The following is a 72,089-nucleotide window of genomic DNA, read 5'->3' as shown; positions in this document are numbered from 1 at the left end:
GCCACATTCCCAAATGTCCATATAGTGATCATACCACTGACAGACCTGGAGAAGAAAGCAAAGGTAGATGAATGAGAAATACCAAACTTCTTTTGGAAAGCTGAAGGCTATTTTAACAAGCAAGCCTGTGCTTCAGCTCAAAACCTGAAACAAGCACTTAAAGTAGCCATTGATGCCAGTAACATTGGTTATGGGGCTGTTCTCTTATCAGAGAGACAAATGCATATCGATCAATCAGGTAATTCTTCAAAAATTTCAAAACAAACATCAGATTCTGTATTCCAGGGTACAGAATGAAACTTCAGTTATCACTAGCTCTCAAACACTTTAAAATATATGTTCAACACAGGTACACAGATTTCATTCTATGCTGACCGCAACAGTAAGACATAGGAGCAGAGTTATACCAATTGGCCCATCAAATGTGCTCCACCATCTGATCATGGCTGACATGTTTTTCTATCAGATTCCCCTGCCTTCTCCACGTATTCCTTAATCTCCTTACTAATTAAGCACTTATCTAAGTATTTCTTAAATACACTCAATGACCTGGCTTCAACAATCATTTGCAGCAAAGAGTTCCACAGATTGACCAGCCTTTCACTGAAGAAATCCCTCCCCTCAGTTCAAAAGGATCATTGCTTCACTCTGAAGCTGTGTGCTCAGGTCCTAGTCTCTCCTATTAGTGGAGGCATCTTCTCCATGTCCATGCAGGCCTCTCAGTATTCTGCAGGTTTCAATGAAATCTCCCTCATCCTTCTAAACTCCGTTGAATATCAACCCAGGGTCCTCAAACGCTGAGGGATTATGTCATGTCATGATTTCATATATGTTGCAAACATCCTTAGTGGCTGAAACCGATTAGAAACCCCATGTTTCTGAAAGACACAATTGCAAAGTCATCAAAACTAATTGTAGTGGCTACACCAGTGTAAAATAAAGCAAGAAAGAAACAAAAGGCAGCAAAATAAAAGGGCAGCACTGAAAAATAAGGATAGGAGCAAATGAACCCAGGTACTCTACTTAAAAAGACTTTCAAGAATAAACAATTAATTATGGATTGGGCAGCAAATGATGTCTTCACTGAATTACAGCTATTTGAGCAACACATGCAGCTTTTATCGACTTAATGGGTGAAGCAATGCATGATCCTGAGTGGAGATCTTCCTTGCTATTGGCATGGAGGGGATTTGCAGAATTAACACATCTGGTCTTTCTGAGGGCAATAAACAAACCCAAAGATGATCGGCAAAGCCCTTGGAAACCAGCTCAAATGTGTTAGTTCAGGATTAAAGGACTCCAATTCATGTCTTCAAAACAAAAAGCCTGAGTCTATTGGTCAGTTTGTTACAAGATCTTGAAACAAAGGGAATGATGTGATTTCTGTCAAGGAGAACTGACAGACAGGCTAATCACTGCATCATTAATGTCTTTCTTGAAGATGTATGTTAATATATATTTTAAGGTGCAAACAACACCAATGCAATGATCAGAAAGGTGCAAGATCTGTCAAAGATGTGAGGGTTTGTCACACCAATCCAAAATAGTCCACTCTTTCTTCATAACTGCAAAGCGTTTGGCACCAATGAACATTGGGCCTACATATACGAAAATCTCATTTCAAAAGCTAAGCCCTATCCTCCAACAAGACACAGGAGACCATTAAGATGTAAGATACCACTAGTAGCAAGGTCAGTCTTAACATGCACATAGACAAACATGAGCACAGTCAACAAAGTAAAAGCATCATTCTGAAAGATGACCAAGATTTTCATATTGACAACTTCACACCCAATGTCAATGGTATGACCATTAGTGTCATTGCCCTCTAAAAGGCAAACCTTAAAAGTCAAAATCAACACAGGAGCTAGTGCCAACTTACTACAACAAGTGGCATTTCATGGTACAGCTCACAGGAAATGATTTTAAAATATATAATCACCACAGTTCCGTGCAGTTGCAGTACCAGCCAAAACTCAGCTTGGCTTCATGGAAGCTTCTACCTGGTAGATACCAACAATTGAACAGTGGTAGGATTACCAATATGCACAGATTTCAAAGCAATCACAATTCTTAAGATCCAACCAGTGTCTACTATTTTGGAACAGATCAGATATAGCACAATCAAGTCATTCAATGATTTCAAGCACATTTATCTGATTTAACATGATCAGCAATACTATGTATCATGCAGCAGCACATCTCAAAGATAATGCTCTTTCTTTTATTGATCTCTTAACAAAGTGCAGTTTGGGCATTCAGGAGAAGTTTTGAGTGGAGATGAACAAAATTAAGGGACTATCTTCCGCAACACAATTTATACCTGGAAGACAATGCAAATTATCTTGCCTAGCAACCAATTGTTTATACATTCTGATTCTCCACATGATACTTCAATTTAGAGGAAACTGAAAGGAGCACAATCAGCAAGTGAGTTGAGCGATATGTACTCCATACAACTACATATTGGGCATAGAGTCAAAAATCCAATTATAGATCCCTGGATACAAATAAAGATTTCTAAAATATGCAACCAGGCCAGTTTGTACAAAGTAATTACTGATCATGGTGCTACATTGCAAAGGAACAGAAGTCACCCCAGACAAATACATGACATAATACGTGCAATAAGTGAGGAAGAAAGCCCATAACAATGATTATCAGATAATGCTGACTGATAGCAATGAGCTCGTCAACTAACAATAACTGATACTAGAGCACAAAACTCTCTAGATCAGGTCAAGTTGTCAATTCTCTGAACATTTTTATTAAAATTTAAAATGCTAATCTTGTCAACTTTGTACTACTTGTTTGCATAATTATTGAATTGAGAAAAAGTGCTTATATGCAATTATGTAACTGTGGGTCTTTTTTTGTAAAAAGAGTGATGTTGGAAAGAGGCCTTTCAGTCCATAGTGTTACAATATGGCAGTGAACTCCTCTGTTAATTAAAACCAAACACCCAGAAGAGCTCACCTTGCCTCAATCTGTTAAAATATGAGTGACAGTGAATTCACAAATTATACTATTTAAAGAAAATAACATCAATTTCTTTTTAACTCTAAAAGTGAATATTAAACAACTACTATTCTCATCCCTAAGCCCCCCCCCCCCCTTTCTCTTAACTGCTTAACTCCAATCAATGACAATGTGGTGTTCCATTAAGACACATTAAAATTATATCAACTCAATTTCAAAACCACACAGCCGCTGTGATCTTCTGTGACTTCACTCTTCAAGCTGCTGAATTCGCTGGGCCATCTTTCCTTTTACTGCAAGTATGTTTCATATGAAAAAGGTACCTTTGATAGAAAGTGTTTCCAAATTCCTTGGATCTATCTCAGTGGCAGTTGTTCTCTCTCTCTAATTTTCAAAATAGCCACATTTTTATATCCCCAAAATTGGATCATCTCATTGATTCAATGTTGGCAAAATAATAAATTCAAGCTTGATTGGGTTTTAGTATCCTGGGCAATAATTTAAACTGATTGGTTAAATTCAAATTGTTGTCAAAACAGCAACCAAAACTCAGGTATCCATTTCACAGCCAAATGTTATATATTTTCAATTTTCCAGTACACTTTGAGACTGCCAACTAGTCGTATACACAGGTGCTTGTAATCTCTCAGTTAAGAACAGCATTCACTCTGAGCAAGTTTTGAGATGATTTTTAGCTGAGGTTGAAGTTCTGGATGTAAATTTGCTCACTGAGCTGGAAGGTTTGTTTCCAGACATTTTGACTCCATACGAGGTAACATCATCAAAGAGTGTGTTGCTAGAAAAGCACAGCAGGTCAAGCAGCATCTGAGAAGTGGGAGAATCGATGTTTTGGGCAAGAGCCCTTCATCAGGAATGAGGCTTGTGAGCCGAGGGGTTAGAGAGATAAATGGGAGCACAGTGGGGCTGGGGAGAAGGTAGCTGAGAGTGCAATAGGTGGATGGAGGTGAGGGTAATGGTGATAGGTCACAGGAAAGGGTGGAGCGGATAGGTGGGAAGGATGATGGACAGGTAGGACAGGTCATGAAGGCAGTGCTGAGTTGGAAGGATGGAACTGGGATAAGGTGGGGAAAGGGGAAGTGAGGAAACCAGTGAAGTCCACATTGATGCCATGTGATTGGAAGGTCTCGAGGTGGAAGATGAGGCGTTCTTCCTTCTGGCGTTGGGTGGTTAGGGTGTGGTGATGGAGGGGACCCAGGACCTGCATGTCCTTGATGGAGTGGGAGGGGGCGTTGAAGTGTTCGGCCATGGGGCGGTGGGGTTGGTTGTTGCAGGTGTCCTGGAGATGTTCTCTGAAGCCCTCTACAAATAGGCATCCTGTCTCTCTAATGTAGAAGAGACCGCATCGGGAGCAATGGATACACTAGATGATGTGTGCTGAAGTGCAGGTAAAACTCTGATGGATATGGAGGGCTCCTTTGGGGCTTTGAACGGAGGTGTGGGCACAGGTTTTGCAATTCCTGCGGCAGCAGGGGAAGGTTCCGGGAGGGCTTGGTGGGGGCGTGGACCTGATGAGGGATTCACAGAGGGGATGGTCTTTACAGAAACCGTTTAGGGGTGGGGAGGGAAATATATCTCTGATGGTGGTGTCCATTTGTAGGTGGCAGAAATGGCAGATGTATACAGAGATATGTATGCGATGTATACAGAGATTGGTGGGGTGAAAGGTGAAGACCGGGGGTTCTGTCCTTTTTGTGATTCGAGGGATGGGGTTCGAAGGCGGAGGTGCGGGAAGTGGATGAGATGCATTGGAGGGCATCATCAACCACCTGAGAGGGGAAATTGCAGTCTTTGAAGAAGGAGGCCATCTTGTGTGTTCTGTGGTGGAAATGGCCCTCATGGGAGCAGATGTGACAGAGGCAGAGGAATTGGGAATAAGGGATAGCGTTTTTACAGAAGGCAGGGTGGCAGGAGGTGTAATCCAGGTATTTGTGGGAGTCAGTGGGTTTGTAGAAGATGTCAGTGTTGAGTCGGTCACCATTGATGGAGATCAAGGGGTCCAGGAAGGGGAGGGAGGTGTCAGAAGTAGTCCAGGTGAACTAGGTACTTTCATGTACCTACCTCAATAGTCCGGATTCCTCAACCATTCCAATAGCTTCTCCCGGTTTCCAGAACTACTTGACTGCCATCAGCCATGCGGCCGGTCCAGCCACCATCACTAGTTTCCTCATTTCCCCTCCTCCCACCTTATCCAGTTTCAACCTTCCAACTCAGCACCACCCTCATGACCTGTCCTATCTGTCCATCTTCCTTCCCACCTATCCACTCCACCCTCCTCTCCATTACTCCCACCTCCGTCTCCCTAACGCACTTTCAGCTATCTTCCCCCCAAGCCCCCCCCCCCTCTCCTATTTATCTCTCTAACCTCTCAGCTCACAAGCCTCATTCCCGATGAAGGGCTCTTAACTGAAACATCAATTCTCCTGTTCCTCGGATGCTGCCTGACCTGCTATGCTTTTCCAGCAACACACTCTTTACTCCAATCTCTAGCACCTGCAGTCCTCACTTTCTCATAACATCATCATTGAACCTCTGGTGAAGCACTGGTGTTGTGACCCGCTTTCTATTTATGTGTTTAGGTTTCCTTGGGTTGGTGATGTCATTGCCCGTGGTAATGTCATTTCCTGTTCTTTTTCTCAGAGGGTTATTTAGTGTGAGTTTGTCTAGTTTTTCTGTAGGTCTAGTTTATTTTTTCATTTGCTGTGTTTTTTTTGCTGTCTAATGTTTATGGCTTGTTGTACTGTGTCTGTCCATTTATGGATTAGTGGTGCTGGAAGAGCACAGCAATTCAGGCAGCATCCTGTCCTCGGATGCTGCCTGAATTGCTGTGCTCTTCCAGCACCACTAATCCAGAATCTGGTTTCCAGCATCTGCAGTCATTGTTTTTACCTCTGTCCATTTATGGTCTGTTGCATTAGTGAATAAAATTTTTGGTGCAAAATTTCCCGGTTGTATTTACAGAGACTGTCATGGGTACCGTTACTCATTTCTCTAAGCATTCTTCAGCTGTTTGCTCTTCTATTCTTTTCCCTAGTAGGGTGTTAAGGGGAGGTTTGTACTTAAGGCATTTAGGTAGTATCTGTTTCCTTAGGCATTCATGCAGGAGGTACAGCTGTTCATGGGTGGCGTTCTATAAGGTGTGAGAAAAAGAACAGGAAATGACATCATTAACCCAAAGAAACCTAAACACATAATTTGAAAGTGGGTTACAATACCAGTGCTTCACTAGAGGCTCACTGATGATGCTACCTAGTATGGTGACAAAACATCTGAAAACGAACCTTCCAGTTCCGCAAGAAAGCTTACATTCAGAGCATTCACACTCTCTTAAAGGTATAGCACATGCCTTTAACTTCATAACAATAGTGTGTCTGTTTCAGTCATCAAGCACCTATCTACAATTTAGGCAAATATAGGATATTACAGCATTGACATCAGATGACTATCAGGAAATCTAATTAAGAAATGGAAATAGTCGTTGTCACAATCAATAACTCCAGGCAACGTCCATTCAGCCCTATCATAGAAGGAGTTAATTGATCTTTTCACATAAAGATCAATTTGTGGGTTAGGGATACCTCACCTTTATGAAATATGTTGTTTCTAGCCATGGAAATAATGTCATTACTGATGATTTGTCCAGAGCAGAACAGAATGATAGGATCAAAGCCGGTGATGACCCTTTAACAGGATGTCCTGAGGGGACATTTCTGTGATATTCTCATTGGAACCAATCACATGTCTGCAAATTGTTTTTTGTTGTTTTGCACTTTGTAAGCTTTGCACCTGAGAATGATTTCCCTCGCGCTCCTCCCTGTGATTGATATTTGGTTGAAAACTCACCTCTGAGTAAAGTTTTGAAAATTAACATCAGAGCCCCTACAATTCCTTCCCTTGCCTTCCCCGCAGTAACCTCAGATACAATTTATTTGGGCATGTGATTTATCCACTTTTCAGCCAACTAGAACCATTACTGATTTGTTCATGGAAATCACAGTCCGTCTCCCTGATTTCTATTCCCATACCTACCTTCTCCATAATGAATACAGATGCAAAATATTCATTTAAACCCTCTCCTTCATCTTCCAGCTCCACGTAGATGTTGCTGCTTTGGACCCTAAGGGGCCCTACTGTTTCCCTAGTTATCCTCATGTCCCTAAACTTTTGTATTTATAAAATGAATTTGGTATTTTCTTTGTTTTACTCACCAATGTTTTATTATGCATCCTTTTCACTCTGCTAATTTGAAGTAGCGAACAGCACTTTAAAGCCTTCTGTTTTGCACCTTGATATCAGCCATAAACTTCCATTTTTCCCTTATTCAATCCTGCACGTTCCTTGCCATACAGTCCTCCCTAGACTTGATGATTTCACCCTTCACTTTTACAGAAATGTGTTGGCTCTGCACTCTCACTATTTAATTTTTGGATGACTTCCGCTGCTCAATACTAGCCCAGACATGGAAGTACCTATGATTGTGGTACTGTATATGTAGTTTGCGAATAGCCATTACAGGACCTGTAATAAATACCTAATAAATCTTCCGGTATCACAATTCTCAGTTTTAGTTCTTATCTCCAGAAACTAACTGGAGTATCACCTTATCAAATATCTGCTGAAAGCAAAAGCACATCACTGCAATTCTAACATAATGTGGGACAGATCAGATCACAGTTCTTGCCCTGTTGTCTGACGTAATCAGATATCCTTAAGGCTTGAATCCGTCACTTTCTGATTGATGAATAAGAATGTCGACTTTTCATTGCGACATTTGCTGTGTGAAATCATTCTTATAAAAGGTCAGAAAGCCGCAATGTTACCTCTATTTCTCTCTTTACAGATACTGCCTGACTTGCCATGTATTTCCAATATTTTCTGTTTTTATTTCAGATTGTAAGTATTTGCAGAATTATGCCTATTCTCCTCATTTTGGTCTCCAAGGAAGCAAGGGAACATAACTTCCCTTCACTTGTGAAATTTTAACAATTTTCTGAAGAGCAACTCAAGAAAGCCTCACTTATCCCATAAAGAGAAAGACTAGGAGAAAGTGAGGACTGCAGATGCTGGAGATCAGAGTCGAAGAGTGTGATGTCGGAAAAGCACTGATGGTCAGGCAGCATTTGAGGAGCAGGAGAATCAACATTTCAGGCATAAGCCCTTCCTGATGAAGGACTTATGAACCGTCGACTCTCCTGCTGCTCGGATGCTGCCTGACCGGCTGTGCTTTTCCAGCACCACATTCTTCGACAAAGGAGAAAGACTGTACATTGTGCCTGCAGGAAAATCCAAACCACTAACATTGGATCATTGATCATTTCAGCTGTTATCCCCATTGACTTTATACCTCACTTTGAGGAAGGAAAGCGGATCTAGTATTCTGTAAAAGGAAAAGAAAACCTATGTTTTATTGCCCTTTGTTGCTGATAACACAGTAACTATGTTCATCTTACAATTTCATTTACAAACAGGTGGGTAAGTACTATCAATATTGGTGCTAATACAGTGCTGGTGAAACTAGTGTTTAATGGCTATTCATAAACTGCATTGATACTCTGTTTAAATTACTGTGCACACAGCACTGAAGTGATGTGAGTAACAGACCAGCTCACCAGTGAACCGATGAATGGACTGTAGGTAAATCTCAAAATTATGTGGGTTTTTTTCTAAAAATGTGCTTAAGGTTTATCTTAATTTCAAATTCGCTTTCTGTAAAAATTCCACCTCGCCACAGATTAGTTGGCTCTCGCCAGTTCAGATTCTTCTTCGTTGCTGTGAACTTTCGCATGCAGAATCTTGTAGTATGTTACTCAGTCACCAGGTGGCACTAAAATTCCATCATTATCAAACAATAAAAGCAAAATACAACAGATGCTGGAAATCCAAAATAAGGAAAATGGAAACTGCTGGGAGTACTCAGTAGATTTAATAGCATCTGTGGACAAAGAAACAGAGTTAAGTATTCTGATGGCCAGATAGTCATTGGAACAGTGTAGACTAGAGATGTGCATCATAATCATATGGAATTCCTAATGCAGCTGATTTTCAGGAAATTGAAAACTCCAGTCAACACTTCCCCTGTGTCTGGAACCTTCATGAAAAGCCCTTAAGATCAGAGACTTCAAAATGTGCCATTGTACTTAAAATAATAGTTACTCAGGAAATGTTAGAGGTTTAAAAAGATTTCTATAATTCCGGGGCAAGTATTAAATTGAACCCTCAATTAAACGCTAAACCCCAGCCCTCAACTCCACCCCCCCAAGACTCCTGACATACCACCAACATGACATCAACCACATCCACCGAGGCCTGAAAATATTCCCACCACCAATGGGACTCCACCAGAACAGACAACCCCTCTCCAACCCAACCCAACAATTACCCCATCATGCACCACCCAATACCCAAATCTGCAATTTATTCTAAGCCTTCAGCCATTTATCTGGTCCCTTTTGTAACTGGCAGCCAACTTACTTCACCTGGCTGGCACCCTATCCTCTTGTCTACATGGCACCCTACCCACCTGTACTGTAACCTTCTTAACTATCTTCCCCCACCCCAGCCACTTTAAACCAACCCTTTCAATTGCCTTATTGATCCTGTCATTGTAGCTTTTAAAGGATCTGTTGGACATTTAAACTTTGCAATTGGTGCTGTTAAAGGGAGTGTGGCTTTGATAATCTTCTATGCTGTTGGATTTTTGGAAAGACTTGCAATGGAAGGCCCCTATCTAGGAATCTCTGGCACAGAATTCATCTGACGGTGAGTGGGTGTTGTTTAATCCATCCAGCATCGGAAATGGGTTCCTAGCCCTGATTGGGATATCTTGACCAAAGAAGAGTCATATTTGACTCAAAATGTTAACTTTGTTTCTCTATCCATAGATATGGCCAGACTTGCTTGGTATTTTCAGCACTGCTTTTACTGACAAGGTAGCACTTGTTTGTGAACAAGCCACAGATATGTGTAAATGTAAACTGATGGAAGGGTTCATTGACATTGCTATCAAGCTGCACTTGCAAAGGAATGAACCGCTCGGTGAAGTGGGTTTGGTTTTGGTTTTTAGTTGGGAACCTTGGTTCCTGGCCTCATTATAATCTTGGTGCAAACATCAACAAAAGAGCTGAATTCCGGAAGTGAATGAGAGTGACTGCTGTTAACACCAAGAATGCATTTGACCAAGTGTGTCATCAGATATCCCTGACAAAACTGAAGTATGTGTGAGTTGAGGAAAAACCAGTTGGAAGCACACCTAGCGCAAAAGAATGTGATTGTGGTTATTGGACATCAATCATCTCATTCACAGATCTCACAGCAGAGTTTATTGGAGTAGTGTCCTAGGCCCAACCACCTTCAACGGCTTCATCAAGACCTTCACCATAAGATTAGAAGTGGGGATGTTGCTGATAACTGCACAATGTTCAGCACCATTTACAACTCCTCAGATACTGAAGTGGCCTGTGTTTATATACATCAAGACCTATTCAGGATTCAGGCTTGGGCTGATAACTAGTAAGTAATAGGAAAGGACCAGGCTATGACCTTCTCCAACAAGAGAGAATTTAGCCATCTCCCCTGACATTAAATGGCATATGGTCCCTGAATAATCCACTATCAGCATCCTGTTCGGAAACTCAACTGGACCGGCCAAAGAAATATGGCGGTTACAAAAGCATGTCAAAGGCTAGAAATTCTGGAGCAAGCATCTGAGATCCTATCCCACCAGAGTCTATCCATCAGCTACAAGACACAAGTCAGGAGTGCGCTTGGAAAATTTCCACTCACTTAGATGAATACAATTCCAATAGATCTCAAGAAGATTGATAAAATCCAGGACAAGTGTGCCAATTCGTTATTCACTTCCTTCACCACTGACACACAGCAGCAGCAGGATGTACCATCTCCAAGTTATACTACAATAACTCACCAAGGTTTCTCCAATAGCACCTTCCAAACCCACGACTTTTACCACAAGGGCAGCAAATACATGGGAACACCACCAACCTACAAATTCCACTGCAATCCACGTACTAGCCTGACTTGAAATTAACTGCTGCTTCTTTATTTTTGCTGGGTCAAAATCCTAGAACTTCTTTCTAAAAAACTATATGGTATCCCCAAAACCCCAGGGACTACAGCAGTTGAAGAAGGAAGCTTACCACCATCTTTTCCAGGGTTATTAAGAATGGGCATCAAAATCTGACTGGGCCAGTGATGCCCATATCCCATGAATGAATAAAATAAATATTAGGGAATTATTGTCAATAACTAACTATCCCTGATGCATGATGGAATTCAAAGAATGAAGGTAGAAAAGATAGTTATAAAATATAGATTGATTGATACATCAAGTGAAGATCAAATGCAAGGTACACATCATGTACTTAATTTACCATGACCTTTCAATTACATGCACTGATGAAATCATATGCTTTGACTGATTTTTACAAGTAATCCAAATTCAAAATTGCATGATTGTAAAGCAATCAAATGGAGCCCCATACCTATGATATTAATTCTTTGTAAGTTTGTCATTTTATATGATTTTTATGATCCTCAAATTATCTGTGGTAATAGCACAGCAGTACTAACAAAATCTAATATTGATTAATGCTAAATATGTAAAACTAGTCAACTCAAATAGAGAAAATTAAATGAGGTTGCTATTCCAGGTAGTCTCCTGCTCATTAATTATAACTTTGATGTAAGAGTCATGAAAATCCCTCAGAAATATATAAAGATCATGGGTTGGAAGTTCAATCCAGGGTCAGATCATTTTTAGGTCCTAACCTAGCATCACGTCGGTGTTTTAATTTGTAAAAGGCAAGCCCCTAATTGGCAAGTTCAATGTCTAACTGAGCAAACACCAGGAGGAGGTAGAAACTAGTCCTTGATGGTGATTTTACAAAAGCAATTGGCAGCCATTACTAGGCAAAGTTAAAAATCACACAACACCAGGTTATAGTCCAACAGGTTTATTTGGAAGTACTAGCTTTCAGAGCACTGCTCCTTCATCAGGCAGCTAATGGGGCAGGATTATAAAACACAGAATTTATAGCACAAGATCATAGTGTCATGCAACTGATACGATGTATTGAACAAACCTAGATTGCTGTTAAGTCTTTCATCTTTTAAAATGGGGATGCAGGTTTCGATTCGTTAATATGTAAATCCCAGAACTTCTTTCAAGTCACATTTCTGAGATAACTTAATATTTTATAGAAAAAGGTGACATCTCAGCTCAGACAATGCATTATGTTTGTAAGGTTAGAGTCTGTATGTATTCCAACCTTGAGTCAGACTGTTTCTATTTCCAAAGTAGGAATTTATAAAATGTCACATGGATTGACTGCCTGCATTGACTGTCTGCAAATTGTGTGCTTTTTGAGAAAAATACAATGTTCCTGCAAATGCAAATTCACCCCATAGGCTTATAAGTGTGTGTGCGTGCATGTGAGGGAGAGGAAGTGTGTATGTGTGTGTGTGTGTGTGAGAGAGAGAGAAAGTGCGAGTGTGTGCATGCATGCATGTGTGCGCACGTACATGTATGCTTGATAGGCATGTAAATGCTTTGAGGAGTGGAGCAGACATGAGAGCAGAACACCAGTAGAATCTCAATTGACACAACTGGCTGAATGCTCATATCCCAAAAACTCAAGCTGCTGTTTTTAAGAGATGGTTACTTTGTGCCATGCATGGGCATGTTAGTTTGAATATTGCTCTTCTAACTAAGATTTTTCATCAGCAACCTCAATCAAGAATGATTTTCCTCTTTGCTCCCAGTTATTGTCACCAACCTGTTGCAGAGAGTTTACCCTTACCGTTGCTAACATTGAAAATTTGGTTGTGTCCCTGATCATTCTGTTCGCAAGCCCATCAATGCATTGCATGGCATAATAATTGGAGGCGTGCAGGTTTGCAGTTCACCATTTAACCCACACCTTCCCTTTAAACATTCCAATGTGTCACTGAGGCATCAGAACACCGGCAAGAAGCCTAAGTGTCATACTTTCAGAGCACACGCGCACACACACACACAATCTCAGTCCCATAAGTGATTGAAAATCCAGATCCATCATTTTGGAATTTCTACATATTTTCCAATGAGGTTACACCAGAAAAACAGGACATATCCTGTGAACATACATAAATGGAGCAAGTACACGAAAAAGATGTGTGGATGAAAATGGAGATAGGAACAAAAAAATAAAATATGATTCAGATTGTGAGAGAAATGAGACAGAAGGAATGTCAGATGGAGATCAAAACAGTTAGGATGGGAGACAAACAAAGAGACAGGGAGAGAAGCACCACATTAAAAATTGTTTAGTCTGTGAGCAACAACATGGCAGATCAACATTTTTTGTTGAAAAGAACTAAATAACATACTAAAATAATTTTCAGGGTGTGGAAAGACCATTGCATCAGTATGCCAAAATTGAAAAACATAACAAAATATTTAAATTTGGATCAAAATATTATCTCAAAAATTGACTTAGAAGTGTCTTTGAATTTTTATTGAATTTTTTGTTGGAAATATCATAAAAATTAATAACACTTTTAGATTTCCCCACTTTCTGTGAGTGAGCAATACAGTCCAAGCTGTTAGCTTTCAGAGTGAACTGATACAAGGCTCTCAGCAGTCACTTACCATCTCACTTCCCTATCTCACTGAGGACAAGGGGCTGAATCTTCATGAACCCCCAAATTCCCTAAACCATCACGTCCCAGACCTTCACCCACCAGTCCAGATCATGATTGTGATCGAGTATTGAGTGAAATAAAGTGGCAGGACGATTGCAGGCATTACTGAATTCCATGGCAGCTAAACATGTCTGTGTAAACCTGGACATTGCAAAACCTAAAGTATTTTAACATTGAAGATTGCTTTTCATTTCAATTATATAGTTTTGTATTTTCTTTGTCATTTATTGATTTTCACTCATATTGCAGCTTCAGTATTTGAGTTTTATTTCTCAAGTCATGTGGTATGGGTTATCTATCATACCCTCTTCCCTGTCACAAAAAACTTTTTTTCCATATAAATTCAGCATCCTCCATCACACATTCAAATTTTAGTAAAATTGGAAAGTTAGTTTTGTTTTGAATTATTGCTGATATTATGCTTTTGACCCAGACTGTCTCATAACCAAACTGCATTGGCAAGAGAAATGGAACTTCTTTAAAAATAAAATATCTATTGAACAGTGCTGTCAAGGCCAGCTTTTATCACCCCTTCCTAATTGCGACCACTGCAGTCCAAACGATAGAGGTTAAACCAACAGTGTTATTAGAAAGAGAGTTCCAAAATTTTGATCTGATGATTGAAGGAATTGTAACATAGTTCTAGGTCAGGATGGTGTGTGGCTTGGAGGGCACATTTCAGGTCTACAGTGCTCCCATCCATTTAGTCTCCTTGTCCTTCTGGGTAGTTTGAAGGTTTTTGGCAAAGTCACCTTGGTGAGTTGCTGCATTACATCTTGTAGGTGGTAGCATTTGTAGCTATGGTGTGCCAGTGGTTGAGGGAGTGAATGTTCAAGGTGGTGGGTGTATCCAAAACAGGTTAATTTGAAGAATTAATCAGGACTTTTAATGCTGCTATATCAAATAATCTTGCAGTGCTGGAGTTAGAAGCACATGTCAGGAACATTAAATGACAGAAACAGTCCATTTACATAAGGCCCTGCACTTCTTGCAAGATCCATTCTTATTTTTGATCATCCAAGCTTTTCATTTGGCCTATACACAATTTGTACAGCACAATGTAGTGCTAACTGGCTGGAAGGCTCTTGTACTACCATGAACGCACTGTCAGAAGGATTTCAAGTGTTTCTCCTGGCCTTCGTTAAAGGCCTCCCATCAGATCCAATCTCACTTCATTCTAGTGACGTTCTTGGCCTGAGGTCCAAAAACTCTGTCCTCTCCCCATTATTTCTCCTCCCAATCCAAATTCCAATATCCTGATTGACTGATCCCTCCATCAAAGCCTCCATTTTACCCATAAAACCCTTCCCCAGATGTTAACTACCCGCAACAATTATTCGTCCTACTGCAACAAACAAATCTCCAGCCTTTCCTCATGTGCTTGGTGACCATTTCTATTGTTACAACAACCCTAATTTTCCAAACTCTTTTTCGAGGTGAGCTGCCATCACTGTCTACAACTCACTTATTTCAAGAAAGAAGGCCTAAAGCCTAAAACCATTCAGATGCAGAATCTACACCCTGCAAATATTAAAAATTGTATGCATCCAAATTTTGATATCAGTCTTTGCTAGATATTATGGAACATTTGAGGCTGCCTCTGTGAAAAAGGTCTGTGTCTTGCAGTGAGACTGATGTCAATTAATATTTTCTGATGCGATTCAGAGTTGATGTCTGAGCAAGTGCTTTCTTTGTGGTACCATGGATAAGCTTGAAATCCAGTATCAGCTATGTAACCAGTTGGGAGTGCAATCATTTTTTGATGTGCAATATGCTTCTAATTGTAGTAAGCATAATTTGGTGATATTTTGGCATCATATGAAGCTGATTATTTATGTTATTAAATCTAATCCTCATGTGACTGATTTATGCAATGAAAGAGCTTGGCAGAAATCCATGGTTCACTTGACTTCTGCATTGAAAAGGAATTTAGCAAATTTGGGTTCAATTTAGCAATCATCAGTTTGACTTTTTGAACTTACAAAAAATGCACCTACAGCTAAAGTTTGTTCCATCATTTAAGCTTCCCACCTACGTTGAAGTCTGCTTTGTTGTCTGGAAGAAATTGTACTGTGGGAAACAACTATTATGGTTTATGGGCCGATCAACATTAATATTAATGTGCCTGAATAATCACAACTACTCATTATAGAATTAAGGTGAGTTCAGATAAATGTATACTGAACTTGCAATGGTGTTGGTGCTCTAAGATTACCCTGGAAACCATAAAAATAAAGCCTGTGTCAGGTTTCAGCTCTTGTCCATGACAATTGCTGGCACTGAGCACATATCAAGTATCACAGCTGCGGGTACTCCGAACAATTAATGATTTACATCTCCTGCTGCAGACAGGTCCCAATACATATATTATGGTGGAAGTTGAAGTTCAGACAGGGGTCATCTGTTATTTTCAATTGCTATATCTCTTACATTTCCCGTGCTTACTTGAATAAAAAAAATTATCTATCAACACACTTCAGAATCTTGCATATTTCGTATTTATGGACTTCAAACTCAGTCAATAGGAGTGAAGATAATTGAATAATGTAAACTATACCCTCGTTCTGTAGAGTTCATGTTCTCCTAATTAAACACCAACCATGCAGGAATTTTATTGTTAATTTCTCCATTCCCCAATGAACTAATGCAGTGCTCTATTTTGAAAATTTTTTTCAGCTTCCACTAAGCATTCTATGATGCTATGGCAATATTATTTTTAGATGTAGTATCTTATTTTAGTTGCCTAACTACTACTTTGTTGACAATTTCTTTTTCTCTACTTGGAAGCCATGCTTACAAAGAAACATTATAGATAACATTTAGGTTTATAACACAATAATTCCGAGTCTCAGGCTTATTCTGTACATATATTCAGCCTATAAATCGTTATCTCAAAGGCATTCAGTGGAAGGGAATAAAAATCTAGAGCTTTGTCAGGTCCTCTGCATAACCCAATGCATTTTTTATAGCTAATCAACTACTATTGAAGGGTAATAGGTGTTATGTCAACAAAGCAGCAGTAAAGATCTCAAGGACATGAAATAAATCAAGAATAGATAATTTGCTTTTGGTGTTATAGGTTGAAACAGGAACGTTGGTGTGGAAGTTAGGAGACAACATTGTCCTTATTTGCATAGTGTCAAGATATAATTTATGTCCACATTAAAATTCAGAACAAAGCTTCAGTTTAATAGAGACATGGAATATCATAGCATGGAAAGAGGCCCTTCAGCTCATCATGTCTCATTTGAAAGACCACATCTCCAACATTGCAACACTCCGTTAATCCTCAATTCTCTAGATATGCGATCATATCTGAGGAAATGACAGAAATCCAAATATAGCATTCATGTTATCTGAGATTTCAAACTAGTTTACAAAGGTTCAAAAGGTACAAAGAAAACCAAAAATGAACCAATATCAGCCATTGACTTCTGTTGGTAAATAGGACTTTGGCATGATTGACTGACAAGTGACCTACTCTTCATCAGTTCCAGCAGTTGAGTTTGAGGTTCTGAAGAAGAGTTAGAGCAGACTTGAAATGTTAACTCTGTTTTTCTCTCCACAGATGTTGCCTGACCTGGTCACTGCCTTCTCGTTACCTCCAACACCATCCCGATAAAACAGTAAGCAGATACACAACAAATTTGAAAGCCAGTCTGTCATTGAGAGAAAAAAAAACTGGCAATTGATATTATTCTACCCATTGTCTGTATTTGTTTCAGATTGGTGGGGCGGGGTGTCTTCTCCTCACTGAAAAGGTTATAAGTGAAATAATTCAGATAAACTCAGAATCGTTATGTACAGCCATCTTGAGTTAATGTACCCATGGGGCGAATTTTATTCACCCTCCCCACCAGCATGTTATCAGCTGCTGGCTCACTGCCTTCTTGTTACCTCCAACACCATCTGTGTAAAACAGTAACAAATACACAACAAATTTGATGTCTGGTCAGTCATTGAAAAAAAAAATAACTGACAATTGATATTATTCTACCCACACTCTAAAACAGTTGGTGTTGGCAAATGGGCAGGAATTTGAGGGCATTTAAGGTAGGGGAGCAGGATGCCCATTGTCCTTTGAAGGCACTGGTCCCCGCAAGATGTTACCTCCTCTTTCTCACTTGCCACCTGCCCACCAAAACCAAATTCCCAACCTCATTACTACTTCCTCATTAGACTTTATAAAAACTCTCTCCCACAGAGCCTGGAATTTACCTTGGTTTGGGATCCATCATTGAATTTAATGAGTTGCCTTGCAATTACGCCTCCCTTCTGAATTCTGGCGCAACTACAAGTGCTATTGCTACCTGGTAATCAGATTAGATTAGTCTGTCTGAGACTGAGTTTCCTTTTGGCAGAATGTTTGTGAGCAACACTTTCCGCTGTAACACTTGTCCATAGGTTCAAATTCCCACAAGTATCCAGTATCTCTAGTGGATTGGCTTATATATGCACTCAGGCACTTTACAATTTTCTGGATTTAACATTGATTTCAACAACTGTGGTCAAATCATGTTAAGCAGATTAATACAACTTCAGTCCTTTGGTTTCTTTATCAATTCTTTTAAGATTTAAAACTTGTGCATCTGTTATTAACCATTTTTCAACATTATCTTGAATAGTACATTCATTTTCTTCATGTCTCACAAAGATTTCTCTTTACTATCATATTGACAAAATGGAGAGTACATCCAATAATCAGAAAAGATAAATCATGATAATAGATTTATATATTACTAATTTCTTAGACAGATTTGTTCTCATGGCCTTTTCTGCAAACCACTTAACAAAGCAGTGTGACAGAGAGCTGTGAGGAAGGGTCACTGGACCCAAAACATTAACTCTGATTTCTCTCCACAAATGCTGCCAGACCTGCTGAGCTTTTCCCGCAATTTCTGTTTTACTTTCTGATTTCCAGAATCTGCAGTTCTTTTGTTTTTTTTATGAGAGAATGTTAATTGGTTACTTTGTGGTTAAAATTTTCTTCACTTGTTTTGTGAGTGAATAATATCTATATAATTTTGATTGTAAACAAGAGACTCAAGTTAATAAAGCAAAGAATACTGGATGTTGGAGATCTGAAATAAAAAAAACTACCAGAGAATCTCATCAGATCTGGCAGCATTTATGGAGAGAGAAATAAACTTAATGTTTCAAATTCAACATGACTCTTCTTTGGAAATCATGCTTTTGAAAAAGTGGGAGAGACAAGAGGAACAAGTGGTGCTGGTGCCCAGAGCAAAAGACAAGGAGAGTGCAAAGACAGTTCACTAATGTCCTTTAAGGAAGGAAACTGCTGTCCTTACCATATCCGTCCTATACGTGACTCCAAACCCACAGCAATATGCCTAACTCTTAACAACCCTCTGACTAATTAGGGATGGGCAATAAATGTCAGTGAAGTCCACATCTCGTGAATGAATAAAAAAGAAGTAGCGGAGTAATTTAGATGCAGAATAAATGTTAATGGTGGATGAAGTAGGTCAGCTGTGCTGAAATCAAGCCCATGCAGCAGACCGAGGAAAGAAATGTTAGCACAGGAGGAATGTCTTTTCATTTCTGTCTAAGGCCTGATGTAGTGCTCGAGCTGAAGGACCAGCATTTCACTTCTGCACTTTACAGCTTTCTGGATAACACTGAGTTCAATAACTTCAGACCATGAACACTATGCTCCACTTTGATAATACCCCTTTCCCACATTGTTTCATTTGCATGGGTTTGCTATCAGCAGAGCTCACCTATTTTCTACTATTAATGCCTACCTTTAAAACTTATTCTGAATTTCTCTGCTACCATTAGCACCCTCTTTGTCTTTTGGTCTGGGCACCATCGCCATCTGTTCTTTGTCAAGAACATGGACGGCATCATTTTTCATCCCCCTTCAGTTCGATGAAGAGTCAGCTTGGATTTGAAACATTAACTCTGTTTCTCTCTTCACAAAAACAATAAGACCTACAGAGTTTCTCCAGCACTTGGTTATTACAAGTGATCTAAGCTACCTTTTCTACAAATGCATTTCAGTTGCAGTTTTAAATATTTAAATATCAATATCTCAAAAGATATTCAAATGGATCTTCAATCAGAATGCCATCAGGGATTATACAGATCTCACTACCTGGTCTGCAATGTGCAATTTGGAAAAATATGTTGCCAACCATTGTAGCACTTGTCAATGTTGTGTTCCATTGATTTCAACAGTGGGCTCTGGAATGAAGAGACAAATCAATCTGCTAAATTATGGTTCAAAGTGACAATGATGTGAATTAGACTCAATGTCATCCAGTATTTTGCACTGTAATACTATAAATAGGATCACGACACATGAGATGTTATGGTGCTTCTTATCAGGTGAGCATAACAGAATTTTCTGCTGATTTAGCAAGTTCTGGAAAATCTGATGATTTGCTCAACAACTAAGTCATCCATGAAAATTGAATCTAGATTTAAATATTGCATATTTACCTAAATGACAGCCAAATCAGAATCTATTACTTAGCTATTCCTTCATAGATATTTGTTCATCATTGTGGACTGTCTAGCTCCTGCATTTTGGGAGCCTCTACACAGAAATGAAAATAAAATGTAAAAACCGTCATTTGACTTGGGAACTTTCGTTCCTGTATGCTTTTCACACAAACATGACATATCCAACATCATCAGCTTTGCTTCAGTTAATACCTTGTTATTTAGCTCAGCAGTTCTTAGCGTTGACAACGCCCTCATGAGTGATGCATTACAAGCAAGACGTCTATTCACAGGTGAGCATAAGCATTGTTTGTGTGAAAGGAGCAAAGAAACAGCTGTTATGAAATGTCTATGGATGGAGACCTTTTTTACAGTGTGAGACTAAATTGAGTAAAATAGGTAATAAACATTTTTGGTAATGATCCCAGTGTTTTTTTTCTACTCACTGAAAGACAAACAACTAAGTTCTTTCTCAGATACCTTATCCCTTTCAGATTTTCTTTTCACATTCAATCAACATGAGCTACATCCATCCCTTAGCTGAAAGCATTGTGGCTTACGACAGCCCAACTTTGCACATGCTGAAACCAGTAAGATAACCAAAGTGTGCATTGAGAGTAGTATTAGGTCCCCACTATCAGTTAAATGACATCACCTTTCTGTTACTAAGCTTGAAAGTCTACAAGTAAGAAGAGTTAATATTTATACTAAATTTGGAAAATTTCACATGCAGTCTACTCAATTACAGAACTGGTTTTCACCACCATGCCCCATAGTAATAAAGGCAACTCAGAAGTACAACAAAATTCAATCCTGTACGATATAGGGTAGAAGTTATTGATGTAACCCTATTTCTTATAGGGTTCACCTCCTCAATGAAATTCACAAATGGTGAAATCTTTATGTACTCAGTACCTGTAATGTCAGAATCATATATTAGTTTATAATTTTGATATCATTTTAAGACAATGGTCCTTCTTTTAATATCCTGTCCACCATGTCTGTGGTCTGCTGAATGTGCTAAATTATGTTACTGCCACATATTTTTATATTTTTAAATTGATTGTATTGCCTTTTTTGATGTAAATCAGGCATTGGGTTGAAAATATGTGCCTTGAATAAATCTCAATACAATTATGACAATTGTTGACCAGAAAAGCGTCAATTGCAATTTACATGGAAAATGAACAGAATCATAGCGTATGATCATCGAAGCAACAGTAAAATTCAGATGACTGATGTTATCCTAAGAAATGAAAGTTCACCTTAATCTGTTTGCAAATATTAGTGGCCCTAACTTGAAAAGGAAAAGAAAGAAATCAGTGATTGCAGTAGTCAAAGCACTGTGAGGTCTTTGAGCCCCATGTAATGAAAGATGCAATTTGCTTATTTAGTTACTGCAAATTATTTAGTTACTTGGTGATGAATCATGCTGGAATACAACTTCAACAGTGCCAGCACCCTGCAGTATCTTGGCACATTGATCATTCTTCAAAACATAGATTTGATATCAAGATAAACCACCTGAGCTGAGTCCAGTTCTTTCTTCACATACAGCAAAATGAATATTGAATATTGGTTAAAAATAAAACTTTGCTGGCCGTCTCTTCTTTGTCATATGTTCTCGGGATAATCATACAACATTTAGTACTCACCCAGTAGCTACCTCATCAGGGATGATAAATGAGATCAGGTCTGTAACATTCAGTACTGTAATAGGTGCTGCATTTGAAGAATCTTTGGTCTATATTTACTGCTTAAGTTTTTATTGAATATATGATATATGATAGACAATGCAGACAACACCCAACATAAATCAAATACATTGGTTTACTAATTGTAACAAACAGTAAAATAAAACTCAGTCTTCTTTTAGCTCATAAAATCAAGTTTATCACATCTTTTTCATTAAAATGTTGGGTTAGCTTGTTCATTGTTGCCAGCAGCAAGAGCTTTCCTTTAATGGTTTTGTGACCTTGGAAGTTACAGGAAATGTTTCATTGTTGCTCAAGAAGGATATTATTATCCATTGCAACCTATGCAAATATAACCCTTAGGTGAGACAATGTAAATGAAGCTACAAGTAAACCAGAGATGAGGATGCTGCAGAGTGGCTGAGAACTTCTTAAAACTTAATTTTTCTCTAGAAAATCTAACGATACAGCCCCGCAGCCGTCTAATCCCAATAAAATAGAAACACCTTCCCAGCTGTTTCCTGAAAATGAAACAACATTTAAAGCATTTGCTCTTTTGTTGTTCTACTTAACAGTTAACCCTCCCCATTACACCTCTCATTTTAAACTTAGTTTTATTAAATTCATGTTGTATCTATAAAAAAAGGTTTCCCTTGGGGCATAACTCAAGTTAATATGTTTGTCATAAAATGCAAAATTAATGTACAATGCAGACACTATTGAAGTAATTTTTTGATTATATTCAAAGTGTATGTTGACCAGGTTAGGGTGCATCTAATGAAACACATTACAAATATAAACACATACATTTCTGACTATTTTCCATTATAAAAATGTGTTCAAATTGCAATATACTGCACTAATAAACCTAAAACAACAATGAAAATTGCTGCCAAAACTCAACATGTCTGGCAGCATCTGTGGGAAGAAAGCAGAGTTAACATTTCAAATCCAGTCACTCTTCATCAGAACTGATAGCAGCTGTGAAAAAGTGGCATTTATACTAAAGGAGAGGCTGGAGAGTGGGGTAGGGAAGGGAGAGGTGAGCTGAGTACAGAGAGAGAGAGATGGGAAAGTGTAGATAAATGAGGAAATTATGGATCACAGGCCAGAACAGAAGACAAGCTGAATAAGTGATAATGAAAGCTGAGAGTAGCAGTGGATAGGCTATGCTGAAAGCAAGGTTGAAACTTTATTGCTGGAACAGCACAGCAGGTCAGGCAGCATCCAGGGAACAGGAGATTCGACGTTTCGGGCACAGGCCCTTCTTTCCTGAAGAAGGGCCTGTGCCCGAAACGTCGAATCTCCTGTTCCCTGGATGCTGCCTGACCTGCTGTGCTGTTCCAGCAATAAAGTTTCAACTTTGATCTCCAGCATCTGCAGACCTCACTTTCTCCTATGCTGAAAGCAAAGCATGTCATGTGGGAATAGGCCTGAGTGAGTGAAAAATGGATTGACTGTGCTAAGAACAACCCATGTCATAACAGGACTGTGCGTGGGTATGGGTACAAAACATGGAAGGATAGAATCAGACTCTAAAGCTATTGAACTTGATACTGAGTCCAAGAGGTTGCAGGGTCCGCAAGTGGAAAATAAGGTGATGTTCTTTCAGTTTGTGCTGAGGCTCACTGAAGCTCTGCAGCAGGCCTCCTGTTGGCGTGGGGACACGGTGATGCATTGAAGTGGCAGGTGACTGGAAGATCAGGACCATTTCTGTAGGCAGAACTCAGGTATTCTACAAAGCAGTCATCAGTCTACATTTTGTCTCCCCAATGTAGAGAAGACCACATTGTAAGTGGTGAATACAGTAGACTAGATTGAGTGAAGTATAGGTAGATCGCTGCTTCACCTGGAAAGCAGTCTGGGGCTTGGGATATTGGGGACAGTGGAGGGAAATGGGCAGGTGTTACACCTTCTGCGATTGCATGGGAAGGTGTAATGGAAGTGTGGGGAAGTGTTGGGAGTGGACCCAGGTGTCCCAGAAGGAATGGTCCATCTTCCATGCTATGTCCTCACCTGCAGGAAGCAGTGTCTTTGGCAGGATGGGAAGGTAAGGATGGAGGCCATAGACATGGAACAAAGAAAGAAGACAGAGTAGTGATCAAAATGCAGCTCTCCTTTGACACAGCTGAAGAAACCTAGACTATCTCATCACCAGTGTCCTACCTGCCACCCTGAACAGGGAAAGACCAGAGACATCCGATGACCCAATGGCTGAAAGCTGGATTAAGAACATATAGCTAGTAACGGCATCCAGGGACCTTAATGGTTGGGAGCAGATGATGTTTACATTGGGGTATCTGTGGAGAAAAGCTCTTTGGGAAATAATGAGAGAAATACAGATGCCAAGAAACTCTATGATGAATCTTTGAGGTAGAGACAAGGGTACTTGGGGACAATAGTCACTTGTCCCAGCTGCAGCAGAGGTTTTATGAGTATAAGCAAGTTGGTGAGATGGAACCTGGTGTTTGTATCCCTGTAGATGGTGAAGTTGTTCAACTGCATCATCCTTCTGGATCCCTCCTTCAAACCAACCAGCAACATACAGCTGAAGAATTACCTGGTTGAAATAATGAATGATAATGATGCCCGAATGGAGTTGAGACAGCTCAACCACCATCTTCTGAAGGACAATTAGGAATGGGCAATATATGCTAGCCCAGCCAGTACTGTTTACATCCCAAGAGTGAATTAAAAAAAAACTAACAATAACAAGCCACAAATGTCTTTTTTTGATGCATGTAATAACATCATCTGGATCATGGAAAAAGACTACTATCCTAAGATGAGGAAATAGGCTACCATCAGGGAGGTGACTCCATGCCCCAATAAGGATGCAGTTCACGGGTTGAAGAGGGAGACAGAACAAGTTACTGCACAGAAAGTGTCAAGTCAGTCCTTGCTGACCTTAGTCTACAGATCCCACTTTTATAATCGTTGTGCAGTATACCTGTTTCAACCACTTCTCACACAATAAATGACCAAAACAGTTGTATATATGAATAGAATGCATCTCCAGTATAGATTTTATATACAGCCCTGTATGAGATTACGTTCATAAGTATGAGCATTTGTAATTTGGATGATTGTACATTGGGGAACTTCTGTAAACATTTTATTTCTTTGATGGGTTTTGGAAAGATTGTTATCAAAAGTTTGAATTTATAGAAAAGATTAATGTCTGGTTAATTACATTGTTTGGTTTGATAATGTCATTATTAAAGATCAAAACGAAACAGGTCATGGCTATTAATTGAAAACAAAGTCCAGTGGATGAAGGAGATATGAAATAAAAACAAAAGTGCTGGAAGTACTCAACAAGGAGTTGAGATGGCAGCATCTATGAGGATAGAAACAAAGTTCATGTTCAGTTCCAATATGACTTCTTCAGAACATGTGTGTTAATTGTCTGAGCACGTGTGCAGGGAGTACCTGTCATACTAGGCTGAAAGACCACGTAGTCAATAAACTCTATCCATAAAGGAAATGATCATAATTTTCTGTCTCACTGATTTGCTTGAATCTACATTCACACAGTAGAGTGTGCACTTACATTCTGCTTTGTTATTCTGCAGAATCCAATCATGATAAAAAGAGTTATTTTCATTAAAGTCTTTCCTCACCATATTTAGAGTACTTTATTAACCGATTTGGAGATGCCGGTGTTGGACTGAGGTGTACAAAGTTAAAAATCACACACCAGGTTATAGAGCCAACAGGTTTAATTGGAAGTACTAGCTTTCGGAGCGCTGCTCCTTCATCAGGTAGTTGTGGCATATAAGATCGTGAGACACAGAATTTATAGCAAAAGTTTACAATGTGATGTAACTGAAATTATACATTGAAAAATACCTTGATTGTTTGTTAAGTCTCTCATCTGTTAGAATGACCATGATAGTTTCACTTCTTTCATACGTAAATCACAAAACCTTTTTTAAAAGTTACATTCTCAGGTTAACTTTAACAATTGGTGACAGCCCAGATAATGTGTTGAAGATGTTCTCTCCTTGTGTGCTGTTGACTGTGCCATAATGTTTAGACTGATTCTAATCTAAAAAAACGAGTTAACAGAGTCTTACAGGATTCACGCAGTTTTTGAGCAAAGTACAATGTAACTGCAAGTACAAGTTCACCCCACAAATGTATATGTGTATGTGTGCATGTGGGTTTGTGTGTGTATCTGGGGTTGGGATTGTGAGTGTCTGTGAGAGAGAGTGTATATGTGTGTGTGAGAGAGAGTAAAGGGGTCTAAGTCTATGAGAGGGTGCATGTGTGAGTGTGGGAGTGTGTGTGTCCGTAGGAGTGTGTGTGTGTGTGTGTCTGGGATGGGGGGATTGTGAGTGTCTGTGAGAGAGAGTGCATATGTGTATGTGTGAATGTAAAGGGGTCTAAGTCCATGAGAGGGTGCATGTGTGAGTGTGGGAGTGTGTGTGTCTGTAGGAATGTGGGTGAGTGTCTGTGTGCGTGCCTGTGTGTAGGTGTCTGAGATGGTCCAGGTGAACTAAAGGTTGGGATGGAATGTGTTAGTGAAGTTGATGAGCTGTTCAACTTCCTCGGGGGAGAACAAGGTGGTGCCGATACAGTCATCGATGTAGCGGAGGAAAAGGTGGGGAATGTTCCCTGTGTAGCTACAGAAGATGGACTGTTCCATGTACCCGATGAAGAGACAGGCATAGCTGGGGCCCATACGGGTGCCCATGGCTACCCCTTTGGTCTGGAGCTGTAAACGATGGACTGTTGCACGTAAATTTCCAACCCACTCTATTTTCTGTATTAGCCTTGTTCAGATGTCAGATAATTATTCTGGGATAGATTTACAGAAAAATGACTTGGTCAATACTTAGTTTAAACACACTTCCATAATGATAGGCTTAGAGTGCCGGAGCTTTCTACTCTAGAACTGCAGTATACATTGTGGAGATTTGGTTAACATTTATAAAAATATGGATTGGCTCGTTGAGATGGATAAATCAGGGAGAAAGTTAAGTTTAGTACCATGAATTAAATTAGAACTTATTTCACCTGAACTTTTCCTAATCTTATTGCTTATAACGCATTTAATTGTTTTATTTAAGTTGCAAATAAAGTGGAAATATTCAGCAAACTTAACATTCCATCTCATTAGCATGGAAATAGAATTTAAATTGTTAATTTTAATGACTTGAGACAACATCCTTAAGTGCTGTATTTTCATTCCATTTCTTCATCCTTCTCCTGCTCCCTAAATTCCAAAAACCCTGCCATCAACAATGCACCATCCACCATCCACCATTTTGTTTTGTTGCTAAAATATTCTCTGTCCCTCATGCACAACCGAAACTGTAGACAGACTGATTTGAGCCTTTGGTTTTACTCAGACATCTGTAGTACAATTGAATTTTTGATTCTATAGACAGACAAATTCAAAGGAGGTGATTCAACTGTGAAAAGTCTGAACAGCTCTTTAATTTTCATGACCTGAATTATTTAAATCGGTGTCAAATTATATTCGCCAATTCTTTTTACTAATGTAATTAACTTATATCTATTATACTATTCATGTATATCAGGAAATGGATAACTTGGTGTATTTTTCGGACATGTACATAATTCAGTAGTTAAGTTTACTAACTAATATTAACTTTCGAGTTTGTATTAGCTCTGCATTGATATTTAAAAATGGTAAATCACTTTATACTCTTCTTAGTAGCCTGTAACATGCTTTATTTTATTCTGATGGTGAGGATTATTTTTAAGTAGAAAATTACAATGTGAGCCTTCAATTGTCTATAAAGCATAGTTTGCCTTTTCATCCCTCAGTGTTAATGAAGGCCAGTAATCACAATCCACAAATACACGCTGTCAAAATGTTGCGCAGGCAATGGTGAAAATGAGAAATGTGATATTCTTATGCTTTCTAAGCGCCTTGTTCCCTGGCTTAGAGGAATAAATTAAGGTACAATCAAAGTAGACCTCAGCTGCAGAACATGGGTAAACTGATTTCTTGTTCATCTGGGAGTTTAATCACCCAAGCAAGAAATGACTCGACATAATTAGCTGCTGTCAGTCAACTTTCAACAGTCAACATTGCTTGGATTGTATTGTTTAATTGTAAGCCCTGCAGCCCACTAATAGGAGCTACTGTAGTCTGTTCTAAACTCGAACTTTGAATGTTGAAGAACGACTGAAATAAATTCTACTCTGACCTCTTTGTCACAATACTGAGTAAAAGCAAGTATTTTTTTATTCTGCCTTTTATTTTGAATGTAACATATTCTGTGCTCATGCATCAGAGTTACAATAGTTGATCACCATAAGCTATAATACATTATTAAAAATATCTCATGGTAAAAGAGAAGTAGGGTTATTAAAACTTATTAATATATCAATGCATGGTGTAGAAAGACATATGTTTTTGTTATGATTCCAACCAGTAAACTTTCAATCTTGCAAGATATTCAATGTGAGTAGCCTATCCTCTAGTTAGATATACAAACAGCCAATTTAGGAGAAAGAGTAGTCTTTTCTTGAGAGTTGGCTTTGCATTTATTAAGGTCATGGACATTAATTTTTGTTGCATTGGTGTCTGAATGACTTAATATTGTGATGATGTCATTTGAACAGGTGGGGAGAGTAACTAAGAATATTGACAAGTCAGACCCCAGACAAGGTCCTCCTAACAGTACCTGGATGAACAATTAAGATCACCGGCCATTTTTGCCACTACATTTGGAAGATTTTGCTCCAACACATTAGCTTCAGCAAATATAGTTAAGGAGAATCCATAGAGATTCTACAAATACATTCAGGGCAAAAGAATAAGTAGGGGGAGAATAAGGCCCCCTGAAGATCATTGTAGCTATCTATGTGTCGACCAACAGGAAATGGGTGAGATACTAAATGAGTAATTTGTGTCAGTATTTACTGTGAAGAAGCACATGGAAGCTAGAGAACTTGGAGAAATCAATAGTTATATCTTGAAAAGTGACCATATTACAGAAGAAGAGGTGCTGGATGTCTCAAAATGCATAAAGGTGGATAAATCCACAGGACCTGATCAGAACTTCGTGAGAAGCTAGGGAAGAAATTGTTGGGCCCTTTGCTGAGATATTTGTATTATCATTAGCCATCGGTGAGGAGCTGGAAGGCTGGAGGTTGGCTAATGTGGTGTCATTGTTTAAGAAGAGTTGTAAGAAAAAGCCAGAAAACTATAGACTGGTGAGCCTGACATGAGTGATAGGTAAGTTGTTGGAGGTGCTTCTGAGATGCAGGATTTACATGTATTTGTAAAGGCAAAGACTGATTAGGAATAGTCAACATGGCTCATGAGCTTGATTGAGTTTTTTGAAGAAGTGATAAAGAAGATTGATGAAGGCAGAGTGGTAGATGTCGTTTATATGGATTTCAGCAAGGCTTTTGACAAGGTTCCACATGGTAGACTGGCTAGCAAGGTTAGATCACATGGAATCCATGGGGAGCTGACCAATTGGATACAACATTGGCCCAAAAGTAAGAGACAGAGGGTGGTGGCGGAGGATTGTTTTTTGGACTGGAGGCCTGTGACCAGCGGTGTGCTGCAAGGATCAATCCTGAGTCCACTGCTTTTCATCATTTGTATAAATGATTCAGATGTGAATATTGGAGGAATGGTTAGTAAGTTTGCAGATGAGACCAAAGTTGATTGTTTACTGAACAGTGAAGAAGATTATCTCAAATTAATTTGGGAACTTGATCAGATGGGCCAATGGACCAAGGAGTTTAATTTAGACAGGTGTGAGGTGTTGCATTTTGGTAAGACAAATCAGGGCAGGACGTATACACTTAATGGTAGGTCCTTGGGGAGTATTCTGGATCAGTGGTGCTGGAAGAGCACAGCAATTCAGGCAGCATCCGAGGAGCTTCGAAATCGACGTTTCGGCTCTTCCAGCACCACTGATCCTGAATCTGGTTTCCAGCATCTGCAGTCATTGTTTTTACCTTGGGGAGTATTGCCAAACAAAGAGATCTCGGAGTGCAGGCGGATAGTTCCTTGAAAGTGGAGTCACAGGTAAACAGAATGGTGATGACCGCATTTGGCATGTTTGCCTTCATTGGTCAGTGCATTGAGTAAAGAAGTTGAGAGGTCATGTTGCAGTTGTACAGGACATTGGTTAGACCACTTTTAGAATACTGCGTGCAATTCTGGCCTCCCTGCTTTAGGAAAGATGTTGTTCAACCTGAAATTTCAGAAATGATTTCCAAGAATCTTTCTGTGATTTGAGGGTTTGAGCTATAGGGAGAGGCTGAATAGGCTGGGCTGTTTTCACAGGAACTGAGGCTGAGGGATGACCTTATAGAGGTTTATAAAATCACGAGTGGCATGGATAGATTGGATAGCCAAGGTCTTTTTCTCAATGTAGGAGAGTCCAAAACTAGAGGGCATAGATTTAAGGTGAAAAGGGAAAGATTTAAAAGGGACCTGAGGGATAAATTTTCCATGCAGAGGGTGGTGTGTGTCTGGAATGAGCTGCCAGAGGAAGTGGTGGAGGTGAGTACAATTAAAAGGCATCTGGATGGGTATATGAATAGGAAGGATTTGGAGGAATATGGGCCAAATGCTGGCAAATCCTAGATCATTTAGGATGTCTGGTCAGCATGGATGCATTGGACTGAAGGGTCTGTTAGTGTGCTTTACAACTCTATGAGTCTATTTGGAATAGCAGATACCACAGACATTTTCCAGTGGATAATGTAAAACATTTTTCAAGGTCTTCTCAGAGTTGTAAGCCACATGGTGAATTCATGGAGTAAAGATTGAGAACATAATCAGAGAATATATCCAGTACTACAATGTTTTCAAGAAGAGGACCTCACATCTAATGACAAGCATAAATTCTCCAAATAAACCATTTGCTTTTTGGGACTCATTGTCAACAGTGAAGACAAAATGCCTGATCCTCAGTAGATTAAAGCCATTACAGAGTTCTCCAATCTAAAATTAGTCCAGAATCTTTGAAGCTGCAAATGCTACAGCCCCCATGAAACAATCCCTCAAGAAAACCAAAATTGCCCACAGTTCCAGGGCTGTGCAGGCTAGGTGGATTAGCCATTGGAAATGCACGGTTACAGGGATAGGGTAGGGTGGTAGGTCAGGGTGGAATGCTCTTTGGAAGGTCAGTGTAGACTCAATATGCCAAATGGCCTGATTCCACACTGTAGGGAGACACAAGGAGTGGGCTGGAATCCTCATCAAGTGAATCCGTTCCAGAATGCGAAGGAAATGCTGACATCAACAAATGTCTTAAAAAACTATAGGCCTTCATTTGGAATAATAGCAGCAGCTAATTCTCTATCGCAGGTCTAGGAACAGTACTCTTCTGGAGCAGCTGGTTAAAATAGAAGAATAGAGTAGGCTATCTGGCCCTTTGGGCCTGCTTCAACATTCATGGCTGATCATCCAACTAAATACCATGTTCCCACTTTCTCTGTGTATTTTAATTTCTGTAGCCCGAAGAACAATATCTAACCCTGTCTTAAAAACATTCAATATTTTGGCCTCAACCAAATTCTGTAGCAGAGAATTCCACAGGCTCACCACTCTCTGAGTTGGGACATTTCTCCTCATCTCAGTCCTAGATGACCTACTCCACATTGTTAATCTTTTGCCTCTGGTTCTGAGCTCCCTAGTCATCAAAAACATCCTTCCTGCATTTACTCCATCGAGTCCTGTTAGAATTTTATAGGTTTCTATGAGAACTCCCCCTCATTCTTCTAATTTACAGTGAACATAGTCCTGACTGAATCAGGTTGCAGGTCATTACTATCATCCGACGAATCAGTCTGGTAGAACTTCATAGCCAAGACATCTTTCCTCAGATAAGGAGACCAAAACTGCACGCAGTACTCCAGGGGTGGTCTCACCAAGGCTTTGTACAATTGCTGCAAGACTCCTCTGCTTTTGTACCTGAATCCTCTCTCTATGAAGGCCAGCATGCCATTTGCCCTCTTCACCACTTGCTGCACTTGCTTGCTTACTTTCAGTGCCTTGTGGAAAAGGACACCCAGGTCTCATTGAACCCCCATCCCCCTCTCCCCCACCCCGCTTTCCTAATCTATCACCATTCATTAATGATAAAGTGGATAACACATTTACCCACTTTATACTTCATCTGCTATGCATATTCCCACCTACTCAACTTGCTGTCAACCAGTCATCTTCAGATCACAAATTTTATGAGTTACGTTAAAAACACGCAACACCGGGTTATAGTCCAGCAGGTTTTTTTTTTAAGTACTAGCTTTTGGAGCACTGGTCCTTCATCAGGTAACTGTGGAGCAAGATCACAAGATCACAGGATTTATAGCAAAAGATTTCAGTGTCATGCAACTTAAATGATATATGACACTGTAATATGACATTACATACATTGTAAACTTTTACTATAAATTCTGTGTCTTATGATCCTGTTCCACAGCTACCTGATGAAGGAGCAATGCTCCGAAAGCTAGAGCTTCCAAATAAACCTGTTGGCCTATAACCTGGTGTTGCACGATTTTTAAATGTGTCCACCCCAGTCCAACACCGGCACATCAACATCGTTATGAATTACACAAGCAGGATATATAGGGGTTAAGGAGACTTGCAAACGATTTTCAGATCACATCATTTATCTGAGTGTGTTTATTGAAACAGAACATTAACCTTTATTTTCTTTGCTGGATGAACCAGGCATGAGGTTCACTCACAAAACAGCCTTTGTGCAGATAAAACTGCTCTCAAGAGCAATGATGATGTCAATTTCATCCAAAAAAAAATGAATTATGCACCTAATGCACAATGATGTCAATTTCATCCAAAAAAATATTAATTATGCACCTAATGCACAATGGCCATCAGGCCACAATCAGTTTAACCAGATTCAGCAAGAGCAAGAGAGGCCAGAAACATCTCGGCACCAAGAATTGATTGCATCAAAGATCGAATGGTTTAACCATGAAAAAATATTTCAAACACAGGCATCATTTTAACATCGTTGGTAGCGTGTCGGTATATAACAAATGTCCGGTCATCCTAGTTTTACTTTGAGAGGACATTTGAGAATCATGAAGTGCAGAACTAGAGCTCAGAAGACAGTATAATATCCTGGAATCTCCAGAGACATTGTCAAAATTATTGTCAATTGCCTGACATGAGCCATCAACAGGTCAGAACAAGGAGAATCATTACTACCAATTATCAGTTATTAGTTATTAGTTATTTTTCTAAATGAATTGAGGTTAAGAAATTGCATATGATGACCATAAAAGACATGATTCTTACATGGCATGTTTGCAAAACACAGTATTACTAATGTAGTCATTAAGCAAAATGTTAAACATTCATGAATGAGTGCTTCAGCTACAGCACAACCATTTCAGGATTTGAACATGTCGCAAACTCACTATGGTATCCACAATCTAACTGGGATGGGGTGGGGAGTGAAGGGAGGTGGTGCAAATGTGGGACTAAATTGGTTAAGTCACTCTTGAAGAAGAATTATCACAGCAGTATCATTGCCACTCCAACATGATCCAACACTAGCTGAGATACTAATGTGCAGAATGATGAAGTCTCAGCCTTCTAACCTGCCTAAGAAATTGGCTGCACACTTACACCTTCATGACTTCCAAAGGGTAAATGATAAAGACCAATCAATTCAACAGGCCATACGTTATGAAAAACATTACCATGTAAGAAATTTGCCAGAGTTAGGAAAGGGGAAGCAGATGTAAATCAGGGATTTAAATAGAAAGGATACAATTTTTGATGGAGATGTGAACCAGTGGAGGTCATACATCATTTGTCCAGCCAAGACGGCCAGTATCTCAATCCATTATGGTTAAACATTCTGCAAATTAATGATTGGGATTAATTGAACAGCAAACTTGTCAATAGAGGCAAACCTCAGACCATCAGGAGTCTAAGAGACAACTATTTCTATGTTACAAACTACCAGCCTTGAAAATACAGGAGAAGACTGTTTGTGGGGAATTCATAAAGTAAAAGACCTGAGAAAAGAATGGATAGTGGCAAATGTAATCATATAAACAAACATATGACAAAAATGTAATGGAACAAAAAGCTTGGGAGAGATGTTATATATGGGTCTGAAAGAGTTAACATTGATTGAGTGACATTAAAAACTCCCTATTGTGATGATGTCATGAGGATTGTAGGATCTTGAAGAAAATGAACCTAAGACTAGGTCCTCCCATCAGTTTTGAAATGATCTATTTCATATCCTTGTAACATATGAATTGTTGCATAGATGCAATAAATGATATCCTGTTACTACAAGTTACTCTTTCAGTTAGACCAGACAGTGATTATCCTCATCTACATTAGCCTTGGAGAAACATATTGTAGGAACATGGCATTTAGCATCACCTGGCAACACTTTCCTGTTTAATGATAAAAAGCATAACTAGGATATGTCAGAGAAGATCAAACATTCAATTTCTGGCATAGACCAATTGAGCTATGCAGAAAGACTGGATAAAATTTTGCTCTTTAGTCTTAGAGACATTTGCAGGTTACTTATTGGAATAATTGAATACATCTGGAGCAGGTATGCCAGGATGTTGCACCAAATGAGAGTAGATTAAATCAGTGCAATCAAATATTTACAACATACATCAGAATAAATTCATGTGGCATTATAGTCTTCTGAGTAGGATAATGTTGACAAAAAAGTTTCAAGATTAATTCTAAAAAACAGTCAGATGAAATGATGGGGAAATGCATATTTTATTTATTGTGGATAGATGAGCTGTGATCAAATGAAAGGGCTTGTTCATCAGCATTCATCTTGAAATAATCATAGAATCTATACAGTGTGAAAGTAGGCCATTTGCCCAATCAAATCCACACCAACCCTCTGAAGAGCATCCCCCCTAGTCCCATTTCATCCCATAACGCTGCATTTCCCATGGCTAAGTCACCTAGCCTGCTCATCCATGAATACTATGAGCAATTTAGTGTGGATAATCCACCTAACTTGCACATCTTTGGACAGTGGGAGGAAACTGCAGTACCTGGAGGAAACCCACGCAGACACGGGAAAAACCAAACTGGAATACAATTGCAACATTTAAGAAGCATTTGGATGGATATATGAATAGGAAGGGTTTGGAGGGATATGGGCCGGGTACTGGCATGTGGGACTAGATTGGGTTGGGATATCTGGTCAGCATGGATGGGTTGGACCAAAGAGTATGTTTCCATGCTGTACATCTCTATGACTCTATCAAACCGGGGTCCCTGGCACTCTGGGCAGCAATGCTAACCACTGTGTCACCATGCCACAAAATAAAGAATGGGTCATACCTAATTTGCTTGCAAACATTTCTCTGTGCTAAATTAATGAATGCTATTGATAGGTCACTTACTTGCTCATGACCTACAGATTAGTGCTTGTTCAGGGAACTCTTATAAAAGAGTTGGAGGACTATAACATTTAAATTTAATGCAAAATATTTTTGTAATAAATTTCAAAAATGCATACATAATTTAAAGCAAGAAGATACTGAAGATTTATTAATTTACTTGCAATGATACTAACACCCTATGGAAAGCTTGATTCTTGGCATACCTGGCTTGGACACATTGACAGTTGTAACAATGCATTGCAAAACTAATGCATCTCAATTGATCAAGCAGTTTTATTTAACTAAGTTAATTGGTCAGCTATGACAATAAAACTTTTAGCTACTGAATTTTCTTCACTGCAGTTAAAAGAACAATCAAGACCAAAACTTTGGAATGGTGGGTAAATGTAAAGAAGATTTTTAAAATCCAAAGCATATATATTATTCATAAAGCATTGTAAAATTTAATTTTCTATCAAGTTAAGTTGGACATTACCAAAAATTACCAAACAGTTAATTATTTTCCCCTGCGTGTGAAGTGCCTCAAAGCAATTGCAATTATATGATACTGACAGCATATGTTCAACGACAAAATAATTGACTGTTTTTCAACTGTTTCCAGGCTCTCTTTATACAATGGAGGAGGATGTTAGACATTGGCATTTCCGCCTTGTCCTTTACAATGGTTTACTGTGTCAATCAGCATGTAAACATTGGAATGAGCCAGTCTGCAAAATTTGGATGCAGAAAACTCTTTGCACCAAGAGACTAACATTTTTTTTAACCTCAAGAATTTTCTTCTCTAAGTTGAAACCTTAAAAATTAGGTGACAACTGGTGAAGCTACCAAACAGGACTACATGTATACCAAAGAGCAGAAGCAACAAGTAATAGACAGGGAGAGATGATACCACAAACACTAGATCTGATCAAAACTCTGCGTTCCATCACATTCAGCCATGAATGGTGGTAGAAAATTAAAGAACACACTGCAGTAGTAAGCTCCACAAATATCACCATCCTTAAAAATGGGGGAGCCTATTATGCCAATGCAGAAGGAAAGGCTGAAGCATTTGCAATAATCCTCAGTCAGAAGTGCTGAGTGGATGATTCACATTAGCCTCTCGCAAGAGGTCTCCAGCATTTCAGATGCCATACTTTACATAATTTGATTCACTCCATGTGATATCAAAAACCAGCTAGAGGCACTAGATACTGCAAAGGTTATGGGTCCTGATGACGTTCTGACAATAGTACTGAACACTTGTGCTTCAGACCTTGCCACGTTCCTAACCAAGCTTCTCCAGTCCAGCTTCAACACTGATGTACACTTGATAATTTGGGGAAATGCCCAGATATGTCCTGTACATAAAAAGTGTGACAAATCCAACCCAATTAATTGCCGGCTCTTTTGTCTGTTTTCAATCATTAAAAAAGTTATGAAAATTGTCGTTAACTGTGCTGTCAAGCAGCACTTACTTATGAATAACTTACTCATTAAATATTATTTTGGGATCCACTCGGCTCACTCAGCTCCTGAACTCATTATAGCCTTGATTCAATCATTGCCAAAGGAGCTGAATCTCAGAGATATGGTGAGAGTGCCTGTCCTTGACAGCAAAGCTTCATTTGACAAGTTCTGGTGTCAAGGAACCTTATCAAAACTGAAGTCAATGGAAATCCAACTGCAACAAGATCTAGACAATATCCATTTTAGACTGGAAAGTGCCACACAAGTGCCAGACAATGACTATCTTCAACAAGAGAGAGTTTGATATCACCCCTCGATAATCAATGGCATTACCATCACGGAATCCTCCACTGTCAACATTCTGGGAGCTTCCCAAAAAAAAAACAATATTCTTGGAGCTGCACTCAGCCAGGTTACTGGAAAATATTCCATCGTACCCCACTCTTGTTCCTTGGTAACAGGCTTTGGGAAGTCACAAGGTGAGGTATATAACCTTTTTAATCAGCATGAGCTGGAATAGTGCAGTCCAACTACTTGGAGCATTCCAGGACAATGTGTTAGGCCCATCTTCATGAGACTACGAGAGATAAGAAGCTCAGCATGGAGCTGTCGGAGACAGATTTTCATCTCCCAATGAAGGCAGGAATAGGGTCTGGAAAATAAGACATTTAGGATTCTAAGTTGCAGCGCCTTCATGGTCATATACCATTTTTGTGTGGCTTTATCACAAAGCAGGAAACACTAGGACATACATTTCCAATGCACCTTTTCTGAGATTAGGGCCATGACTGTGATGAGTATATATAATGTGAATTTCCTTCTCCATTATATATTCTTGTACTAACAGAGACTTTGGATATCCTAAAAAAATCTCACCAGGTTTGACAGCTCATGACTACTGGAAGAAAACTACTGGGAAGTCTGGAACATTAAATTTCACTATTAGAGTAAGTGCGAGAGCACATTCAAACCCGGGGAACAACATTTCTGGGAAACTCCCCTTTTATATTTAAATGCTCAGAGATTTTTAGCTTTGAATAAGGGGGTCATGGAAAAAGTGGATTGAAAACAGCTGTTCCCCTTAGCTGAACAGACAGTCACAAGGGGAAATAATTTAAAGGTTAAAGGCAGGATGTTAGAGTTAGGAGGTCAAGTTAAAGACATTGTGAAGTCTTCTATGGTGGATCCTGGGTGAGTGACCATGGAGGATATGTGAGAGGGGTGGGAAGGGGGGTGTGCCCTGGAGGATGAATATTTATATGAGGGGCATGGAGGCACCATGCGGATTATGAGAGAAATGGAGAATATGAGGGGGCATGGGGAGAATGAGGGGAAGTGAGGGGTCATGCAGTTGGGTGACTGTGACATTAGTAATTAGGGAGCATAAGAACTCACTTATTCCAAATGAACCACAAAGTGAGCCTTCCAACCAGCTCACCTTTGACACTGCTTGAGGCTCAGGAAATCTAAAACTTGGCTGCAAATATCTCCAAGAGCGGCAAATATGGGGGATATGGATAAGAGTGTCATATTCAGGCGTCTGAATTCAGGGAAGAGTCTGACTAATATCATGATCCCAATGTGAAAATCTATTCCTTGATAACTGCACATACAGTAACAATGAAAGCATCTCCCACCTGATAATCAGGTTCTTACCTGTAAAGATGAAGATGCATCACTCCTTCTTTCCCAGTTCTTGTTTTGCAATGGCTTCCCACTCCTTCCGGTTTTTAGGGCATGCCCAGCTCCTCTGAAAACTGAAAGGAAAATTGAGGAAGGGGAGCTGTTATTTAGGAAAATAATTTGTTATCCTCATCTGGTCCAACTTTTTTGTGGCTCTAATTATGGGCTCCTACTTTCCCTCTGGTGGAATAGCCTATAAAAGTGTGGCATGGTCTTTTAAGATTCTGAATGCTGGAAAGACAGTGTAATGGAGCTGTAAATGCACCATCCTAACAGATCTGGCACAAGATAATACCAAAAAAAAGCACTCCATTGTCCTGATAAAGAATGACTATGCCAGCTTGAGACCTGGAAAGTATAGAATCTCAGAATCAGGCAGGATGACAACATCTTGTCATTCTTCCTCTTCTGCAAAACATAACAATGAAAGAAGCTGAATTTTAAAAGATCACAATTTCATTTTCTGTCTTCATCAAAACCAAATAGATTGATGGAACCAAATGAGAAGCCATGGTAATCTAACAGACAGATAACAGGCCTCAGGGAATGACAAACACTAGCATGTATCTGGCAATGAAAATAATAACAAAAGTCCAGAGAACAGATTTCATTCTCCATTAACTCCTTATTCAGTGTAACTGCTGTGAGATTATTGAAGGTCTGGTGTGAGATAATACCTGTACTGAATCTGATAAGAAAGCATATAAATTATGCAAATTATTTTGCTTGTTTATCTTTTATTTGACATATACAGTTTACATTCCACAAAATGTTTGCTGCTTAAAGTGCTTTGGCAATAAAGTTTAAATTACTATTGACTTTGGTCTCTTTATGTATTTGACATTGTAGTGTATGATATGTTGTATTTCTTGTACAATATAAAATATTTTACATTGTACAAGCTTTGTATCATATGATACTGTCTCAATTACATGATTAAAATCTGCTCCATTGTGCTCATGACTTGATCCCTCTGGCCATGGTACAGATCAGAGCAAAATGAATAATGCGTGTTTCAAAATGGGACAATTCAGAATCTTCTGTCGTAGAAGACCCCCTTTGATTAACTGTTTTACAGCCCTGCAACACACTGCTGGCTATTATTTCTACAATTTTTATTTGTTGTTTAATATGATATATTTTAATATACATTTTTGAACAAGCCTGCAGCAATACAATCATTACAGCAACGTTTCCCTTTTTAAAATTAATACTGTACCACAATAGTCCCAGACTTCTAATCTTGTGATAGAGATGTATCTTCTTGATACTATTTGACTGAAGTTTGATGACACTAGCTGAATAATTTTGGTATCAAGTCATAGATGTAGATATTATCTAAAGACATAACTGCTGAAGAGATGAGATAATTAATGTTGGAGTGAAAGAAACTGTATCAACCTGCTGTCTGTGCATGCACCATAAATACTGGCTAATTTTAAATAAAATCTTCATCTGATTTTATGCAATGGAGCAATTTAATCTCAGAACAATGAAAATTGGTTGAAGATCAATCAGGATGAAAAAAAGAAGATAGATGCCAAACAATGGTCACTGGATATTTTAAAATACAGTTTCAGGTAGACAATAAAATGTTTTCAATTCATACAGATGCATGCAAAGTTATAGCATTTTGTAATGGGATGAACAAGAAACATCTTGTGCACAATTTATGATTCACTGAAGTCACCTTAATCCTGAGAAACAGGAGCTGTGATTGAGGGGGCTGTGTTTTTCTGTATATTCACTTGTGCGACACAGGGATCGCTGGTTGGCCAGTATTTATTGCCTGTCCTTAGTTGGCTTTGATAAGGTGGTGGTGAGCTGTCTTCTTCAACTACTGCAGCCCATGTGCTGTCGGTTGCCTCACAATGCCTGGAGGGAGGGAAATTCTGAATTTTTATCCAGCCACAGTGAAGGAATAGCAAGTTATTTCCAAGTCAGGATGGTGAGTCACTCAGAGGGGAAATTACAGATGGTGATGTTCCCACGCATTTGATACCCTTGTCCTTCTGGATGGAAGTGGACCTGGGTTTGGAAGGTGCTGTCTGAGGATCTTTGGTAAATTTCTGTAGTGCATCTTGTAGATAGTACACATTGAGCATCAGTTGTGGAGGGAGTGGATGTTTGTGGATGTGGTGCCAATCATACTGGCTGTTTTTTCTTGGATGGTGTTAAGCTTCTTGAGTGTTATTAGAGCTGCAACCATCCAGGCAAAAGGGGAGTATTCTATCACACTCCCGATTTGTGTCTTGTAGATGGTGTTCAGACCTTGGGAAGCAGGAGGTGAGTTACCCACTGCACTGTTCCTAACGTCTGACCTGCTGTTGTAGCTGCTGTGTTTGTGTACTGGGTCCAGTTGAGTTTCTGGTTAATGGTAACCCCCAGGATGCTGTCAATGGGGATTTAGTGATGGTAACATCATTAAATGTTGAGGGATGGTGGCTAGGTTGTCTCTTGCTGGATATGGTCATTGCCTGGTATTTGTGTGACACAAGTGCTACTTGCTACTTATCAGCTGAGGCTGGACATTGTCAGAAGGACTGTTTCAGTAGCTGAGGAGTTGCAAATGGTGCTAAGCACTGTACAATCATTGGTGAACATCCCCACTTCTGACCATATAATGAAAATAAGGTTATTGATAAAGTGGGTGAAGATGGTTGGGCCTAAGACATTCCCCTGAGGAACTCCTGCAGACATATACTGGAGTTAAGATGATTGACCTTCAACAAACATGACTATCCTCATGTGTACCAGGTGTGACTCCAATTAACAGAGAGTTTGCACACACTACAAATACCCATTGGATCCAGTTTTGCTGGGGTCCTTGATGCCTGGTTGAATGTGGCCTTGATATCAAGGGCTGTCACCGTCTCCTCCCTCTTTGTTATAGAGGGAGCCTATGAGGATTTAATGTTGATAGCATAACAAATGTTTGAGAGTCATTGGTACTGTAATTTCCAATGGTTATCCACATTTGGATGTTCTATTCAGCTACCAATCTTAAAGGACAGATTAACCATTAAAAGGGATAACTTCAAATGGAAGTCTCAATTGTGACTATATTGAATAAATATGACGTGACGTACCTCTGCACAAGAAGCTTATCTTTAGGTATTACTTATGACAGTACTCATACAATGTTACCAATACACTTTGAAACTAAGCTTGTTTAGAAATCTGTAGTCAACCAAAACATTCATATCACTGGTAACTTGTGACCATCTTCAATCCATCAGCAGTTTTCAGGCTTCGCAATGAATTTTCTTTTTACCTTTAGAAGTGCTTAATGCATTTATAACAGCTTTCAGATTTTCCTGGCATGTAGTCAGGTGAATATATTGCATATCTCCTGAGTGGATAGACTAAAATCTTCCTGAGAGGGGAAAATTTCTTACATAGTTTGTTGATTAAGGAAGATATGTGTGGAGAAAGGTATTTTAAAAATAACACTGATCAACTGATTGACAGCGTGATCTAGGTTGGTGGCCTTTTTTACACAGATCAAAGATGACGTGTAAAGGAACTAATGATTGTTGCAGTCCATTTACAACTTGATAATGAAAGCTAAGCAAGTCCAGCACTGGGTTACTGCTAACTCCAAAGCCATCAAATTGCCTTTTCAATTGTCTCTTCAGTTTATGGCAGAAATCTTCAAAGCAGAAGTAGATGAAGCAAAGCAATTAGTGGATTAGAGATAATTCAAACGTCAGACAGGAGTGACTATCCCTCAAGCAGGTTACCCAGTAGAGCTGCAGACCCTATGCTTCATGCCAGGTGCATACAAAGTACAAAAGGCCAACAGAATTGTTAAGGTACTTAACTGGAAGAAAGTACAAGTGAGTTAATAGTTTCAGGCACTTGCCTTCCAAAGATTGATGTACCTGAATGAATCAGTAGATGTCACAGGTATAAAGCAATTAACTAACTGTTGGTGATTCTATTCAGTTGGGAATATTGACATGTGACAATCAAATTGTCCATTTTGTTTATGTCACTTAAACTTCGATTTCCTGATGATATCTAGTGGCAATAAAGCTATTTAACTTGGACTTTGAACACAAAATGAAGAAGGTTGCTAATTCTTCATCAATTGGAAGGATTTTAATTGCATAATAGTAAAAATATAAAATGAACTCTCAGCAGTCATATCTCTTAGACCTTGTATTGGGAAATGAGCCTGGCCAGGTAATCGATGTTTCAGTGGGGGAGTATTTTGGGAACAGTAATCATAATTCTGTAAGTTTAATTGTAGTTATGGATAGTTATGGATAAGACTGGGCCTTGGGTGAAAGTGCTAAATTGGGAGATGGCTAATTACAACAGTATGAGGTAGGATGCAGAAAAATTAGATTAGGGTTGTCTGTTAGCAGATAATTCCACATCTGATATGTGGGAGTCTTTTAAGTTGATCAGAATTCAGGAACAGCATGTTCCTGTGAGGACAAAAGATAAGGATAATAAGATTTAGAAACTCTGGATGACAAGAGATATTGAAAGTTTAGGCAAAAAGAAAAAGAAAACATATGTAAGGTTTAGGAAAATGAAATCAGAAAAGGCCCTTGAGGAATATAAAGGATGCAAAAAAGAACTTAACCAAGGAATTAAGATGGCTAAAAGGGGCCATGAAATGTCTTTGGCAAATAGGATGAAGGACAATTCCAAGGCATTTTATGGACAGATTAGGAGAAAGAGAGTGACTAGAGAAAGGGTTGGTCTACCCAAAGGAGGGAATTTATGCGTGGAGCCAGAATAATTGGGTGAGATCTTAAATGAATACTTTGTATCGATCTTTACCAAGGAGAAGATCATAGATGATGGTAAAATTAGGGAAGGGTACATGATGTTTTAGGGCACTTCGATATTAAGAAGGAGGAGATGTTGGGTGTCTTGAAAAACATTATAGTAGATAGTTCCCTCGGCCCTGACGGGATCAATCCCAGGATACTGAAGGAGGCAAGTGAAGACATTTTGGGGACCTGGACAAAGATCCTTGCACCTCCTTTTGTCACAGGTGAGGTTCCAGAAGATTGGAGAATAGCCAATGTTGTTCCTTTGTTTAAGAAGAGCAAAATGAAATTATAGCCCAATGAGCCGTACATCATTGTTAGAGAAATTATTGGAGAAGATTCTTAGGAACAGGATTTATTCACATTTGGAAAAGAATTGACTTATTAGGGATAGTCAGTATGGCTTCATGCAAGGAAGGTGTTGTCTGACAAACTTGATTGAGCCTTTTGAAGAAGTGATGAAGATGATTGATGAGGGCATGGCAGTGGATGTTATCTACATGGGCTTTTCTAAAACATTTGACAAGATCGGTCATGGTAGGTTAGTCCAGATGATTAAGTCACATGGGGTCCACAGTGCGTCGGTAAGTTGAATACAAAGTTGGCTTGGTCAAAGCAGGCAGAAGGTTGTTGTGTAGGGGTGTTTTTCTGACGGGAAGTATGTGACAAACAGTGTTCTGCAAGCATAAGTGCTAGGACCTCTGTTGCTTGTAATATACATAAACAATTTGGATGAAAATGTAAGTGGTCTGATTTGTAAATTTGCAAATGGCATGAAAGTTGGAGGAGTTGTGGATAATGAGGAAGGTTGGCAAACAATAGAGCAGGATATAGACCAGTTGGAAAGTTGGAGAAGTGGCAGGTGGAGTTTAATCTGGACAAGTGTAAGGTGATGCATTTTGGGAGGTTAACTTTAAGAGGAAAATATAAAGTAAAAGGCAGGATATTTGGGAGTATTGCTATACAGAGGGATGTTGAGGTGCAAATCCATTACTTCCTGAAAGAAGGCACATGGCATGCTTCATTGGTCTTCATTGGTATAAAACTTTAGTTTGGCTACATTTGAAGCATTGTGTGTCTTTGTGGTCGCCACACTATGGGAATGATGTGGAGGCCTTGGAGAAGGTGCAAAAGTGGTTTACATGATGTTGCCTGGATTGGAGTATGTTAGCTATATAGAGAGTTTGGATAAACTTAAGTTGCTTTCACCAGAGCATAAGTGGCTGACAGGGCAACCTGATAGTAGTATGCAAAATTCTGAAAGGCATGAAATACCAAGAACATAAGTTTAAAGCAAGAGGGGGAAATTTTAAAGGAGATGTGCATGGCAACATTTTACATAGAGGGTGGTAGGTTCCTGGAACGTCCTGCCAGGCAGGTGGTCGAAGCAGTTACAATAGCAATATGTAAGAAGCATTTACACAGACACATGAACAGGTAGGGAATGGAGGGATATGGACCATGTGAAGTAGATTGGATTAGTTTAGAAAACCATCATGATCAGTGCAGACATGTTGGGACAAAGGGTTTGTATCTGTGTTGTACTGTTCTATGCTGTACTGTTCTAAATAAAGCTTAGTGAATCTCTGGCTAGGAAAGGTTTGAAGGTTTTAGCACATAGAGATGAAAAATGTGGCACAAGTACAATATGATAGTTCCTGAACATTGGGATATTGAAATATCATAGGAAAAGGAATCAAAGAGAAATAATATTGTTTGAAGTTTAAGGCATGGGCAAAATAACAAAGAATCTTTTACATGAGATTACATGGGTCAATTAAGGGCCAATACCAGTGTGAAATGTCCAGAGTTTGTTGGCATTTGATGGTCAAAAAAACAATTGTAATTTCTTGTTTTTTAAAATCATAGGGAATTTTTGGAGATGTCCTTAATCTTGTTTGCATAAATATGGGTGGCATGGTGGCACAGTGGTTAGCATTGCTGCCTCACAGCACCAGAGACCTGGGTTCAATTCTAATCTTGGGTGACTGTGTGGAGTTTGCATGTTCTCCCTGTATTTGCATGGGTTTCCACTGGGTGCTCCAGTTTCCTTCCACAGTCCAAAGATACGCCAGTTAGATGGATTGGCCATACTAAATTGCCCATAGTGTCCAGGGATGTGCAGGCTAGGTGGACTAGCCATGGTAAAGTTGGAGTTATGGGGGTTTGGGTCTGGGTGGGATGTTGTTTGGAGCGTCAGCACAGATTCATTGGGCCAAATAGCATCTATTTGTATTGTATGTGCTTTGGAGCAGTTTTTATTAATGTGTCAGTTGACAGGATTCAAGAATTCATGAACTAGGAAAGGATGTGCAACCTTGCCTGAAGGCTCTGCCATTTGGACAGACATTCAGGATTTATGCAGATGATCTTCATCTCCTTCCTATCCAGTGCCAGACTTGAGGAACTTCAGTTCTAGGACAGATGAGAGAAGCTAGAATTGTTCCCAATAGATCAGATAAGGTTAAATGGGTGATTTAACAGTGGTTTTGAAAATTGCAAAGCATTTACTACAATAAATAAGGAGAAATCTATTTCGGGTGACAGAAGTGTTGGAATGAAAAAAATATAGAAAATTTTGGTCCAAAAAGCCAGAGGTGAATGAAAAAGTATCTTGTCAGACTACAAGTTCTGCGCACTGCTAGAAAATTTAAAGCTTACACATTCAATACTACATTTCAAAAGGGAATTAGGTAAATGCTTGAAAGTGAAAAGTTGCAGGGGCAAATGCACAAGTGTGGGATTAATTGAATAGCTCTTTCAAAAACTGATATAGACATTATGAGCTGAATGGTCTTCCATTGTTCTGTAAACCTTTATGACTTTATGAAAATAAAACACACTGCAAATAAATTGCTCTCCTGACTGAATGGTGAAATCTAACCACAACCTCAGAAATGAACTCGCCATATCTAGTTGAAAGTGTATTTTTTCCCCACTCAAAGTATGTCATAGCCTCTGAAATATACTTCCAGTTTAAGCACAAAGCAGTACAAGAGCACCAATAATTCTACAATCAAGTTTTACAATAAGCATTGAGTTGAGAATTCCCAAATCTATTCCACTTCGATGCTTTGAAGTTGCCAAAGAGGAGCATTACACGTTATCCGACCAGTCTGTTTATCTGCTCGGTTTGAATCTTTGAATAATTAACTAGGTATTATTTTACACTGAGTACTCTTGTTATTCAATATGAGAGTATGTAATGTGATTTCAGAGGTTATAGTGAAAATATAGCAGAGCAAATCGCTCCTATCTAGTAATATTGATCTTTGTTTCAAATTCAGTCATCACTTCATCGGTTAACCCTATTACACAATATAAAATGCACACTGAACAAAACAACTTTACAAAAATGTCATGTTTTATTTGTAGTAACTGTGTGAAAATTTAGTTATTGATAAATTATATGATAAATATAATTTGTGATACATTAATTAACTCTGCCTATTATCCATTTTGTCATTTCTTCTGCTTCACTATCTATTTAAGGTTGTGATTGTTGATATTAGATCAGGTGTTTAGAGGTGGGAAGAATTCTAGCTTTTGGAACCTAACCTTTACAAATTGCCAGCCCACATTTTCCAATTTCAGTCTGAGAATGTAGGGTGGCAGACTGGATTAGAAGCTGGGTTGAGCAAGCTGGGAATAGCTGAGGTTACCAGTTCCTGAGGCAGGCTGGGCAGAAAGTTTGCCTCAGATTTCCATTACTATGGCCAAACCTAGAAAGAAAAGAGTAAAATTTAAACTATTACTTCACCTCTCACCCCTTACACCTCTTCCAGTTCCCTTCACTCTCACACACTCATTATGCCCCATCAATGCCAAACCATGTTGTTTAAAGAGATCTGTCCACTCCCCAGGGCTTCTCATAGTCCCATGCCATCTATACCCCTCAACCCTTCCCCATGGTCTCTCCTACCCCTTTTGCCAACTTTATGCTTACTTCCACTCACTCCCCATTCCCCCTTGCATCCACTGTGTTGACTCACTAGGAACCTGAAAGGACACATGTACAGAGGAGAATAAATAAAGTTGCCTTACTTAAAGTTCTCCCACAGACTGCACCACATTGTAAAAAAGGACACTGTCATTCATAAAAATACATTTTAACATATGTTCGCACCTTTTACCTGTTCTTGGCCCTTCTTGACAAATGGGAAAGAATCGAGTGGTTTATGCACACTGTATGCACAGTTAGCAATCCGGAAAGGTACCTGCACTCTCCCCAACTCCACAAAAATCCCTGCACTAACGAACAAATGATACCTGACCCCACCCCACAAAGAATCCCTGAACACTCTCCAAGGTTTCCTTTAATTACCACAGTATGCCAGCTCTTCAAAGCCTATCCTCTCCAAACTCTGGGTTCGAGACTCCAAAATCAGGTTTGAGTAGAGGAAGCTGTTCATTTAGATAGCTAGCCACCTCCACAAATGTGCACAAGTAAACTGTGGATGGTATCCAACCCCTATCAAGTAAAATTTGGATATATTGAGATTAGAGTCAGGACCTGTAATTTCTAACACTTCCATTATTTTTGCCACAGCAGAGAGGCCCTTCATTGTGACCAAATTCTGAGCCTAAGTCATTCTTTCCATCTGTCATGTACATAATCTTAGGTTTCTCAGGGACATTGCTTCATTGATTTATTCAGTTACAATATTTTACTTTTGAAGCTAAAATGCAGCAAAAGAATAGTCAAGATGTTGAGAAAACAGAAAAAGAAATTGAAGAATTAGCGGTTGACATGGCCCTCAAACATACTTAGTTATTCAAGAAGATCATCTGCTTCAATTCCACTCTCCCAGTCAGTTCCTAATTTCATAGATTCCTTGAGAGAAAAGTCTTAAATAAAGTATATGAAACAATGAATTATGTACAAATATCTGAGGTAGATAATTCCAAAAGAGGAGCAAGTGAGGACTGGAGATCAGAGTCGAGAGTGTGTCGCTAGAAAAGGACACCAGGTCAGGTAGCATCGGAGGAGCAGGAAAATCGACGTTTCAGGCATGAGCCCTTCATCAGGAATGATCATTCCAAAGATTCACAATCTCCTTAGAGAATCAATTTCTCCTCAATTCTCAATCCTAAATGATTGATTCCTTATCATAGGAATGTACTTCTAAGTTCTATGTTCGAAAGGCTGAATATTCTTTTTGAAAGTGGGAACCAAGAGATAAGATGGATGTTGGCTGGCATTCCTATTCCCCTGGAAAGAGGACTTTCACATAATGACTTTAGGGACAGGTCTATTACCTAATTAGTGACTGGAGTGAGTTGGCTGGGATTGAGATGGGGAGCAGAAGTGGAAGGTCAGAGAATCTGGCCTCAATTTGGGTTGAATCGACAGTCATTTCTGTCACCTATGCATAGTCTGAGAAAGATGACAGCATTTCATTTTCAGAATGTCTGGGGCAAATAGAGAGCTACAACCCAGGATAAAATAAGGAAATATTGTTTATGAAAATGGTTACCTATACTTTCATTTTTTTTCCATTAAACAAAGTGGTGTTGTGAAGTCCATCTTAGTCAAGTGGAAACTGGGCATCCCAGCTGGCTGTAGTTAGTCAGTTTCACAGAGCACCTAATGATCACCCAACTCCATGTCGATCCTTAGTCAGAAGTTGCACTCATAACGGACTTCCAGATGACCTCTTTACATTAACAAGTCAGGTTCCCTCTCACTTCCCCACTTTCTCACTCTCTTCAATAAAGTCAGGAGAGTTAGTTTTAAAGTCAGCAGACTGGCACATAGGACAAAGTTGCCAGATTTTTGCTGTTTCCTTCTTCCCATTCCCCCACACGTCCCTCCATTTGTGACTGGAAAAATCCAGTGCTAGCTGTGGAAAATCCATCTTGCAACTGATAACTTTTAAGACTCACTGGGATAGTGCACTGGAAATAGAGCCATGCGTAACTCCCAGAATCGTCACAAAAGTTTAAGATTTTATAAAGTACACAGAATTCCCCAATTTACCTGACTTTCACAGCCAGATTGATCAAAAACACAGTAATCACTCTTTCAAACATTGTTTTTTAAAACAGTCCTTTCTGATTTCAGTTCACCAATTTTAAAAACACTGAAGTACACAAAGGCATGGTCCTTACAATACTTACAAGTGAGTCATTCTGTGACCTTTTGTAAGTCATACAACTGTGAGACAGAAGCTATGGCTAAAACAAGGAGGAATCAGATCTGAATGATTATGATTGGTAAGTATGGGGATTGAAGTTTGGATAGAGTGGTGCCTGGGTTAAGATGGAAAGGGGGAACCTGATCTACAGGTCTACTGACGGGTGTGTGATTTAACTTTTGAATAATAGATTTAGATTCCTGATTTCTACCACAACTAACACATTTGAGTGTTGCATCCTTACCTGCAGGTAAGAGAAAAATTATGGTGTATGCATTTCCATTTGACAGAAGGAGAATTCTAATTAATGAACAGAGATTAGGTTCAGGCATAAAGTAGGAGAAATTTCATGGCAGCCAGAAATGGTTTGAAATGTTCAAATTAATAATCTGATTGATCATTGTTGTCATGCAGGTCTCAATCAACAACATTAGAGGCAAACATTACAACCATGCAATATTACAGGCACAAATTATTAACAAAATACATAGAGCATTGAAACATTCTGGTGTTTGCCATATGTCTCATATATTGTCAGTTTAAAACTGAAACTCAGTGTACCTAATTGAACTTCTTCCGTTGTTTCCTTTTGTGTATGTTCATTCTTACAGAAACTATGTCTAGACACCACGGCTGCTCTGTGTAATCCTTAATATCCAGTAAAAAAAATCAGTTTGAAATATGACACCAATGACAAGCAAAGACCAAATGGATCAGGTTCTTTGGCAAAGAAATTACTCCTACATTTGGCTTTGATGTACTTAACATATTTTGAAGCACCAATTACCATTCTGATGTAGCTTACATTTCTTATCAAATTGTATTTACTCACAGAAATGAAGCAAAATACATCATTGTTCAATTTGAAATCCTCATTGCAAAATTAGACTCCAACTTAAGCAACACGTTGTTTAAAGATTTGACTTGGAAGTGTTGAATGGTGAGGATCACATGCTTTGTCAGTGAAATATAAAATTTACCTGAAATCTGGAGAACATGCATGCAATTTCCTATTCATTGTTCAAAGTATTATTTATAGCACTTCCAATAAGTATATAATTGATTTTCTGTTGCTTTTCATGCACTTAAAGATCAATCTTTAAGAAGCACTATAACTCCTGAAGACATATTTACAGTACCAAGACATTTTAATGAGTTTGAGAAGTGAGAAACATAGTATTAACACTAGCCAGACACGAGTGTTATGCTGATTAACATTTGGAAAACTGAAAAAGGTGGAGGATTCCAATTTCCTCCTTGGGTGGACAGACTAGAGTTTGACTAGTGTCGGAGAAGCATTTTAAAATTAAATAACTTCATAATTATAGATAGCATATTGTGCCAGATGGGAATAAATCAGCCAGAATTCTTGCTCCTGACCACCATTCAGTGATTCCTCCTGGAAAATATATGTATTGTGGAAAATGAGGATTAACTGAACTTGTTTGTGATATCTCCCACCACTGAGTATCAAACTGCAATCCATCAACTCTGCTCAAACATTAATACTGGTCACTTGGGTATGGAGCATTTGAACTATCACTTGAGTAAGACTCTCTAGAACAGTCCACAAAATTCTTTTATCTTCTTAAGTGAAGTCGCAATTCGGATATGGGTTTATAACAGTCTCCCTATCTAGTACTATAGTTCCAGAGGATTATAGGCTGTTATCTCCTCAGAGAGGTGATGAGTTTAATTTGAGGGCCATCACACCTCAAGAAGAGGTGATGCTGACAAGGTAAGACCTCAACCAAGGACAGAATTAATCTCACGCCTGTTGGCATAACTTTGCATCATAAACCCGCCATCCAAGCTAACCAACTGCATGTCCAGGGTCCGGGCAGTATAAAGTCACTTTCAGGATGCCAGTGGTCTGTTCCACAATGAATCTGGTCAATGCTTGAGCAATGTTGTATCTCTCCTTGGTGAGACTGGTTGCGAGCCTAATAGTTCATGGCAGCTCTCTAGATATATAGCACAACTCTGTAATATCTGGCTGCCATGATCATAAATAATTTGAACATTAAGGGAGTGGAATCCATTTCTGACCATGAAGACAGCTGCTTGATGATAGGTTGCTCCATGTGGGTTGCACCTGCATGAAGCCAGCAATAGATGGAAATCCAATTGCTACATCAAAGGAAAATGAAATGATTAACTTAGCTTGAATGAATGAATAAATAGGTTGTGGTGAATGGAGCATCAGTGATAAATTAGATGCACTTATGAGTAGAGGACTGTAAGACATCAGAGAGTTTCCTAATAGCTCCCTGAAACAATCCATTTCCAAAAATATTAGTGGTAACTGTAACTTGTAGGATCGCCAGGATGCATTCTACCCAGTTTTGTAACCATAGCTCTTTGTCCAACAGCTAGCATAGCCACTTGAGACTGAGTTTTGAGCTATAGGGCGAAGCTGAATAGGCTGGGATTGTTTTCCCTGGAGTGCTGGAGGCGGAGGGGTAACCTTTTAGAGGTTTATAAAATCATGAAGGGCATGGATAGGATAAATAGACAAGGTCTTTACCCTAGGGTGGGGGAGTCCAGAACTAGAGGGCATAGGTTTAGGATGAGTGGGGAAAGATTTAAAAGGAACTAAGAGGCAACATTTTTCAGACAGAGGGTGGTGCATGTATGGAATGAACTGCCAGAGGAAATGGTGGAGGCTGGTACAATTAAAACATTTAAAAGTCATCTGGATGGATATATAAATAGGAAGGGTTTAGAGGGATATGGGCCAACTGCTGGCAAATGGGACTAGATAAATTTAGGATATCTGGTTGCTATGGGCAACTTGGACTGAAGGGTCTGTTTCCATGCTGTACATCTCTATGGCTCCACGAGTCTATGTGCAGATAGCTGCACTTAAATCTCTAGATCTGGCTCCACATCAGAGCTCTCCTGCTCCATGGTGAACCTTTACTGAAAACTCCAGCAAATGCTGGAGATCACAGTTGGTCAGGCAGCTCCATGGAGAAAAAGCAAGCTAATGTTTCGAGGCTAGATGCTCCTCCATGGTGAACCTTGTCCTGCTCCATGACCATCTGCAGTCTGTGTGGCAGCTGGTGTACTTGCTGACCCTGCAGAAGTTGCTGTCCTTGTTGTCTTCTGCACCAGTTTATTTACAACAACAGTGCAAGAACAGCTGCATTGACCTCTGACATTGTGTCTTCCGTGACAATAGATCTGATCATGGGGAACATTAAGAGAAAGTAAAGTCTTAGTAAAGTGAGTCTTCAGCCATGGCATCCTTTGCATGAAGCTCCAGATTATCCTATCAGAGAGGATAAGGTTGTCCCTGCACAAGAAACCAATAGATTGTGCTGTTATCAATTTAGCTTTATTGTTTATGTATAAAGGGCAGGCTCTTGTCACCAACCTCACTGAAACTTGGATGCAATCCTTACTGCATGACTTCCTTCATTTCTGACAATAACCATCTCCATGCTTATTAGCCATCCATACCTCATGTAAGATGGCTCATAAAGTGTCTATGTGTCCTTGACAGAAAGCACCATCCAGGAGACTCCACTCCCTCAACCAAATCTGTCCCTCCTCAGTCTTGTCCCAGCAGGTTTGATTTTAAATATGAGGACATTGCAGTTGTAATGCATTTGCTTGCACCTTGAGACTTGGTCTATAGGAAGATGGGATTTAAGTGAATGTGTCTTGTTTCATTGAGATTTGTTGACCTCTGATATCACAAGCAGAGATCATGACCCTTCATAATCGTGGTTCCAAATTGGCAGGTGTGAGGAATGTTGAGATTCTGTTTAAATGTGAATTGAAGGCAGATATATACCATTGGGTATTTACTGGATTCCTGATTAATACAGTTACCCTTTAGAAGGCTTCAAATTCCAGAACTAAAGTCTGGCCCATTTCAAGGAAACTATTACATATCCTTTCACTTTGGATACTGTTTTATTGATATTTCCTATTGCACAGTTGATTTTTGGATCAATATGGTGAGGTGCCAACTTTGTGTTGGCATCACTGACTTGCAGATTACAGCTGCAGATGCCCATCCTTCACATGTCCAGTTGTGTAGGAATCCCTGTGACCCTTCATCTCCCCCATGCTTTCATTGATCACGAGTTTGCCTAGTTTAGCCTCAGGGCAACTAACCCTTTAGGTCCCTATTCATTTGCTAGTCCTGCATCCTCCTGATATTGAGGGGAGAGTGTTTATAACTTGTCTTCATCATCCCTTTGAAACTACAGAGTTCTCTCCAACAAACTACCAGGTCCCACTATTTTCAGTCGATACTATTCACTCAGCTATTGAATAGAATCCCCAGACTTGAAGTCCTGCAGTCTCAGCAGTGACTAACTAAAATTACTCCTTGAGGTTCAAATGTCACTTTACCTCATTGTATGATGCTCACTGCTCAAAGGTTGACAAAGGAATTTCTTGTTGGTGTGATATTGAAGACTCTATTGTAGAATTGATTTTAACACTGGGTGAATTTTAGTTATCATAGAATGAATGGCCATTAAATGTTTCGTTTAGAGACAACCCAAAGTATCAGAACTAATGGTTCAAGAGCCAGCTACTGATGCAGTAGAGACTGAATATTAATGTCAGACCCCGCCTTGCTCTGAAACCCCTTTAGGATGATAATAATGCCCTAACCAGAGGTATGTATGGAGATTTATACTGACTTAAAGACTTAACCCTGCCAACAAGAAGCGTGCAGGAGAGTCATCCTTCAGGAAGCCCAAAGAGAAATAAAAATATTGGGAATGTGAAGGCCACAAAAATCATTGAACCCCAAGCTTTACATCTAATACAGCTCTTCTCCTTCTCCCATGACCAAACCCCACCCCCCACACCCATGGATACATCCATCTCACACTCACACCTTTGCTCCGGGGTACCCTGATGTTCCTGGAGTTCTGGTGGCTGCATTACCCAAAGTACCATCCCTTCTATTGGTGCTGTCTGCATTGGCGAACCTTCTGATTAATTGGCAGCTCTCAGGGTGCACAGACTGTTCACTCACACTCCTTAAACCTACGCAAAGCTCCCTCGCTGACCATTGGAGCTTTTGATGAGCATTTAATACATCAGGCTTTCTGCAAAGAAGACAACACGAGTTTCCCACTGGTACTCCAGCTGGTGAGAAAAACCCATGTTATAAGCATTAAATTCGACTTGATAAATGAACGAGAGGTGTACATATAGACCACAACGAATGACAAAGGGAAACAATAGCGATTCTTGTCTATTCTGGTGAGATAATTAAGCATTGTTCCTACACTTCCAACCGAGCGAGGAGGTAACACTCTCTGTCATAACCCTCTCTTTTTGCAAGGCAAAACGTTCCAGGCATGTTTGTAATCTCCATCCTCAGTAGACTATTCCTCCTATGCTTTGTCTTCACAAGAAGAATTTGACGATATCATTTTTTGAAGTCTGTTTTTTAAAAATATATTTTTAATTTTTCTTATTTATCTTATTTGTCATGAGGTGCGAAAGAGGAGCAGAGGACTGCTGGGAAGGTGAGCAAAACTGTTTAAAATACTTACCTCAGGCATCGGGGCCTCCATTTGTCGAGAGGTGCGAGGGAGGAGTGGAGGACTGTTGGGAAGGTGAGTAAAAAACAAAACGTTTTGAACAGAGCAGCGAGGAGAAAGAGAGGTCTGCTGGGAAGTTTTCAAGTGGGTGAGATCTAAACCCGAGACTCTACAACATAGGGCCTCCCTCCCACCTACCTCCTCTGACCTTACTAAGAGTCTGTAAACTCAGTAAGTTTTCAGATTTTCTTTTTTTAAATTTTCTTCTCTTCTTTTGTTTAGTCCTGCGTGGGCTTTCAGAGTAGCGGGGAATGGATGTTAGGGCAGTTGCATGTTCCTCCTGCAGAACATAGAACATAGAACATAGAAGAATACAGCGCAGTACAGGCCCTTTGGCCCTCGATGTTGCGCCGAACCAAGCCCACCTAACCTACACTAGCCCACTATCCTCCATATGCCTATCCAATGCCCGCTTAAATGCCCATAAAGAGGGAGAGTCCACCACTACTACTGGCAGGGCATTCCATGAACTCACGACTCGCTGAGTAAAGAACCTACCCCTAACATCTGTCCTATACCTACCACCCCTTAATTTAAAGCTATGCCCCCTCGTAATAGCTGACTCCATACGTGGAAAAAGGTTCTCACGGTCAACCCTATCTAAACCCCTAATCATCTTATACACCTCTATCAAGTCACCCCTAAACCTTCTTTTCTCCAATGAAAACAACCCCAAGTGCCTCAGCCTTTCCTCATAAGATCTTCAAATGTGGCAGTTAAGAGACACTGCACATGTCTCTGCAAACCACATCTACGGGAAGTGCACCCAACTTTAGCTCCTCGAAAACTGAGTTAGGGAACTGGAGCTGGAGCTGGCTGAACTATGGATAATCCTGGAGGCTGAGGGAGAAATTGAGAGGATGTACAGGGAGGTGGCCACTCCTCAGACACAGGATAAGGACAGCTGGGTTACAGTCAGGGGGAGGAAAGGGAACCAACAGATAGGGGAGGGATCCCCTATGGCCATTCCCCTCAGCAATAAGTTTACTATTTTGGATACTGCTGGTGGGAACGGCCTACCGGGGGAAGCCATGGTTGTCAGGTCTCTGGCACTGAGCCTGGCACTGTGGCTCAGAAGGAAAGGAGGGAGAATAGAAAAACGCTAGTTGTAGGGGACTCAATAGTTAGGGGAATGACAGGAGATTTTGTCATCAGGAACGGGATTCCCGGAAAGTATGTTGCCTCCCAGGTGCCAGGGTCCGGGATGTTGCCGATCGGGTTTACAAGATTCCGAAGGGGGAGGGTGAGCAGCCAGAAATCATGGTACATATTGGCACCAATGACATAGCTAGGAAAGGGCTTGAGTATCAGAAAAGTGACTACAGAGAGCTAGGTTGGAAGCTGAAGAGCAGGATAAATAGAGTAGTGATTTCGGGTTTGCTACCGGTGCCAAGAGATAGTAAGGTGAGGAACAGTCAGCGAATGCAGCTTAACACGTGGCTGCGAGGCTGGTGCAGGAGGGAGGCCTTCAAATACCTAGATCATTGGGATGCCTTCTGGGGAAGGTGGGACCTGTACATGAAGGACGGGTTGCACCTGAACTGGAGGGGCACAAATGTCCTGGGTGAGAGATTTCCTCATGTGGTTCAGGAGGGTTTAACCTAGTTTGGCGGGGGATGGAAACCAGAGCTACACATCTGAGAAGGGGTAGTTGTAGATGGGGCAGTGACAGGTTGTAATGAATCTATCGGGAAGGTTTCTCACGTGATGAAACAAAGGGATTGGTTAAAGTGTGTCTGCTTTAACTCAAGGAGTGTCAGAAATAAGAGTGATGAACTTAGAACATGTATCAGTACTCGAGGCTGTGATGTTGTGGCCATAACAGAGGTGTGGGTTTCACAGGAGCAGGAATGGTTGCTAGATGGTTCAGGGTTTAGAATATTTAAAAGGAACAGGGAGGGTGGAAAAAGAGGACGAGTTGTAGCATTGTTAATCAGAGAGTGCATTATAGCTACAGAAATGAAGGTTGTTGAGGGAGGTTTGTCTGCTGAGTCAGTATGGGCAGAATTTAGGAACAGCAAGGGAGCAGCCACCTCATTGGGGGTTTTCTACAGTCCCCGAATAGCAGTAGAGGGATTGAAGAACTCATAGGCTGACAGATTTTGGAAAAATGAAGCTGTAGTGGGGTTGTTGTTATGGGTGATTTCAACTTTCCATATATTGACTGGAACTTCCTTAGTGCAGATGGTTTGGATGGAGCCATTTTTATCAGGTGTGTTCAGGAGGGTTTCCTTACTCAATATGTAGACTGGCTGACGAGGGGAGAGGCCATTTTGGACTTGGTGCTTGGCAATGAGCCAGGACAGGTGTCAGATCTCGTGGTGGAAGAACACTTTGGTGACAGTGACCACAACTGCCTCACATTTACCATAGCCTTGGAGAGGGAAAGGAGCAGTTACCAATGGAAGATATTTAATTGGGGAAAACAAAATTATGACGTTATCAGACAGAAGTTGGGAAGTACAGAGCCAGGAGGGGGCACGAAAAAGGCTTCGTAGGAAGCATTAGGGAGAACTCAAAGACAGTTTACTCATACATGAGGAATAAGAGAATGATCAGGGAGAAGGTAGGGCCGATCAAGGATAGCGTAGGGAACTTGTACGTGTACTCTGAGCAGATAGGGGAAGCCCTAAATGAGTTTTTTGCTTTGGTTTTCACAAATGAAATGGACCTTGTTATGAATGAGAACTTTGAGGAGCTGTGACACAAGTTGAACAGATCAAGATTGATGAAGTTGATGTGCTGGAAATTTTGGCAAACATTAAGATTGATACGTCCCCAGGACCAGACCAGATTTATCCTAGGCTGCTCCAGGAAGTGAGAAAGGAGGTTGTTAAGCCAGTGGCGAAGATCTTTGCTTCGTCACTCTCCATGGGAGTCATACCGGAGGATTGGAAGAAGGTGAAAGTTGTTTCTCTTTTCAAGAAGATTAATAGGAAAATCCCTGGCAATTACACACCAGTCAGTCTTACATCTGTGGTCAGCAAGGTTTTGGAAAGAGCTCTGAGGGATAGGATTTATGACTATCTGGAAAAGCATAGCATGATTAAAGGTAGTCAGCATGGCTTCGTGAGGGGCAGGTTATGCCTCACAAATTCTTTGAGGAAGTGACAAGACAGGTCAACAAAGTTCGAGTAGTAGATGTGGTGTATATGGACATCAGCAAGGCATTTGATAAGGTACCCCATGGTAAGCTCATTCATAAAGTCAGGAGGTATGGAATACAGGAAGATTTGGCTATCTGGTTGGCTGACAGAAGACAGAGAGTGGTTGTGGATGGAAAGTAATCTGCTTTGAGGTCCATGTTGAGTGGTGTCTCACAGGCCTCTGTTCTTGGGCCTCTGACCTTTGTAGTTTTTATAAATGACTTGGATGAGGAGGTTAGGGGTGGGTTAATAAATTTGCAGATGACACAAAAGTTGGAGGTGCCATTGATAGTATTGAGGGGTCTCCGAGGCTGCAGCGCGACATAGACAGGATGCAGAGCTGGGCTGAGAAATGGCAGACGGCGTTCAACCTGGATAAATCCGAAGTGATGCATTTTGGAAGGTTGAACCCGAATGCTTAATATTGGATTAAAGACAGGATTCTTGGCAGTGTGGAAGAACAGAGGGATCTTGGTATTCAAGTACATAGATCCCTCAAAGTTGCCAACCCAGTGGATAGAGTTGTTAAGAAAGCATATGGTGTTTCGGCTTTCATTAATAGGGAGATCGAGTTTAAGAGCTGCGAGGTTTTGCTACAGCTCTACAAGTCCCTGGTGAGACCACACTTGGAATATTGTGTTCAGCTCTGATCGCCCTACTATAGGAAAGAAACAGAGGCTTTGGAGAAGGTGCAAAGAAGATTTAGATTAGAGTGATGCTGGAAAAGCACAGCCGGTCAGGCAGCATCTGAGGAGCAGGAAAATTGACGTTTCAGGCAAAAGCCCATCATCAGATTCTCGTTTCTAGCGTCTGCAGTCCTCACTTTTGCCATAAAGAAGGTTTACCAGGATGCTGCCTGGACTGGAGGGCTTGCCTTATGAAGAGAGGTTGACTAAGCTCAGGAAGTGAAGTGACCTGATTAAGGTATACAAGGTAATGAGAGACATGAATAGAGTCAATAGCCAGAGACTTTTCCCCAGGGCAGGATTAACTGGCATGAGGGGTCATAGTTTTAAGATATTAGGAGAAAGATATAGAGGGGCCGTCAGAAGAAGATTCTTTACGCAGAGAGTTGTGAATGCATGGAATGCGTTGCCAGCAGTGGTGGTGCAAGCAGAGTCATTAGGGACATTTAATCGACTGCTGAACACGCACATGGATAACAGTGAATTGAGGGATGTGTAGGCTAAGTTATTTTATTTTACGTTTGGATTAATCCTCAGCACAACATCATGGGCTAAAGGGCCTGTTCTGCGCTGTACTTTTCTATGTTCTATGTTCTATCTGTGGAATGTGAACATCACTGACTGGCCAGCATTTATTGCCGGTTCCAGTTATCCTTGAGAAGATGGTGGTGAGCTGCCTTCATGAACTGCTGCAGTCCACCTGCTGAGGGTTGACCCAAAGTGCCATTAGGGAGGGAATTCCCGGGTTTTGAACCAGGAACAGTGAAGGAACAGCAATATATTTCCAAGTCAGGGTGATGAGTGGCTTAGAGTGTAACTTTAAGGTAACGGTGTTCCCATGCATCTGCTACCCTTGTTCTTCAAATGGAAGTAGTTGTGAGTTTGGAAGGTGCTGTCTGAGGATCAATGTGAGCAGTGCTGGTAGTGCCAGCATTTTGTTGCCCATCCCCAAATGCACTTGAGAAGCCGACTTCTTGAGCCACTGTAATCCACAGGTGCTGTTATGAGAATTTTGAGCCAGTGACTATGAAGGAACTGTTCCAAATTAGGATAATGAAGCTTGAATTGTGGTTGAAGGTGGTTGAAGGAGCAGCACTCCGAAAGCTAGTGTGCTTCCAATTAAACCTGTTGGACTATAACCTGGTGTTGTGTGATTTTTAACTTTTTACATCCCAGTCCAACACCGGCATCTCCAAATCATGACATTGTACTAAAATAGGCTGCATGTCTCGACAAAGATATTTTGACTTTTTCCTCTTCTGATGCCATGTTTTACAATTTCGGCAATCACGAGTTTCCAAATTTTACAGTCATTCATAGCAGTTGACATCTTGCTGTTGTTCTTAAATCATGGACCTGTTCTGCTCCTCAAGTCATCAGTGTAGTTCTTCCTTTGTCTCACTTCTGATCAGCCACCCTCAATTTTACCAGTAGCCATGAACCTAGAAGTTCTATTTTTTTCTCTTCTAACTACTTGCCCAAAGAATTGTAGTTGTGTCTTAGAGTCATAGAGATGTACAGCATGGAAACAGACCCTTCAGTCCAACCCGTCCATGCCGACCAGATATCCCAACCCAATCTAGTCCCATCTGCCAACGCCCGGCCCATATCCCTCCAAACTCTTCCTATTAATATACCCATCTAAATGCCTCTTAAATGTTGCAATTTACCAGCCTCCACCACATCCTCTGGCAGCTCATTCCATACACGTACCACCCGCTGTGTGAAAAAGTTGCCCCTTAGGTCTCTTTTATATCTTTCCCTTCTCACCCGAAACCTATGCCCTCTAGTTCTGGACTCCCCCACCCCAGGGAAAAGACTTTGCCTACTTATCCTATCCATGCCCCTCATAATTTTGTAAACTTCTGTAAGGTCACCCCTCAGCCTCCGACGCTCCAGGGACAATAGCCTCAGCCTGTTCAGCCTCTCCCTGTAGCTTGGTGACCATATGCAAAATTCCTTCTTGTGTACTTGCTTTCTTCAAAACTTCTTCCGTTAATTGCACGTATTGTTTAATGCTTAGTGGTTAGCACTGCTGTCTCACAGCACCAGGGACCCAGGTTCAATTCCAGCCTCGGGCAACTGTCTGAGGAGTTTGCACATTTTCCCCATGTCTGTGTGGGTTTCCTCCAGGTGCTCTGGTTTCCTCCCACAATCCAAAGATGTGCAGATCTGGTGAATTGGCTATACTAAATTGCCCATAGTGTTGGGTGCATTACTCAGGGGAAATGGCTCTGAATGGGTACTCTTCAGAGGGTCGATGTGGACTTGTTGGGCCAAAGAGACTATTTCCATACCGTAGGGAATCTAATCATAATATGTCACTGAAACCACATCTGTTGTCTTTTAATTTATCTTCCATTGTCTAATTTATAGTCTACTCTTTGCACCAATATGGAAGCACAGAATTTTTACTGCGCAGAAATATATAATATTTTGGCAATCTGTTTCTGCTTCTTATAGATTTTTTTTACTTTCTAAAGAGTTCTGACATTTTTGTGAAGATTTATTTTGAAAATGTTATAAACTACTTGACACCTTTATTAAGCTATATATAGAGAAATTGTTTCTATCTGTCTTATTTATTTTGTTTCCACTGTTATTTTGCATCTAGATGTTAATCCTTTTGTGTTATATCACTGTACATACCGTTTTGCTGAAGTTTAATTATAATCCACATCATAGCAAAGTCAACAAATTGGTTTCCCAGAAAAACTAATGGCAAAAACCATGCAATTATCTGAGAGGAGGTAAGAAGTTCCATTTTAGCTCAATTTCAATAATATCGTTGTAAGTTCAGGCCATTAAAGTTTAAATTCTAATAATGTTAATGATTGAAAAGCAACCCACAATATAGTTTCAAAAGCCTGGATTTGGAAAAAAAACTTCAAATATTTATCTAAAGCTCATGCAATTCTGACCAGTTCGGGTTAAATTAGGGATAAAACTTTGTCAAATTCGAGGCTTAGTGTAGACCAGAATTTTGATTTTATTTGTCCATGAGCATTTTGGGAAGTGATTAGTTAGCATTTCATAATAGTTTGCAAATATTTTTTCACTTGGAAATCGGGAAAGTTGTTCTAGCTTGAGAATTAGTTGCAGGTAACACCAGCAGAATGAGGCAGACAGAGACTGCTAGTCTACAGTCAATGGTTTTAATTATATTCATCAGGAAAATTATATTTTTGTCCAACTCCCCCATCATTTTTTTCTGCCTTTATGCTCTTTCTGTACATGCTGACTCATACTGAGATACGATGCCCAGCTTGATGACAGTCATTTAATACTTTATAATCATCCTTCATGTAATATTTGACAGGCAAGGCAACATATCACATCTGTTTGCTCCTGCTTTTTTTCAATGTCCATGTGTATGCTGCCAGCAGGGGTCACCGGATAACAATTCTAGAGCATAAAATTGAACAGATTTTTCTCTCTGTAGTCATTATAGTGAGGATTAGTAGGAATGATCATGTCATGGCCTCAGTGGAGATCTACTTATTTAGTACATAATAGTGACAAAACTTGGGACCTTTTAGAGTCAGCATCATGTCATACTTAGTTACATAGACAGTCATTTTCCTCAAGTTCCTACAGGAAAAAGGTGATCAGATTGCAGTGTCATAAAATAGCAGTAGCAGAAACACAAATTGAAAAGCACTGAGGTGGGTTGCCTGAGATGGTGAGTTATATTCAAGCAAGGCATAGCTTGCATAGCATTATGTGGCTGCATAAGCAACATGAGCTCTGAAGAAGGAACAATGTCAAGCATACCAATTAGGGCTATAAGTATTAAAGGTCTTTATCTAACTTCATGCATATTGGAAAATTGGATACATATTGGAAATTAAGGTCAGAACATCATGAGTAACACTGCCAAAGTTCCATTATGCACTTCCGGTGGGTGATGCTCTTGACTGGAATTGAAAAGTCAGAAAATTATTCCTTTAATATTATCCTCGACCAGCCAACTACACAAAGAGCCCTGATTTAGAGAAGGCCTGTGACTAATCTCAACATGATTATAGCAACGCTAGCCAGCTTAAAAAAAAACTATGGGGCTGAGTCCTTATGGATTTGATAATGTACAGTCTACAGTGTCTCACTATTGTGCATTTAATCATTCTCCCAGATGTAGCAAAAAGTGTTTATCCTCAACATAAGAGTTAGTGCAGAAAATAGAATAAATTTAAGGATTATGACCTTACACATCAGGAATAACAGAGGGCATAAGACAACAAGCTAATTAGTGTTTGTTTGGTTAATTGCCTGAGCTGCTTTGAGGTACTTGGGCATGCCCGTGACGCCAACTTTAAATTAAGGTTAATGCTGCAGACACACCATCCGATGATAAATTGGTGTTGTTCTTCTAGACTTGATACAGTCAACCATACAATTTATATAATAAAGTGGATAGAGTGTTCATTTCATTATTCATTGTGACTGGTTCAAATTTCTCTTAACTAATCAAAAACAGGATCTTAGATTGATGTATCTCACTTCTCATCTATGGTGCTCACTATATTGGGAACTAGGCAGATTGTTGGGTTATTATTATATTATCGCTGTTCTTATTTTAAATTACAAGGTACAAAATCGAAATCTACAGCATAGCATTTGAATTAATAATGCAAATGTTAATTACAGATAAACGTACAGCTTGTCATTGAAATGTATCATGATGTGACTTGCATCAAGTATTCTCTTGAAGGAAATAACAGAGTGCTTTCCTACCGTGTTTCACTTCTCAAATCAAAGACCAGTTTATGAAGGTGATGTCTGTTTAATAAATAATTAGATGATGTGATTGCAAAGATAAATGACGCAAGTGGAATTTTTTTTGACTGACGGTATTCACTGAGTTAAAAATCACGTAACACTGGGTTATAGTCCAATAGGTTTAATTGGAAGCACTAGCTTTAGGAGCGCTGTTCCTTCATCAGGAGGAGCGGTGTTGTGTGACTTTTAACTTTGTACACTCCAGTCCAACACTGGCATCTCCAAATCATGGTATTCACTGACAAAGACATCAAGAAGGTTTTAAAGCTATTTCAGCGAAGAATGAAGTTCCTTACTCTCTGCTTCAACAGTATGCATTTCACCCATGTAACTTGGTGTAAGTTTTTTTTATAAATATGGTTTCTTAGCCACTTGAAGACAGTTTGTGATAGCATAACTTTGTTTAAATTATACAGTGCTTCTCTTGTAATGTCCTAAACTATTTCACAGAAAATTAGTTACTTTCAGATATTTTTCAGTAGACCTTTGCATAACTCAATTTGCACCCAGAAGGTTCTGAAAAAACACAAGTGGGATAAGTAAGCAGTTAACCTGCTATGGATGTTAGGGATGGGTGTTTGTCAAGGCACTTGGTACTTCTTTGAGTATTGGGTGAAAGTGGGTACTGCAGATACTGGAGATTAGAGTCAAGATTAGAGTGGTGCTGGAAAAGCACAGAAGGTCAGGCAACATCCAAAATGCAGGAAAATCGAAAATCAAAAAGTAGAAAATTTCCTGATGAAGGGCTTTTGCCTGAAGTGTCAATTTTCCTGCTCCTCGGATGCTGCTTGACCTGCTGTGCTTTTCCAGCACCACTCTAATCTTGACTCTTCTTTGAGTATTGGCAAAGAAAGAGAATAGGTGCACACAGTAGATAGGGACTTAATTGTAAGATTCATTTTGTTCACAACAACAAAGCATAGCAACTGCAATTTATATTTAAAGGTCCCAAAGCACTTCACAGAAGTATTATGAAAATTGCCATCGAGAAGGTCAAGGGCAGCAGATAAATGAGAACACCACCACATGAAAGTTACCCTCTAAACCCTCACCATCCTGACTTGAAAACATATCGCTGTCCCTTCAATGCTGCTGGGTCAAAATCCTGGAGCTTTCTCCCTGTCAGCATTGTGGGAGTACCTACACCAAATGGACTGCAGCATTTCAAGAAGGCAGCTCACCATCATCTTGTCAAGGGCAACTAGAAATGGGCAATTAGTATTGGCCCAGCCAGTAATGCCCACATCCTATGAATGAATATATAAAAAAATGCACTGCATGTGATCAACTTTGTGGGATCCAAATCCTAGTCATAAGCAATCTTCATGATATCATTGGTCATTACAAATTAGTTGTGGTCATCTTGGTGAAGCAGAAGTAATTGCAGGAGACCTTAAAAGACACTAACCACATTCCCACCACTAATGTAAGTAGCACCTTTCCCAGCTATTGTCTTTTCTGATGAAGGATGACCGGACTTGAAATGTTGACTCGGCTCCTGCCTCAACAGATTAGATTAGATTACATTACATTACAGTGTGGAAACAGGCCCTTCGGCCCAACAAGTCCATACCGACCCGCCGAAGCGAAACCACCCATACCCCTACATTTACCCCTTACCTAACACTACGGGCAATTTAGCATGGCCAATTCACCTGACCCTGCACATCTTTGGACTGTGGGAGGAAACCGTAGCACCCGGAGGAAACCCACGCAGACACGGGGAGAATATGCAAACTCCACACAGTCAGTCGCCTGAGGCGGGAATTGAACCCGGGTCTCTGGCGCTGTGAGGCAGCAGTGCTAACCACTGTGCCACCGTGCCGCCAGACCTGCCAACATCCACAATTCTTTAATAAAAACCAAAAGAACTGCGGATGTTGTAAATCAGAAACAAAAATAGAAATTCTGAAGAAAGGTCACTTGACCCAAAATGTTGAGTCTGATTTCTGTCCACAAATGTTAGCAGATCTGCTGAGCTTTTCCAGCAACTTATATTTTTGTAACTGCAGTTCTTTATTTTTATACTAACTTAAGGGTGTTGCCTGCTGGCCACAATTCATGATGATAATCCTAGATTGCAAAAGCTGCATAAGGGCATGGAATTGATGTCCTATAACTTTGAACTTCAAGGTTTCGGTCACCTTACCGCATTTATAATCTCCTCCAATATTTGCGTGGTGTAGCTTATGCTGTGTACATTGGAATAGGTTCCACTATGTCTACAGTCCATGGGGAGACTTGCCATGGCCCTCTTTGCCAGTGTCCTCTACATCTCATTTTATAGAAGACTGTGTTAAACCGTCAAATGTGTGTGATGCAAATGCTGACTTCTCACATTACTCAGAGCCTGTTTTGTTTCTGATATTGGCCACATAGGGTCACTGGAATCATGACTAGTGGATACAGCAAAAGTACCTCCTCAGTGTAAGGCATTATAGACTGTACACATCCTTCATTGAGAATGCTACTTCATAACACGGCTATCTCGATCAACAGTAAAGGACTCCATTCCATCAATGTACAAATCATCTGTGATCATTGGTACCACATCTTAGTAGCTCGCACCAAGCAAAGATACCTACTGTAATGTCTATATCCTTAAACACTTGCATGTTCTCGCTTCATTTGAGAAGTTGGATGATTTACAAGGATGATTACTAGGCAACAAGAGCTATTTTCTGGAGGTCTGGCAGATGCCTCTATTACACAGATCCCTGTTGAAAGTTGATAAAATGCAACTCTTTCTTCCACCATGGCCATCATAGGACGGGCAATAGGCCTCATGAAGTTGAGGTTTGATGCTCTGACTGGTTTGAGGAGTCATTGCAATCTAGTCCAGACAGGGTGGGCCATATAATGCTAGCATGCAGTGGCCTGAACAACTGAAGCAGGCAAGGAGGGCTTGCAATGGATGCTGAAAACCTTGGAGAGGCAGCTGTCTTCCAGGGAAGAAGATGAGGACATTGTACAGGAGGTACATCAAATTCAGCAAAATAGAGTAGTGTAATGTCAGGCAAAATAAACCAGATAGGACTTGATTGACAATATAAGTAAGTTGAAACAGTCACTTATCGACTGTAAATTCATTGTTGCTCAAAAGGCAAGCAGCCTTTATTTGTTCCCAGAAACAAATGCAACTTTTTCTGTTTGTTGTTCTTCTATTTGTTTGTCTTTGTTCAATAAAAGTTAATGTTTTCAACAGTTTAAATGCTTTCCAACATACGATTGTTGCACATTGAACAATGATAGGATATTATATTGTGCTGGGCACTAAGGAAACAGTTGTACTCGCTTAGACAAAGGTTTAGCATGATAGGATACAAACGACAGATAATGTGTGTAGCTTGGTTCTGGCAACTGCTGTTGTAATGACAGGCAAAGGGATGGGTGATGGTGTAAAGTCACGCCACATTTATTTGCAAAGAAGTGTTCTTTGTACCACCTATGTGCCTTCATAAGCTTTTCTTTGTCATTTCCCTCCCACTATCTGCACTGGGGGAAGAAGGGCTATTAATGGTTGGTAGCACATTGGCACCTGTGTGGAGAATCCCAGAAGTTTCCAGCTGAAGAACACACAATAGTGCCAGCATGGTCCCACAGAGGGGTGGTGCATGCAAAATGAAGTGAACAGCATAAAATTGTGTGAAATAACTTGGTAGGGATAAACCCTCCATGGAACTAACATTTATCCAGTTTTTGGTCAAATTCAGATCTACATAGTTCTGCATGACCAAAATCAATCCAAAAGCAATGCATCTGCTATCCTTTGCTCACTTGAAAAAAACAGTGTAGGGCCTCAGGTTCAAGGGATTTGTTGACTTTTAGTCATATTAAAATTTCTGAGTACTTTTAAAAAATATTATTAGGTTCTCTCTCTCCCAATAAACTCTGTATTGTGAACAGAAAGATGAAAATATTTGAAGTCCTTCGTGACATCATGGAAGCCATATTGGAAATATTTGGCATTCCGCTAGTGTGGGGAAGGGGAAAACTAATATCTTTCCTTGGTAAAAGGTACCTTCACCTTCTCATGGCTTTTTTTTTCCATACACTCACTTAATCACTCAGTTAATTAAGTACCAATTTAAGTGTAACCCTTTGAATAGTACACAAAATATCATGTAAATAATTATTAAGGGATGTCATGGTGTTAGAATTCCATTCTAACTTCCTGTCCCTCACACAGACTCTCCAATAAACAACCTTTTGAGTCATTTGAAGAAGCAAATCTTTCACAACAGCCAGGATCATTAACTTTACTATTCTAAGAATCATCATTGGTACCTTCATCCGAGAGGTTTAATCATTGATATTGAGAAGGCAGTGCCAGGTGAACTGCTGAGCATTATGTTGAAGAAATATTTGGCCTTTGAAGCATTGCATTTTTTTTCTAATGGAGCTGCAGAGATTGTGATTCTAGCTGAATCTCCCTTCAAAAGTTGCTTTAATCTTGTGAAGAGGAGGGAGAGCAGTTCAAAGAACCTCCTCAGGAGTCTGCTCCAGGGTCTGGCCAACATGGCCATTGACAGGGCTGGGCAGTGGGCTGTGGAAAGTGTCATAGACCTGAGTATCTGCCCATCTGCCATGGTTACATTTGTACCTGGGTGTCCACTGAGAAGAAAATGTCCAGAGTCCACCAGCACAATTGAGGACTTTAGGGACAAGTGATATCAGCCAGAGCTGGGGTGTTTCATCAGCCTTGCTGACAATATTTTATTTAATTTTGAAAAGTTTTGATTGATCTTTAGGTTTTTGGTTACTGATCAATGTAGAGCAGTTTAATCTGTTTAATATTCAATTAAAAGAGTAGAAGATTGCTGTCTAAGCATAGCCATTTTTTGGAATCATTAAAGCTTTTCAAAAACACCCTACAACACGTGAGGAAGATTGTCGATTGTACCTATGCAATGCTGTGATTGTATTGTAATGGGACATTAAGTGAATTGCAATTCCGTCAACATCTGGCAATAGCGCGGGATGATGTCCCATACAAATTGATTTGGCTGTAATTCAGTATGTAAATTAAGCTCCTACAAGAGTGCTTTTATCCACATTGAAGACCTCTGGGAAAATTACACAACTGAAGATTGGAACAGGACCTAACAAAATATGTCCTCATTTCATTTCCTGTAATTTGACTGCAAAATCCTGCAACATTTTATTTCAGTAAAGAGTGTAGCAGATTCCTTCCTATTCTAAATTTAACAGCTACAAAGCAACTGATCTATGTGCCTGCAATTACTTGCAAGACTAACGGATACATCCTCCTTCAGACTTTGCAATATAATAAAAAAAGTCATTTACACATTTTCTTAATTCAACTGATCTGATCCTGCTCATTTTGCAGGAGCCCTGTTATTTCCACCTTTGAACACTTTTATTAGAGCTGTTAGAAAATGATTAGTGACATAAATGATACTTGCAATCTGGTCGCATTTGTAGCCATAATGTCTTATCTCTGCTAATCCAAAACTTTGGATTCATATCTTTGGATCAGTATAATTTGCGTTGTTTAGAGATAAATTACATTAGCCATTAAAGGAAAGTGGAAAAGGCAAATGACGACAAAAGGAATTGATAATTTAGTAGAAGCCACAATAGAAGCAAACCAGTAGAACGACATCCAGTGTAGATGATTACACTGGGAAGGCTTGTCATAAAGGATTTGAATCCAGCTGTTTTTGGTTTGCATGCAAAACTGCACATGGCTAGTTTGTTAATGAGTCATGCATCAGTATTTTTATCATTCCTTCCTCAAGCAATGATTTTTATGGTAAATTCAATGATGCAACTATCTTTACAGGTTGGTAATTGTTTTATTTAGTAGTGCACTCTTATTTGTATTGCGCAATATTACTATTCTAGCACACTCTGATGTGTAGATGGCAGACAAGCTTTGAGAAGCCTGGAAGTTATTTGCTGCAGGAGTCCTAGCCTCTGACTTACTCTTATTGCTACAATATTTATATCCAGTTCAATTTCTGGACAATGCTAACCCGCAGGTTGCTGATAGTTTGGGATTCAGTGATGGCACTGAATGCCAAGGAATGATGGTTAAATTCTTCCTTGTTGCAGATGGTTGTTGTCTGGTACATCTATGGCATGAATGTTACTTACCACTTTTCAGCTCAAACCTGGATGATGTCCAGGTCTTGCTGAATTTAGACATGGACTACTTCATTATCTGAGGAGTTGTAAGAAGTACTGAACATTGTGCAATCATCAGCAAACATTCCATTCCTGACCTTATATGTGAGGGAAGTTCAGTGACAAAGTAGTTGAACATTATACAGCCGAGGGCACTACTCTATGGATTACCTGAAGAACTTTCTTGGAACTGAAATGACTGGATCCCCATCAAGCACACCACCTTCTTGCATGCTAACCAGCAGAGAATTTTCTCCCCAATCCCCCTTGATTCTAGTTTTGCTAGGACTCTTTGATGCCACAATCGATCAAATGCGGCCCTGATATTGAGGACAGTCACACCCACCTTACGTCTGGAATTCAACTCTTTCATCTGTTTGAACTAAGGCAGCAATCCAGTCAGGAGTTGAGTGTCCCTGTTGGAACCATTACTTGGCATCAGTAAGCAGGTTATTACTGAGCAAGTGTTGCTTGATAGCTTTGTTGTTAGCACTTACCATCCTTTTCTCCTGATCAAGTGTAGACTGATGGGTCCGTAATTGGCTGGGTTGGATTTCTGTATAAAACATACCTTGGGAAATCTCCACATTGTTAGACAGATGCCAGAGTTGTAGCTGTACTGAAACTGCATACTATGGATGGGGCAAGTTCTGGAGCACAAGTTATCAGTCCTGTTGTCAGAATATTGCCAGGGCCTATAGCCTTTCAAGTATCCAGAACACCCAGTTATGTCTTGATATCACGTGGAGTAAATCGAATTGGCTTAAGACTGACATTTGTGATATTAGGGACCTCTGGAAGAGGCTGAAATGGATCATCCACTAAGTATGTCTGGCTGAAGATTGTTGCAAATGTTTCAGCCTTATCTTTTGCACTGATGTGCTGGCCTCCCCCATTATTGAGGATTGGAAGTTGGTGGATTCACTTCAGTGGGTTGTTTAATATTCAACCAGTAATGACAACTGAATGTAGCAGGAGTTCTGATTCACTGGTTGTGAAGTGCTTTGATTTTTTTTGGCCCTAATTTCTTCATTTTTTAAAATCAAACCTGCCTCACAACTACTTAACATTTCAGACTAGCAGACACCATCACAGTGCGTCAGTGGTTCACACTGCTGCCTTTAAGTGCCAGGAACTCAGGTTCAGTTCCAGTCTCGGTGGACAGTCTGTGTGGAGTTTGTATGTTTTTTAGATTAGATTACATTAGATTACATTACAGTGTGGAAACAGGCCCTTCGGCCCAACAAGTCCACACTGACCCGCCGAAACGAAACCCACCCATACTCCTACATTTACCCCTTACCTAACACTACGGGCAATTTAGTATGGCCAATTCACCTGACCCTGCACATCTTTGGACTGTGGGAGGAAACCGGAGCACCCGGAGGAAACCCACGCAGACACGGGGAGAACGTGCAAACGTCACACAGTCAGTCGCCTGAGGCGGGAATTGAACCCGGGTCTCTAGCGCTGTGAGGCAGCAGTGCTAACCACTGTGCCACCGAGCTGCCCAGTGTTCTCCCTGTGTCTGTGTGAGTTTTCTCTGTGTGCTCCGGTTTCCTTCCACAGTCCAAAGATAAGCAGGTTAATTGTTCACAGTATCCAGGGATGTACAGGCTAGATGGATTATCCATGGGAAATGTAGGGTAGGAGGGTATGTCTGGGTGGGATGCTCTTTGGAGGGTTGGTGTGGGCTCGATGGGCTGAATGGCCTGCTTCCACATTGTAGGGATTCTATGATCAGAAACTCAACACTTCAAGTCTTTACTGTCCAGCAATAAGTTTATCCCACGTCTTCAGTATCTGTCTTGTATTCCATCTATACTTCATGCCTCTCAGGCCAAGTTTCTAAACTGAGAAAATGAAGGTGAAAAGTGTTGTTTCCGATTCCTGCCAAGTCTAAGTAACACACTGTTTAGCTTTTGGCTTCACTGGGCTAAGTTATGATTGGCTCAGCATGTCAATGATCTGAATGCTGCCAAACAAATCTCATATGAAACAGGGCTGCCACCTGCTGCTTCAATAAAACGTTGACTGTACATATGCCTTCAGATTGAAGATCTAATTAAATACCTCACTGTTTTGCATTGATCACTAGCTTCTCATGAAATAAGAATGTGAGCCATTCATTTCCCTCATGTAATTCCCAGTGTATTAAAAATGTCTGCAATGATATAAACATGCAAACTAACATGTCACCATGTAATATGCACCTGCATTTTTCACTACTTTTCTATATACGGATCAAAGATTCCAAATTATTGGCTCATGCAATATAAATGCATATAACTCATTTTATTGCACTGGCTTCCTGACTGACAAATTTCAAAGGCAAGGTAATAAACCAGAAAAAAACCCTAGAAAATGGGCTCTTCATAATAGAATGGATTAAGTAAAATCATGTTCAAAACTGTTTTCACATTTTCTCCTTTCTTCCTGTCATT

Source organism: Chiloscyllium plagiosum, unplaced genomic scaffold, assembly GCF_037043375.1.
Source record: "Chiloscyllium plagiosum isolate Xiang-an unplaced genomic scaffold, Cpla_swu_hap1 HiC_scaffold_16, whole genome shotgun sequence".
In the NCBI taxonomy this organism is placed as follows: domain Eukaryota; kingdom Metazoa; phylum Chordata; class Chondrichthyes; order Orectolobiformes; family Hemiscylliidae; genus Chiloscyllium; species Chiloscyllium plagiosum.
The sequence above is the reverse complement of the archived record's forward strand: the minus strand, read 5'-3'. Positions refer to the sequence as shown.